Source organism: Elgaria multicarinata, chromosome 20, assembly GCF_023053635.1.
Source record: "Elgaria multicarinata webbii isolate HBS135686 ecotype San Diego chromosome 20, rElgMul1.1.pri, whole genome shotgun sequence".
In the NCBI taxonomy this organism is placed as follows: domain Eukaryota; kingdom Metazoa; phylum Chordata; class Lepidosauria; order Squamata; family Anguidae; genus Elgaria; species Elgaria multicarinata.
The window spans coordinates 4,868,835-4,935,406 of record NC_086190.1 but is presented as its reverse complement, the minus strand read 5'-3'; the positions used below and the strand labels follow the sequence as shown (position 1 = coordinate 4,935,406).

General features: G+C 47.4%; 2 protein-coding genes across 2 annotated transcripts in view; both read left to right on the top strand.

Annotated features, from left to right (window-relative positions):
• The first annotated feature begins 16,644 nt into the window (after window positions 1-16,644).
• Window positions 16,645-33,010, top strand: LOC134411571 (trypsin-3-like). The gene is made up of 5 exons (XM_063145436.1): window positions 16,645-16,696; window positions 25,161-25,323; window positions 27,332-27,473; window positions 29,054-29,320; window positions 32,861-33,010. Exons 1-5 carry the CDS (start codon window positions 16,645-16,647, stop codon window positions 33,008-33,010), a joined length of 774 nt encoding a protein of 257 aa, XP_063001506.1.
• A 33,003-nt stretch (window positions 33,011-66,013) lies between these two features.
• The window catches only part of FAM43B (family with sequence similarity 43 member B), a 1,254-nt gene continuing 695 nt past the window's right edge, over window positions 66,014-66,572 (top strand). Inside the window, exon 1 of the mRNA XM_063145415.1 lies at window positions 66,014-66,572. This exon is cut by the window's right edge and continues 383 nt beyond it. Coding sequence (XP_063001485.1) covers window positions 66,125-66,572 — 448 coding nt within the window. The 5' untranslated portion in view covers window positions 66,014-66,124.

The following is a 66,572-nucleotide window of genomic DNA, read 5'->3' as shown; positions in this document are numbered from 1 at the left end:
ATATAATTGGCGTTGTTTGATTGATGACTAGGGGTGTGCACGGACCCCCCGCTCCACCCCGCGGGCCGATCCGAAAATTTCGGATCGGCCCGCTCCGCTCCGCGCCGCTCCACCCATACTCCGCTCCTCTTCGCCGCAGAGCTCTGGCTCCGAATCGGAGCTCCGCAGTGGAGGGGAGTGGTGCCAGGTAAGGCCAGGAGAGGAGGGCGGGAGGTTTACCGGGCCCTGCTGCCATCGCCGCCCATGCGGCGACGGCGGCAGAGCCCGGTAAGGGACCAAGGGAGAGGAGGGGCTTACCTGCCCCAGTCCGCGGTCCGTCGGCGTCTTCAATTGAGCCCGCAAGCGGCCCAGACTTCCTGGTTGAACCGCGGGCTCAATTGAAGACGCCGACGGACCGCGGACTGGGGCAGGTAAGGGAGAGGAGGGCGGGGGGGTTACCGGGCCCTGCCGCTGTCGCAGCATGGGCGACAGCGACAGCGGCAGGGCCCGGTAAACCCCACTTACCTTTCCGGCGGAGCTCCGGATCGAGGCGAAGGATCCGCCTTCACCTCGATCGTCTTTGCCACGCTCCGCCGGCCCCCCAATCCTCTTCGCCTCCGCCTTAAGGGCAGGCGAAGCCCCCCGCTCTGCTTCTAATTCGCCATTCCGATTAGAAGCGGAACACATCTCTATTGATGACCATACGCACTTCGTAAAGCAGGAAAAAGACATAAAGGCACTGAAGGAGCTGAAGGCCGTAACAATGGGTTCAAGAGACAGTTTTGTGAAACCCTCTGCTTCTGGAGTGCCATTGTGCTCCTTCTTTTATCTGCATTTTTATTTCAGGCAGCTTTCAGAGTGCGATTCAGGTTTTAAATTTGCGGCTGTTGTCTTTTAAGCTTTTATCGCTGCCTGTTGTATTGCTCTAATGCAGAGCTTTCCAAACTTTTCGTGTTGGTGACACACTTATTAGACATGCATCATTTCATGACACAGTAATTCAGTTTTACTAGCAAACCGGAGGTTAAACTAACCCCTTATAAGAGATACGGACACATACATAAATTGTAATAACGAAATGTATGGGGACACAACATATCTCATGAAAACCTTTCATTTATATTTTTAAAAATATATGATTTGCAAGATAATAACATACATTTCCAAGACTTTTCACATTGAACCAATTTTGTCGAGCTGCGATCGAGCGGCGGTTGAGATGGTGTTCTATCAAAAAACTGGACCCATGGAATTTCTCAAATGCGTCACTTCCGGGGCAGTGACGCGGAATCAGCTGTTTCAACCTGATTATGCATACTGCGCATGCCCAGTACCTGTATGATCCCTCGACCGTGGTGTGCATACACGGATACGACGGAAGGGGGATATACTAGTGCACCATACTAATCGGCACCTTTGCAGCGTAAAAATGCATGCAAGTTGGTATTGCTTATTTCACATAGACTCAGAGGTTTCTCGTTACATTCGCGCGACACACCTACACACTGCAGCTGACACACTAATGTGTTGCGACACACAGTTTGGAAAGCTCTGCTCTACTGGGTCACAATCCTGACTGTTGTTAATTGAACTAACTTTTTGCCCACTTCAAACCTCCCTCCAGTTGGCTGAGGTTATCATTGATGAGTACTCTTTGACTATGTTTTCCCAATTCGCTGCGAATCCACCTGGCAGTACTATTATCTGGCTCACATTTAACCAGTTTGTGAATAATAATAATAATAATAATAATAATAATAATAATAATAATAATAACAACATAATTTATTTATTACCCGCCTCTCCAATTGGATCGAGGCGAGGAACAACAGCAAGCATCAAATACATAAAATAACTAAAATATCATGAGGAACTCTGACAAATGCTTTGCTGCAATCAAGATAAATTACATCAAAGCATTCCAGCAATCTATTAAGCTAATAATATGAGACAGACAGAGAGAGAGAGAATGAGAATGAATGAATAAGATGAGGCTGGCTGCATTTATCCTTGGCAAATTATGCTGGCTCTTACTAATTACTGCACTGTTATCAAGATGTTTACAAAGAGACTCCTTTATAATCTGGGGTTAGAACATAAGCACAGCCACTCTGGATCCATCCAAGGGTCCACCTAGGGTCCAAGGGTCCAGTCTGGATCTGTCCAAGGGTCCACCTAGGGTCCAAGGGTCCACCTAGGGTCCAAGGGTCCAGTCTGGATCCATCCAAGGGTCCACCTAGGGTCCAAGGGTCCAGTCTGGATCCGTCCAAGGGTCCACCTAGGGTCCAAGGGTCCAGTCTGGATCCGTCCAAGGGTCCACCTAGGGTCCAAGGGTCCAGTCTGGATCCGTCCAAGGGTCCACCTAGGGTCCAAGGGTCCAGTCTGGATCTGTCCAAGGGTCCACCGAGTCCAGCATTCTGTTCACACAGTGGCCAGCTAGCTGTCTACAGGAAACCCACAAGCAGGACACAACTACAACAGCACCCTCCCACCCATGTTCCCCAGTTGCTGGGCTTACTGCCCCTAATACCAGAGGTAGCACATCGCCATCAAGAATGGCAGACATTGATATACTTCTCCTCCAGAAATTTATCCAACCCTCTTTTAAAGCCATCCAAATTGGTGGCCGTCACTACATCTTGTGGTAGTGAGTTCCGTAGTTTAACTATTGACAGACCTGAGTCCCATATTGGGTATCCTTGCACCTACGCTATTTAACTTATACATCAACAATATTGAGGAGGCCCTGTCTGACCATGAAGGATACTTGCCCAAACTTGGCGCAAGGAAAATTCCTATTTTACTTTACGCAGACGAAGCTGTTATTCTCTCCCGCTCTAGACCTGGTTTGAAACATCTTTTAATGAAATTTCCCAACTTCTGTTTGACCAATGATCTGAAAATTAATTTTGAGAAATCTAAAGTCATGGTCTTTGAAAATAGATTTTCTCAACGTTGGTGGTCCCTTGATGGGCATATCCTGGAACAGGTGAAAAATTTCTCCTACCTGGGGCTGTTATTCCATCATACCCTGTCCTGGAGTGCCCATAGATCGGCCACCCTTAACAAAGCTTCAGTCAGTTCAGCCGCAATAACACGCTTTTTCTTTTCTAAAGGAGGAATGTTTATACCGTCTGCCATCAAAGTGTTTAATGCCAAGTCTGCAGCCCAGCTTTTATATGCCTCCAACATCTGGATAGGGGGATTAACATCTGAGATAGATAGGCTACAGACAAGGTTTTTGAGGACCCTTCTTCAACTCCCAAAGTGTGTCCCTAATTCGGTACTTTTGTTGGAAACCGGGGAAAGCTCTCTCTCACTTAGGGCTTGGTGGTCTGCCTTAAAATTTTGGATGGAAGTTAGTCTTTTTGGGAGGGGCTCAGGTCTGCTTTCATGTGTGTCTCAGGACAACTATGTGAATAGTTGGTCCAAGCTTCTTGCCAGGAAGGCAGCTTCAATAGGTCTCTCCTCTTCCCTCCTCCTTAATCTGGGCTTGAATTTTGCTTTTAAAGCTGTCAAACAAAGACTGTGGGATATAGCCTTCTGCGACTTACGTGCTCGCTCTCATGTTTCTTGCTCTCCCAGTGCATTGCATGTTCATTACGTTGGGCCTCTTCAGCTGGCTGACTATCTAAAGAACCTGTCGGTGGCTAAATATCGTATTGCCTTCTCCAAGGCCAGATGCAATGTTTATTCTATTGAATTACTTCAGGGCAGATATGCTGGTGTCCCCTATCAGGAACGACGGTGCCCCTGTAGGAACATGGAAGTGGAGACGATGGAGCATATCCTTCTGTCCTGTAGCTTTTATAATCAGGCCCGCCATCTTATGATCACCCCATTGTTGAGCAAACTGTCCAGAAGTTCAGACAAATTTTATGTTGGAAGATAAGTCCTCAAGAATAACTTTGGCTGTTGCTAAATTTCTTACAGTGGCGGCCAGGATTAGAGCTCTCTATGTATTAGACATAAGTTGATAATAGCTCCAACTGTATGATTTCATGTTTGATTCTTGTTCTTTGTTTTTTTCATGGATCTGTGGATCGTAATAAAGAAGTATGTATGTATGATATACTTCTCCTCCAGAAATTTATCCAACCCTCTTTTAAAGCCATCCAAATTGGTGGCCGTCACTACATCTTGTGGTAGTGAGTTCCATAGTTTAACTATTGACAGACCTGAGTCCCATATTGGGCTGGAATTGGATTAAATCAGGCCAGAATGTGCCGTCCTCTATATGATCATGGCTGCTTGCTTTAAGATCCCCCTCTCCCCTTTTCTCCTAGCCCTACTTCATCCAGGCTTGTATGTTACCCCCCTTTCCCCCCCATTGCCCTATCAATAAAGATTGCTTTCCCTGTCTCCTGACATCCTGCCTTTCACTCACCCCTCCTCCGTCCCATCAATAAAGTTGCTAGCTTTATGGCTCGGGGACCGATAGGGCGCTTCCTCTCAGCTGTAAACACTGACGCTGACGTGTATTCTAGGCCTTGTTTGAACTGTAGTGACAGTGGTGCAATGCAAAGAAATACATGCCAACATGACCTCGGATGGAACTGAATTGTAAATAAGCTGATGGGTCTCTGTGTTACCAAAACATGAAACTGTCAGTGGGAAATATCACGGAAGGATGGGAGAGGCAAGGTCGGCAATCCAATGTGCCCTGGTGCGAAGGAATGTCTGTAGCTTAAGAATCTTGGAAAGGCAAATGAAGGCAGGAAATGGAATATGCTCCAGGCATCCCGAAGTCTCTGAAGTAACAGAACAGAGATGGCCCCACCCCGGTGTGTGTGTGTGTGAGGGTGACAGATGTTCCCAGACAACCAGGGAGTAAGGAAATTCTGTCAATCTATCAATAACATGGCAATGTAAGCCTATGCGGCAGGGTCTCGCTATTTACTGTTTTACTATGTACAGCACCATGTACATTGATGGTGCTATATAAATAAATAAATAATAATAATAATAATAATAATAATCCATTCTGGAACTGGACATGATGTTTTATCAACAAAGAGCACCCCTTTGTGGCTGTAAGCCCTAGCAAGGAACCAAAGGTATAAAAACTCTTAGCTCCCCTTTTCTCAGGGAGGTCATGGCATTTGGGGGGATGGTCCCAGGTGCACCTGCGGAACAGGACCCCCATCCAAACGTTTCTGCGCTGGCTTCCTCCCTGGCCAGGAGGAGAGCGATCTGAAAACCCATGGGTATGTTGTGGGTGAACTTCCTGGGTGGAATTCATCGTCCGGGGCAAAGATAAGGGTGGGCTGTCTTGCCTCTTTCATACTGCACAATGGTTATACCGGGTTGTACATCCAGCTGAGAGGAAGTGTTTCCTTTGGTGCGAATCCTCTTCTGCCACTTGGCAGAGGGGGATCCAAAAGCACCGGGTCCCAAGACTCAAGCTGGAGCGTGTTCAGAGGAGGGCAACCAGGATGATCAGGGGTCTGGAAACAAAGCCCTGTGAAGAGAGACTGAAAGAACTGGGCATGTTTAGCCTGGAGAAGAGAAGATTGAGGGGAGACATTATAGCACTCTTCAAATACTTGAAAGGCTGTCACACAGAGGAGGGCCAGGATCTCTTCTCGATCCTCCCGGAGTGCAGGACACAAAATAACGGGCTCAAGTTAAAGGAAGCCAGATTCCAGCTGGACATCAGGAAAAACTTCCTGACTGTTAGAGCAGTACGACAATGGAATCAGTTACCTAGGGTGGTTGTGGGCTCTCCCACCCTAGAGGCCTTCAAGAGGCAGCTGGACTACCATCTGTCAGGGATGCTTTAGGGTGGATTCCTGCATTGAGCAGGGGGTTGGACTCGATGGCCTTGTAGGCCCCTTCCAACTCTGCGATTCTATGATTTCGCAACTAAGTTTTCTGCCCAGAAGGGGTGTGAGACTACCTGTCTCCTCCTTATAAGATCCAAGCTGTCCTAGGGCTCGTCTACATGAGCGCTTTCCCTCCGCGGTAGCTTCGGAGTGGCGTCAGGTGATCTACTTAATGCAGCCGCCATTCCAAAGTGAACTGGGGGCAAAGCCCCAAAGCTCCGCTCTAAAAAAGTGGAGTATTTACTAGGGCTGTGCTCTGCTTCACTTCTTAGAACCGATAGCGGAGCAGCCTGATCCGCCTCTGACAAAGGCAGAGACGGATCGGGTTGGGGGAGCTGTGGATCGAGACGAAGCGGATTGAGACAAAGCGGATCCTTCGCCTCGATCTGGAGCTCTGAAAAAAAGGTAAGTGTGGCGGGACGGGGGCTTACCTGGTGGTGCCACAGTCCGTGTGGCGACAGCGGCAGAGCCAGGTAAGGGGGCAGGGGTGAGGGGGGCGTACCTGCCTCTGTTGCATTCCGGTGGCGGCTTCAACTGAGCCCAAAGCCTCAAACAGGAAGACCAGGCTGTTTGAGGCCTCGGGCTCAGTTGAAGCCGCCGCCGGAATGCGACGTTGGCAGGTAAGGGGTGAGAGGGGCCTTTTCAATGTAAGTCTAGGAGTGGGGACATGGAGCTCCAATCCGGAGCCCCGCAGCAGATCGGAGTGGAACATAGGTGAGTCAACACGAGGCAGAGCGGACCCGATCCGGAAGTTACAGATCGGGATCCAGAGCGGATCGGGGAGGGGGTCCGTGCACAGCCCTAGTATTTACCCTGACTTTTTTTTTAGCTTTGAGCAAGGCCCAGCCTGATCAACTGAGCAGCTCAGGGGGTTATTTAAATCTCCCTTTCACACTATGCATAAGAAGTCCTTCCTTTGATCTGTCCTGAATCTCCCACCAATCAGCTTCATGGTTCTGGTATTATGGGAAGAGAGAAAGAAATGTCTCCCTAGCCACATTCTCCCCACCGTGCCAATTTCTGCACACCTGGGTTGGATCCAGATTTATGCGGGATCTGCCCTTTCCTCCCCATAGCAGTCCTTCCAGGCCCCCCCCCCCCAAATGCTACACAGTGAGTCAGGAGACCCTACTGAATGGGAGAGTTGTAGTGTGTGGGGGGGGGGAGAAAGGGGTTCCCCAAAATTGAGCAGAGGGATCTTCTGCCAGCAGAGCCCTTCCTCTCTCAAAAAACTGTGTCGTCTCGCAGAATGCAGATCCTGGATCCAACCCCCTAGTATCGTCCCCAGTATCACAGTCAGGCTGTAGTTTCCTGGCTCTACCGTTCCCCTCTTTCTGAACAGTATTTGCCCAGCTCCAGCCCTGTGGAATCTCACCTGTTCTCCAGTATTTCTCAAAGATGATAGACAGAGGTTCTGAGAACACATCCAGAAGTCCCTCTGATGCAATTCATCTGGTCTTGAAGTTTGAACTCAGTTCAGATAGCCAGAGATGTCCTGACCAATGCCACAATGACTTGGACTTCAGTCCTGCCTCCTTACCAGCAATGCTAGGACACCCCCATTTCCCCTTTGAGTGAAGGCAGAGGCAAAATAGGAGTTAAACGGATTAAGAAACTGCTCATCAGCTGTTAACGTTTCACCATCAGTTTCCTTCCTCTTGCATAAGGAAAAAAGAAGACCTTTTGTTGATCTTAGAGCTCAATCGCACCAGGCTGATAGTGCGCTTTCATGGCAAATTTCATGCAAAAGGCTCCCATGACGCTCACCTTTTAGTCTGCTATTGTGGCGAAGGACTCGGATAACATTGACTACGTGCTGCTGTGATTGTGGTTCTTCCCCCCCCTCTTGGCGACGTATTTTGCCCCTCGGAAAGTGCGATTCTTATTGAACTCCAAGCGGCCACTGGGGGCGCGGAAGGATGACGAGGAGCAAAGCTGCCTTCCTTGGCAGCCCACAAGCAAGCGCTGCAGAGCCTGGAACAGGCCCAGCCCTCCCGGGGCACACGCCGAACCAGGAAGACAAGGAGCAGGGCCTCCCTTGGCAGCCCCCAAGTCAGCATCGCGGAGCTCAGCCCAGCCCTCCCGGGGCACATGCCAGAGCAGGGTGGAGGCACGGACACTGGTGTGATGGAGCTCAACAACAACAGCTTTCATATGCTATGGGATAATTAGAGGGAGAACCTAACCCTAACCCTAAATAAATACATAAACAATTTTGGTCCCTCTCCACTTTAAAAAAAACAACAACCCCTAATTACTAATCTCCTACATCAGGTCTAGCTGTGGCCTAATTTTAAAGAAGAACTGAAGTAATAGAAAACAACGGGAGATGAAGAAGCCACCAGATGGCACATTTGAGTAACTTCCAATTTGCAGATTTTGCAGTGTGACCAACCGGAGATATCAGATAGCGGAGTGGATCAGATGGTAATTTCGCATCCCTCCTATGGCTGGATCAGGCTCAGCATTAGGTCAAATTAAGGGGCAATCTAAAAGCAAATCAATAAACAGTCAATGGTCAAAGGCACAGTTTTACCAGGCAAGAGGGAGAGTTCCGAAAGAGAGGTCTGAAGAACAGCTGAGATCTAATCCAGTTAAGCAGTCAGATACAACACATACTCCAAGCAGGAGTCCAAGGTCAGTAGCACACAGAGCAAAAGGCTCTGAAGTTGGTAGAAGATGTTGTTTCCAGCAGTGGTAGACTGATGCCGCTGACTTATATTGCTAGAGCTTTCTTCAGCCCCACCCAAGGCTCAGCTGCAGTTTGTTCCTGGTGACTGTGGGATACTGATGTGCTCCCAAGGCATTCCTTCCTCTTGAAGAATCCTTTCTAATTGAGCACTTCTCCTTAAAGGAACCCTACTGGGTTGCTTTAACCCAGTTAAATCTAGACAAATCAAGACAAATCTTGATAAAATAGTTAAGAGCAGAGACACCACACTGACAACAAAGGTCCGCATAGTTAAAGCAATGGTATTCCCCGTAGTAACCTATGACTGCGAGAGCTGGACCATAAGGAAAGCTGAGCGAAGGAAGAGAGATGCTTTTGAACTGTGGTGTTGGAGGAAAATGCTGAGAGTGCCTTGGACTGCAAGAAGATCAAGCCAGTCCATCCTCCAGGAAATAAAGCCAGACTGCTCACTTGAGGGAATGGTATTAAAGGCAAAACTGAAGTACTTTGGCCACATAATGAGAAGACAGGATACCCTGGAGAAGAGGCTGATGCTAGGGAAAGTGGAAGGCAAAAGGAAGAGGGGCCGACCAAGGGCAAGATGGAGGGATGATATTCTGGAGGTGACAGACTTGACCTTGGAGGAGCTAGGGGTGGCGACAGCCGACAGAAAGCTCTGGCGTGGGCTGGTCCATGAAGTCACGAAGAGTCGGAAGTGACTGAACGAATAAACAACAACAACACTGGGTTGCCTCTTGGGGCAACAACACTCTTGGGGACTAGGTGGTCACCCAGCCTACGCTTCACAGACAGAACACACCTCCTCCTTTAGGGAAGGAACCATGACCATCTCCCCCTGAGGGTCCAGGCTCCCCCAGGTTTCCTGCCATGGCTGGCTCCATGGTGTTGGCCATCACTGGGAGCTCTGGCTCCTCCTCAGAGGAGGTTACCTCCATGACACATTCACTGGGGCCATGTTGCCAGTTCTGATTTGCCAAGATCAAAATTTTAAACATGGGTAGTTTGTCTTAGGAGCTGATTCACATGCTCAGTGATTCCATATCATAAAGGATGGGTCATTTTCTCCTGTCTCTGCTCCCGTGATCACAGGTAATAGGCAAAAAAACAGCGTTCGGACAAGCCAGGGGTGCAGTATCAGAGCTGCCCTTTGTTGCAGCGCACTTGATGCACTTCACATCTTTCTTCACTTGATGCACTTCACATCTTTCTTCACTTGATGCACTTCACATCTTTCTTCACTTGATGCACTTCACATCTTTCTTCACTTGATGCACTTCACATCTTTCTTCACTTGATGCACTTCACATCTTTCTTCACTTGATGCACTTCACATCTTTCTTCACTTGATGCACTTCACATCTTTCTTCACTTGATGCACTTCACATCTTTCTTCACTTGATGCACTTCACATCTTTCTTCACTTGATGCACTTCACATCTTTCTGAACACCCTTGGAGGTAGGGCTATCGACGTAATATTGATCATGACAATAAACTCTTGATTGATAATGTGGGGCCAGAGGCTGAGAGCTAGGGGTCTTTATATGACCCAGTGAGCAATTGGCCAGGCTAATATTGAAGTTGCAGCTCTGTGGTAGAACATGCAAGTGGGACCTGCAACAAAATGTTGCAGCACGTACCCTCCCCTCCTAGCAGGAGAACATGTCTGTTCAGGGTTCCTGCAAGCCAGCCGTGCTGCCGGCCTCTCCTCCAGGATCCTGTAAGCTGTAAGGAGCTAAAGCAGGTTATTCCATCCCTGGCCTGTTTATTATTTTTATTTTTCCAACTGACAGTCAAGAACATAATCACTGAGCCGCTTTGGGATTTATTTATTTTTGTGTCCTTCAGTTCCTCAATCCCCTCATCAAAACATGCATACAACAATGAATACACTAGGGGAATATATGCCCAAAAATGAGTATCTTCTAGTTCGCCAACTACAGCCTCTCCTGGACAGGGATAGCTTGGCCATGGTGGTACAGGCATTGGTAACCTCAAGACTGGATTACTGCAACGCGCTCTATGTGGGACTGCCCTTGAAGCTGGTCCGGAAGTTGGAGCTAGTGCAGAATGCTGCAGCTCGGCTGTTGTCTGGAGCTGCCCCTTTCCAGCATGTAACTCCTCTGCTGAGGGAACTGCACTGGCTGCCTATTCACTACCGGGCCAGGTTTAAGGTTTTGGTACTTGTGTACAAAGCCCTAAACAACTTGGGACCAGGATACCTGAGAGAGCACGGCCTTCTCCCTTACCAACCTGCCCGGTCACAGAGGTCATCCGAGGGCCTGCTCCTGGTGGTTCCACATAGACCCATCCTCCGATTGGAGTCCACCAGGGGAAGAGCCTTCAGCGTGGTGGCCCCCCTCCTGTGGAACTCCCTGCCTCTGGAGGTCAGGCAGGCACCAACTTTGTATGCCTTTCGATGCCTCCTAAAAACATCATTATTCCAGGAAGCCTTTCCTTAACGACCAGTCACGGTTCACTGTACATTTTGCTTCTTTTAAAATCTATTTTAAAGTGTTTTATTCTGTTTTTATTTTATTTTATCTTGTACACCACTCCGAAATTTTCTGTGGGGAGCAGTATATAAATATTGCAAATAAATAAATAAATAAATAAATAAATGTCTTTAACAACCTCACGTAACTAGGTGTCGTGATTAATCGGGGTCAAGGGTCAGAAAATAGGGATTATCCTTGATACATTAGGACAGCCTTCCTCAACCTGGGGTGCTCCAGATGTGTTGGACTGCATCTCCCAGAGGCTGGGGCATTCTGGGAGTTGTAGTCCAACACATCTGGAGTGCCCCAGGTTGAGGAAGGCTGCATTAGGAGAACTGGGGCACCCTAGACGATCCATGGAGAGGCTAAAATGGGGGTGGGTGGGTGTTGCATGCTTTGGCTATACTGGCCGAAACCTCTTTATGGATCAAGAGCTGGTTCTTTGGATCTCCAAAGCAGAGAACAACAGTCCTCTTGATGATCCAGCCAGGTTTGGATTCTGGCCAGGACACCACTCAACCAGCGGGGTCTTCGCCTCACTGCGATGTTACAAGATGCTCCCCGCCTGTGGAGGGACGCCCGGGCGCAGCGCCAGAAACAGGAGAAATGGCAAAAGTGCTCAGGTCACGGAGACGGGAGGCCAGCCACGAACGCTGTGTCTCCCGACCTTCTGCCCCAGATCCATTTGTCTGTGCTGGAAGCCTCTTCTGACAGGCTCGGGTCATGATCTCTGGAAAAGCAAAAGCAGTTTCTTTGGTGACTGTGCGCTTTTGAGCAGTCAGTCTGACCATTGTGTACGGGATACACTGTCTGGCTAAAAGCCCTTTCAGACCTGCTCATTTTTCCATTTGGAATGGAAAATCCCTGGTTTTACAGTGGATCTGCCTCCTCCCACGCCCTGAAATATGATTTTAGCCATTGTTGGGTTTTGCCATTGTGGAGGCTTCATAAACAATATCTTATTTATTTATTTCTTACATTTACATACTGCCCCATAGCCGAAGCTCTCTGGGCGGTTTACAAAAGTTAAAAACAGTAAACATTTAAAAAGTATACAAAATTTAAAAACATAAAAACAACAGTATAAAAACAACAGTATCCATTAAAAACAACAGTTCTGGGGTCCTTTAAAAAACAAACTTAGCATTGTTAAATGCATGGGAAAGGGAAAAGTCTTGACCTGGCGCCTAAAAGATAACAGTGTGGGTGCCAGGCGAGCCTCATCAGGGAGATCATTCCACAGTCGGGGGGCCACCACCGAGAAGGCCCTCTCCCTTGTTGCCATCCTCCGAGCTTCCCTCGGAGTAGGCACTCGGAGGAGGACCTTAGATGTTGAGCGCAGTGTACGGGTAGGTTCATGTCGGGAGAGGCGTTCCATCAGGCATTGTGGTCCCAAAGAAATATCTTCTTTGCTGTGAAGGTCAGCCTCCAAAGGGCTGCACTTTCTCAGTCAAAGCAAAGCAGCTCAGCTTCTCCACAAGAGAAATTTTACAGACGAATGGAGATAAATTTGCTTGACCTGTGCTGCTAAATAGTGCTGTTGAGTAGCTTGCTTGGAGCTGAGGTCTTGCAAGCATATCTCAGAGAAAGCTGGCCTGTATAGCAACTCAGGTTCAGCAAAGGTTGTTCATGAACTCTTTCCAGGCTCTTATCCATAGCTGTGAAAGACAGAAACTAGCTCTTGCTTTAAAAAAAAGAAAGGAAGGAAGAGAGAGAGAGAGAAAGAAAAAGAGGAAGCATCACACTTATAGAATGAAAGAACTCTGTAGGACTTGCTGACTTTTGCAGCATCCGATGAGTTTTTAATCTATGCCGGATTTGTTTTTATGGATTGGCTGATTGCTCAAAGGTAAAGCAGCAGTTTCTGCAGCTGAAACTCTCCCCACGGCCTGAGTTCGATCCCAGCGGAAGCTGGTTCTCAGGCAGCCGGCTCGGGTCGACTCAGCCTTCCATCCTCCCGAGGTCGGTAAAATGAGTACCCAGTTAGCTCTGGGGGAAAGGGAATAATGGCCGGGGAAGGCAACGGCAAACCACCCCGCTATAAGGCCTGCCAAGAAAACATCAGCGAAAGCTGGCGTCCTTCCTAGAGTCAGTAATAAATGACTCAGTGCTTGCATGAGAGGTTCCTTTCCTTTCCTTTCCTGTCTCAGTGTGTGCTGTCTGTTGTGTGTTTTTACATTTTTCCATATTGTTTTTAATGTTTTAATCTTTGTCCAGAGAGCTTCAGCTATGGGGCAGCATAGAAATGTAATTTATCTTCTTCTTCATCATCATCCCCATGTAAATTCCTTTTCAGCCTCCCTAAACCTGCACCCTCTCCCCTGGTAAAGATGCACTTCTTAAAAAGAGGCCAAGTAACCATCTTTCTTACACCCAATCACTGTGACAAATAAAGTAGAACTATTGCATCATTTATTGCATCCTTTATAGATCCTTCCCAATGTGCATCCTCTCTCTCTCTCTCTCTCTCTCTCTGTCTTTCTGTGCTGCACTCACCTAAATCAAGGAGAATATGAATTATCAAGCGTTTCCTGGTTAGCTATGATTTGGTTTCCTTCTCCATAGAGAGGATTTATCGATCGTGTAACCCACGACCAATATTTTACGTGGGGCCATAAAGAGTATCTTCCTAAATTAAATGGGAACTGGAAACATTTGCAGAGAGAGACTTATAGGGACTTGTCTGGGCTCATTAGTGTTTAAGGCTGTGCACAGCGAGGGGAATTTTAAGCGGAACCGCTTCTGACAGTCCCAAGGTGGAAGTCAATCGTCTGCCTGTCAACTCTGATCAGGGCCAGCGTCAAGGGTCCACATCCTGGCAAGACCAGAGTTTCTCTTTCCAATCATGTATTTCTTACAGCCCACAGGCAGCCCGCACCAAACGGTGGGAGACAGGCCTCCTTCGGGATAAAGTTCTTGTGCCATTGGACTACGGGGTTTGCCAAGAAACTTGAGAACTCTTGGAGTTCGCAAAAGGGCGCACTCGTGCCCCGTATCCCATCCCGACGTGAAGAGGGGTGGGTCAAGTGGGGAGGAAGCTGAGAACACAAGGTGAAGGGAAGTCAGTCCCTGGTGCACTCAAGGCCCTCTTTGGTGAATCGCTGACTGTTCTCACTTGGATGGGGATTGTCATGGTAACTGAAAGAAGAACCGGGGTGCCCAGGCGCGAGGGGAAGGGATGATTCAGCAAGTCCCTGTCCCAAGGAGAGCGGTTCCCTTTCAGCAAGTACTTTGGGGGACTGACGGCCAGTGCAAGATGAGTTCCTGCAGCGCGCAACTCCTGCTCTTTCTGCAGCTTCTTCCATTGATGGGTGAGTAAGGAGCCGTGAAAGGGCTTCTTGCCGGCTTGAAACGCTCAGCTCCCAAACCACAGAGATGTCTTGAAACGGGTGTATTTTGACTACGGAAAATGGGTCGCTCTTGGTCAAGATTGAATGATTTCGCCCATTTGCTGTTTGCAATGGAGAGCCATGGTTTCTTAAAGCTTCATCCCACGTACCTGCTTCCCTCGGATTATCCCCGTAGCGCTAAGCTTTCGCGGTTGTTGTTGTTTTTGCTACCGGGCGACAGCGATCCTTTGCATACCAGGAATTGAGTTCAAGGGGGGAAATGTAAAAAAAAACCATTAAAAAAAAAATCAACGGATGACCCAATTCAATTCAAATTTGGTATGCTTAAAGCGCTCCCTAATATCTATTACTGTGCCAATTTTGGTGTCTTTATCTTTAAAGCTTACGCAGATGTAAGCATTTCTTTAAAATCCTGCTCCTGTGCCCCAGCGGCGGCTCGGAAGATACGCTCAAAAAGTAGGGGCTAAATAGAGCGAATCTTTTGGCTTTATTGCACAGTTAAGGCAGGATGCCTGGGAGCACTTCACAATCAAAGCAGATTATAAGGTGGAAAACTTCTGAGTCCTTTGCATGCAATTCACAGTGATTGCACAGTATAACGCTGGTGTGATAAAGCTCTTAATCCTTGTCTCTGGGAAATCATTGTCATTAACTTGTCTGGATTGTCTAATAATGTCACTAAAATTTGTCCTTCTTTGGGTCCCAGACCTCCGCTTTTTCCCCTAGCAGTTAAACGGTGGGTGTATGTATGTATCGTCCGTCGTGCGCATCCCTCCGAATGCATGCACGTGAATGCTATCCCACCCACCCCCTTTGAAAAGTGAATGGGTCGGGGGTTTGCCATTTTAATTTCCTACAATGCTGACAATCCGAGGCCACTATAGGAAATCAAAAGACAGCCAGTGTGGTGTAGCGGCTAGAGTGTCAGACTGGGAGTTGGGAGAGCCGGGTTCTAGTCCTTACTCAGCCATGGAAGCCCACTGGGTGACTTTGGGCCAGTCACAGCCTCTCAGCCCAACCTACCTCACAGGGTTGTTGTTGTGAGGATAAAAATGGAGAGGAGGGGGATTATGTACGCTGCCTTGGGTTCCTTGGAGGGGAAAAAAGGTGGGATATTAATGCAATAAATAATAATAATAATAATAATAATAATAATAATAATAATAATAAAAAATTAGTGCCTTTCTCAGCCACTTATCACCCAATCAGAGTCCTGCTACTACCACGGTTGTCCACAGAGATAGGATGGCATGCACCAGAGGGCGTTTAGGGAGGACTTCACAAATTTGCAGCCAGTTCTCTGCATGCATAGTCTGCCGTTCCTGTCATTTCCCTCCGGATCATTCGCAGCTTCCAACCTTCTTTACAATCACCAGTGCGCAAGTGTTGCAATGATAACACACTGCATGCAAAAGCAGTTGTGATGTGATCGACATTAACACGCCGGGGTCAAATGCTTTTTTCTTGTGGTGTTTTACGGAAGTGTGTGTGCAGCTGGGTGCACGGATAAAACCCTGTAAAACAAACCCAAGAAGGAAACAAAACCGTGATGTGATTGTACATGTATCAAGATTCTTCTTGTGCATTTGACATTTTATTTGCTTGTTTTGTTAGTCCACATGTGTGGTGGAAGTACATGTTGTAGCTCAGCCTCCCCCAAATCTGGTGTGCTCCAGGTGTGTGGGACTGCAGAGCCCATAATTCCCAACTGGAATGGTCATTGGCGGTTGTAGATGTTGGTTGCTGAGAAACAGTTAGGCTTATTGCTGAGGGTGGGGGGATTTGGGGGGATTTTGGGGAGGTGTGTATGGGTTGGGGATTTTTCTGTATTTAAGAACTGATAACATCTTTAAATTCTTTTGTATATTTGCACAAATAGGCAGTGGTAAAACTCTGCACAAAAAGAATCTTGATGCAACCCTACAATACAATCCCATCAAGACTGCCTTTTTTGCAGTGTTTTGTCAACACACACAAAGAACGCAAAGGGGAGGAGATGCAAATGAATGAAAAGAATGGAGTTTTGCGGCAAACTGCGCTTGCTCTAATTCTGGAATTCATTTTAGAAATTCTCCCTGGAAAGCAGAATTCAGGAGTGGGATAGTAGGCAGAGCGAGCCAGAGAAAATGTAAAGAGGAAAGTAGAAACAGGAGAAACCTTCTAATCTGTACTGAAAATCTGTAAAAGAAAACGAGAAAACTCAGAGAACCAGTCACGGCTGCAGACTGCACTCTTTTTATAGGTACGGCTCCACAGATCAGTTCAAAAGCTGGCCACCCCGAGAAGGTCTCCTGGAGTGACATGGGAAGTCGATTCTCCTTCACCAGCGATGAAAGTCCACAGGTGTGGTCAGGTATGGAAGCACCAGCATTGTAAGTGGTATTTTGTGGTGGTGGTGGTAGGTGAAGACCCACCATCAGCTATAGACATGGACATCTTTCTAGGTGGCATCCTCAGGATGTTGTCAAGGACGATATAGGGCAGCCTTCTCCAATCTAATAGTCCCAGATGTGATGGACTGTAAGTCCCAGTCTGACACATCTGGAGGCATTGGTTGGAGATGACTGACAGTGCTTGTCCTTTTCTAAAACATGTGGTGCTAGTCCTGGGGGTGAGTGGGTTACTCTCGGCTGCGGAAAGCAGTTCTTCTTCATTTTGGGGTCAAGCAAGAAATGGTTGCCACCTTTCGTGCCGTGCTTGTGGGCTTCCCAGACATATTAAAAAGGATGCAGACAAGCTGGAGGGGGTTCAGAGGAGGTCAACAAGGATGATCAGGAGTCTGGAAACAAAGCCCTACGAGGAGAGACTGAAAGAACTGGGCAGGTTTAGCCTGGAGAAGAGAAGATTGAGGGGAGACATGATAGCACTCTTCAAGTACTTAAAAGGTTGTCACACATAGGAGGGCCAGGATCTCTTCTCAATCCTCCCAGAGTGCAGGACACGGAATAACGGGCTCAAGTGACAGGAAGCCAGATTCCAGCTGGACATCAGGAAAAACTTCCTGACTGTTAGAGCAGTACGACAATAGAACCCGTTACTAGGGAGGTTGTGGTCTCTCCCACACTAGAGGCCTTCAAGAGGCAGCTGGACAGCCGTCGGTCAGAGATGCTTTAAGGTGGATTCCTGAAGGGAGCAGCGGGTTGGACTCGATGGCCTTATAGGCCCCTTCCAACTCTGCTATTCTATGATTCTATGATCTAGCTGGCTGTGGTTGAGGAACAGGATGCTAGACTAAATGGACCCACCTTGATCCATTCCAGCAGGGCTCTGTTTATCACACCTTCTAATAGCCGACTCAGCTGGTGAGTGCCAAATAGCCAAATGGGAGCCAGTGAGAGGCAGGAGGGATTTCCGTGCTTGAAGTTTGCAGAAGTACAAAAAATAACTACCAAAACCTAAGGAGGCAACCCGCCCTGGCCAATGCATTCTACTGAGGAGTGAGCACGCTTAATAGCCAAATAATGTTGACTGTCCTATTGAAAATGGTGAATGGAAAACTGGAAGGGGCCAGGAGGTAGAAGGCCCTGCTTGATTTTCTTACAATATATAATATATATATTTGAGAGGGCTGGCAGGAACCCTGAACAGGAGCACTCGTCCTAGTGTAGTGGTGGGCGGGGCAAAGGGGGCGGGACCGAAATACCAGCCTCTTTGAACTTAAAAGTCTTCCTGCCAGTAGTGAAGCCTTTGAAGAGGCATCCCAACCTCTTAGAACGGAGGAAAACCAGCACAAACACCGAGGAATCACCCAATGATCTGCGGCCGGAGGAAAGGGGACCGCCCAAATGTTGCTCATGGTCCCGAGCTCTTATGCTCCTGTGCTGTGGGATTCATGGGAACATTATTTTGGGGAGATCCCACTTCACGTTTTTATATTCCTCTTTGGGTAACGACCGTAACTTGGTGGTAGAGCAAGAGTTACTAGGAATGAATGCCAGGGGCGTCAATCTACGGTGTCATTGACGTAGGTTAGTGTGTCCAGCTGCAACGGATGAAGCCAGCTGACTTGCAGCCCTGTTTCATTCTCTCTTGTTCAATCGCTCTGGATTTCGATAGCTCCAAGCCTCGTGAAAACCAATTAAGTTCTCACTCGGTCATTCCTCAACCTCACCCTGGAGAAATCATGATTATGGATACATGAATAATCGATGATTCTCATCCTGCTAATGTTAGAGAGAGGACGGTAATAGAATATGAGATCCATTTGAACTGTCCCACAGGCCCGTCCGCCCACACCATCCCTGCCGGGTTGTTTGCAGAGAGCAAAGAGAACGGGTAGATTTCTCTCCAGTTTACAAAACAGAGGAGCATAAATAGATGCCAGCACCGGTTGCTAAAAAGAAAAATGCCCCAAAATAGCCGCCATGCTTTGGGCTGCGGAGACGTGGTGTTTTAAAATCAGGAATGCCTCTTACACCAAGTCAGACAAATAGTCCATCAGCCAGACCAGGATTGTCTACTCTTGAGTAGGGATGTATGGCTTGTGTAAAACCCATTCTGTCGGTGTTTCACAGATTGTTAGGCAACCTTTGTTTTGCTGTCTGCTCGTCGATAGAATCATGGTGTGTGTGTTTTTAGTTTCCACATTTGCACAAATCCGTGTTTGCACATGTGCAAATTTGTGCCTGTGAAAAGGTGCAAATCCCTCCAAAATGTATAAATCCCACCACCCACCACCCCATGCATATTTTCACATTTTGGGGGAAATGTGCATTTTCGGCCCTTTTTTTTTTTTTTTTTTTGAAGTTGCATATTTTTCTATTACTAAATTTGCGCAAAATTCCAGAAAGTTAGGAAAACGGTCCGCACATTTACAGAATCCCCATCGTGGGGGAAACCTGTTCTGCTGTGGAATCTGTGAGTCGGATTCATAAAAACCTAAAACCATTTGGTTCTGCTGCTGCTTTCTCCAACATGCCTACTCTTGAGTCGCGGCAGTCCTCTAGGGTGTCAGGTAAGGACGGGAGAGGAGTTCATTTGGTTTGCATTTCTGATGCCAATTTACTTAATTTTGCACTTGGACCGAAACTCAGTTATCCTTCAAAATTTGCACTTCTCAGAATTTTGCAGGGCAGGATGGATTGCAATGCGCTGTTATGACTGCAATGCACTCTATGTGGATGCAACCTTGAATCTGTGTTCTCCCCAACCACTGCTATATTGCTCCCTGACAGCTCACTATTCTCTTTCGCCTGGATACACACACACACACACACACACAGCACCAGCACCAGGTTTTGGAGGATGCTGGGGCAAGACAACCTCCGTGCGGTCTCTCATTGCTGCCCGTTTCTTGCTTGACAGGATGACAGCCAGGGAGTGAGCAGGGGGGGCTCTGCACCGCCTTGGGCTGAACCCCCAAATCCAAGTCAAGGCGGGCAGATTGCATCTGGCTTTCCTGGGGTTTGGCCACGCAGCGAGCACCCAGGGACCCTCCGAGGCTGACCCGCTTCGGGGGGTGTGTGAACCTTGCTTCGGTTCCGAAGTGAGGCGGCCCAGCCCCGAAGCATCCCAAGTGGATTCGGGGCAATTTCAGAGGCTCCAAAATGGCCTCCAAGGGGAGTCTGGGGGCCTGTGCACAACCCTAGTGAGGAGGCTGTGGCGTTTCCTCCTCCTCCTCCTCCTCCTCCTCCTCCTCCTCCTCCTCCTCCTCCTCCTCCTCCTCAATGCTTCTGTTGTCTGGACCAGAATGAGAGGCAGGTGGCAAAGGTGAGGAGAAGAGCAACTCCAGGGGCCTATTGTTTTTGAGCCCCTGCTGGGTTCTGAGCCCTTGACAGGGGCTCAACCGTGCCTACCCTTGACACCAGAACTTCAAACTGCAAACACACACACAGCACTGACATATAGATATAAATCAACAGAGCTGGCTGCATTTTGGACTCTCCTTAGGGATATGGCTCTGGGGAGTTCTGAAGAGCGCTTGTATGTCAACATTTGCCACCACGCCACTGCCTGCTTTGCAGGAAGGTTGTGCTTGTGATCAAACCCTTCCCCCCGACACACACACATACACACTGAGAAAGCACTCGCAAAGGCCTGGAAGAGCACGAAGAGCCCTATTACCCAAAATAAAAGTACTTTTCAAAAAAAAATAAAAAAATCCTCCCCCGCTGAAATGACATGGCACTCAGCTCCACTTAAGGAAACATTAATTTGGATGTTCTCGCTCCTTGTCAGGCTGCTTTTCCAATTTCTAGTCACTTTGTGTTTGAAATTGGTGCATTAAAATCTTTCCAAACAGGTAACCCTATTACACTTGTAAATGTGCATTGATAGAGCTATGGGACTGTAGGTTGCTTCCGCAGCAGACGACCCTTTAGAATCATAGAACAGTAGAGTTGGAAGGGGCCTATAAGACCATCAAGTCCAACCCCCTGCTCAGTGCAGTCAGTGGTTCCAGGGGTTAGAATTGTCATGCTGAATTTCATCTCAATTCCACTGTCCCCCAATATAGTGGAATAATTGTCAAATACACCCCATTGCACCTTGTGTGGCTCAGAGAGGTAAGCGGCAGTTACTGCAGCCGAAACTCTCCCCACGGCCTGAGTTCGATCCCAGCGGAAGCTGGTTTCAGGCAGCCGGCTCGGGTCGACTCAGCCTTCCATCATCCCGAGGTCGGTAAAATGAGTACCCAGCTAGCTGGGGGAAAGGTAACCACGACTGGGGAAGGCCATGGCAAACCACCCCGCTACAAAGTCCGCCAAGAAAACGTCAGCGAAAGCAGGCGTCCCTCTAGGAGTCAGCAATGACTCCAGTGCTGGCACGAGAGGCTCCTTTCCTTTCTACACCCCATTGCTTTGTACTAAAACTGTGATTGAACTGGGGTGTATTGGACCCCAATATCAGATTAGTGAAATGCTTTTTAAAACAGGATGACAACCGAAACAGAATAGCGGAAGAAATGTGAAAATGATACAAACAGAATAAAACGGCTGTTTTAATCTAATAAAACAGCCCAAAATAAACTGTAGTAAAACTCAGCAATATGATTTTGGTCATAAAATGTCTGAAGCAATACATTTTTTTATGCTGGAATAAGTGGATCTTCTATTGCCTCCACAAAACCAATTGATTAAAATAAGGAGAAAAATCATCTTTAATGGCAAGGCATTCTCGGGGAAGGGAGATGGTGAGTAGGTTGTGCACTATCCTCAGGGCCGCTGCCAGACTATTTTGCGCCCTGGGCAGGTGAGCGGTTTCCAGCCAGGCGCGCCGTTCTGAAGCCGCCCCCCAGGCCCCAGCATCCTGGCTTCGGAATGGCGCACCAGGAAGCCGCCCTCTCAAAGCCGCAGTGGGAGAGTGGCTTCTGCTATTCATAGAATAGCAGAGTTGGAAGGGACCTACAAGGCCATTGAGTCCAACCCCCTGCTCAATGCAGGAATCCACCCTAAAGTAGGGTGACCATATGAAAAGGAGGACAGGGCTCATGTACCTTTAACAGTTGGATAGAAAAGGGAATTTCAGCAGGTGTCATTTGTATATATGGAGAACCTGCTGAAATTCCCTCTTCAACACAACAGTTAAAGCTGCAGGAGCTATACCAGAGTGACCAGATTTAAAAGAGGCCAGGGCAACTGCAGCTTTAACTGTGGTGATGAAGAGGGAATTCCACCAGGTTCGCTATATATACAAATAACACCTGCTGAAATTCCCTTTTCAATACAACTGTTAAAGATACAGGAGCACCATCCTCCTTTTCATATGGTCACCCTACCCTAAAGCATACCTGACAGATGCTTGTCCAGCTGCCTCTTGAAGGCCTCTAGTGTAGGAGAGCCCACAACCTTCCTAGGTAACTGGCTCCATTGCCATACTGCTCTAACAGTCAGGAAGTTTTTCCTGATGTCCAGCCGGAATCTGGCTTCCTGTAACTTCAGCCCGTTATTCCGTGTCCTGCACTCTGGGAGGATCGAGAAGAGATCCTGGCCCTCCTCTGTGTGACAACCTTTGAAGTCTTTGAAGAGTGCTATCATGTCTCCCCTCAATCTTCTCTTCTCCAGGCTAAACATGCCCAGTTCTTTCAGTCTCTCTTCATAGGGCTTTGTTTCCAGACCCCTGATCATCCTGGTCGCCCTCCTCTGAACACGCTCCAGCTTGTCTATGTCCTTCTTGAAGTGTGGTGCCCAGAATTGGGCGCAATACTCTAGAAGAGGCCTAATATAAGAAGAGCCCTGAGGTTGAATCAGACCAAGGGTCCATCTGTTGACCAGGGACCCACAAGAAAGACATGGTGCAACAGTACCCTCCCACCCATGTTCCCCAGCAATTGGTGTATATCATTATTTTTATTTATTTATTTATTACATTTCTATACCGCCCAATAGCCGGAGCTCTCTGGGCGGTTCACAAAAATTTATTGCATTTTATACCACCCAGTAGCTGAAGCTCCCTGGGCAGTTCACAAAAACTAAAACCATTCAAAGCATAAAACAAATAGTATAAAAAACATGACATAAAATACACATTAAAATGGATTAAAACGTATCATACATGATTAAAACATCTTTAAAATGTCCTGAAAACATTCTAAAATTTTCACTGGATAGGCCTATTATTGCTTTTTTAAGTTCTAAAAGACTGTGAAGTTGACAAATCTCCTCCGGCAGGCCATTCCACAGTCTGGGAGCAGCAGAAGAGAAGGTCCTCTGGGTAACAGTTGTTAATCTAGTTTTTGCTAGCTGAAGTGGATTCTTCCCAGAGGACCTGAGTGTGCGGGGTGGATTTAGGGTGACCATATGAAAAGGAGGACAGGGCTCCTGTATCTTTAAAGTTGTATAGAAAAGGGAATTTCAGCAAGTGTCATTTGAATGCATGTAGCAGCTGGTGAAATTTTGTCTTCATCATAAGAGTTAAAGCTGCAGGAGTCCTGCCCTCTTGACCGGATACAAAAGAGATGAGGGCACCTGCACCTTTAACTATTGCTATGAAAAGGGAATTTCACCAGATGCTGTCTGCATACAAATGACACCTGCTGAAAATCCCTTTTCTCTACAACTGTTAAAGATACAGGAGCCCTGTCCTCCTTTTCATATGGTCACCTTAGGTGGATTGTATGGGAGAAGGCGATCCCGCAGGTAGCCTGGACCAAACCATGTAGGGCTTTAAAGGTAATAACCAACACTTTGTACTTTGCCCGGAAACTAATCGGCAGCCAGTGAAGAGATTTTAAAACTGGTGTAATGTGGTCATCCCCTAGGTGCACCAGTGACCAGCCTGGCTGCCATATTTTGGACTAATTGAAGGGCTTACATGGGCTTACTGCCTCTGCTACTGGAGGTAACACATAGCCATCAGGACAAGTAGCCATGGGTAGCCTTCTCCTACTCCAGGAATTTGTCCAACCTCCTTTTAAAGCCATCAAAAGTGGTGGTCATCATCACTACATCTTAGGGAAGTGAATTTACATAAAAACAGACAACACATACAACAGGCAACTTATATCTTAAAACATTTTCTTTCAACTATCAGCCAAAGACAATCCAGGAACTGATTAGAAACTCGTTATATCTTGCCAAATAGCTGAGAACAGAAGGCAGTTTTAACCTGGCATTGAAAAGGTAAGACTGGAGGGTGACCCTATGGAAAGGAGGACAGGGCTCCTGTATCTTTAACAGTTGTATTGAAAAGGGTTTTCAGCAGGTGTCATTTGTATGCATGCAGCACCTGGTGAAATTCCCCCTTCATCACAACAGTTAAAGCTGCTAAAGTATAGCTACAGTGACCAGATACAAAAGAGGGCACCTTTAACTGTTACGATGAAGAGGGAATTTCACCAAGTGCTGCATACATACAAAGGACACCTGCTGAAATTCCCCTTTAAATACAACTGTTAAAGATACAGAAGCTCAGTCCTCCTTTCCATAGGGTCACCCTAGGAAACGCTCTTGGCACCAGGAGATCATTCGATGATCTATGTGACATGTTCAGACCTTCCTGACTGTGTCTTCAATCTGGCCACCACATTTTGCACAAGCTGCAGCTTCTGAACTGCTTTCAAAGGCCAGTTCCACATAGAATGTATTGCAGTAGTCTAACTTGGTTGTTACCAGAGCACAGACAACTGAAGCCAGGTTATCTCTGTTCAGAAATAAACCAAAGTTGGTTTATTATCTGTGTTTATTGTTTACTGCAATGCGCTCTACGTAGGGCTGCCTTTGAAGACGGTTCGGAAGCTGCAGCTCGTGCAAAATGCAGCAGCCAGATTGATTTCGGGAACCAGAAGTTTCGACCATATAACACCTGCTCTGGTCCGCTTGCACTGGCTGCCTGTATGTTTCCGAGCCCAATTCAAGGTGCTGGTTTTGACCTATAAAGCCTTACACGGCTTGGGACCACAATACCTGACGGAACGCCTCTCCCGACGTGAATATACCCGGTCACTACGTTCAACATCTAAGGTCCTCCTCCGGGTGCCTACTCCGAGAGAGGCTCGGAGTGTGGCAATGAGGGACAGGGCCTTTTCGGTGGTGGCCCCCAGACTGTGGAACGATCTCCCTGACGAGGCCCGCCTGGCACCAACGTTGCTATCTTTCCGGCACCAGGTTAAGACTTTCCTCTTTGCCCAGGCATATGGTGGCACATCTTAATCACCCACATGTTTAGGGTTTTTTTTTTAATGGTTTTTAATGCTTTATGTGTGTATGTTCTGTGTTTTAGAATTTTAAATTTTGTATACTTGTTTTTATCTCAATTTTAGAATTTCTGTAAACCGCCCAGAGAGCCCTGGCTATGGGAGCGGCATATAAGTGTAATAAATAAATAAATAAATAAATAAATAAATAAATTTATTATCTCAGTTTATTATCTCTGCTCTGCAGCAGATGGAGAGAGCAACCCCCAACGCATTATCGGCGGCTATATAGTCGTGCCCCACTCTTCCAAGTACCTGGTGTCTCTGAAGAGGAAAACGGGTTATCACTTCTGTGGCGGGGCACTGGTCAGTCGGAGCTGGGTTCTGACTGCTGCACACTGCAAAACTGGGTAAGCAATGCCTGGCGCAGAGGGCATCTCGAGACAAACAAGATGGCGGGAGCTGGACCAAACTTTTATTTATTTATTTATTTATTTATTACATTTTTATACCGCCCAATAGCCGAAGCTCTCTGGGCGGTTCACAAAAATTAAAACCATAATAAAACAACCAACAGGTTAAAAGCACAAATACAAAATACAGTATGAAAAGCACAACCAGGATAAAACCACGCAGCAAAATTGATATAAGGTTAATATACAGAGTTAAAACAGTAAGATTTAAATTTAAGTTAAAATTAAGTGTTAAAATATTGAGTGAATAAAAAGGTCTTCAGCTGGCGACGAAAGGAGTACAGTGTAGGCGCCAGGCGGACCTCTCTGGGGTAGCGCCGATGAGGAAATGTTGAATAAATTCAAAATTGGGACAAATGATCAACATTCCAATTGGCTCTGGGATGTGAACATCCACAAGGAACTTCAAAACGTGAGGATTTGAGGAATACTAACTCATCCCCAGTTCATCTAAGACAGGGGCAGGCAACTCCGTCTTTTGGGTGGTCCTTCATGACTAGCCCCGCCTCCCATAGCCACCATGGTGCAGTGGTAAATTTGGGCATTGAGACGCTCTTTCCATCAGTTGGATAGCTACATCCCCAAGGGAAGGGCAAAAGTTCTGGCGGCTTGTCAGTGAAGAAAATTCAACGCAGAAAAGAGCAACGAAAATGATTCCGGGGGAAGGTTACAACAGCTGGGATTATTTCGCTTGGGAAAATGGAGGCTGAGGGGAGATGTACACAAGTATGCCTGGTGTGGAGAATGGGGAGAAGGAGACATTTTTCTCCCTCTCCCGTAATACTAGAACCTGATGGGGTCATCCCATGAAGTTGAATGGTGGGCGATTCAGGACAGATAAAAGGATGGACTTCTTCATAGAATCATAGACTAGCAGAGTTGGAAGGGGCCTACAAGGCCATCGAGGCCAACCCCCTGCTCAATGCAGGAATCCATCCTAAAGCATCCCTGAAAGATGGTTGTCCAGCTGCCTCTTGAAGGCCCCTAATGTGGGAGAGCCCACAACCTTCCTAGGTAACTGGTTCCATTGCCATACTGCTCTAACAGTTAGGAAGTTTTTCCTGATGTCCAGCCGGAATCCGGCTTCCTATAACTTGAGCCCATTATTCCGTGTCCTGCACTCTGGGAGGATCGAGAAGAGATCCTGGCCCTCCTCTGTGTGACAACCTTTTAAGCATTTGAAGAGTGCTATCATGTCTCCCCTCTATCTTCTCTTCTCCAGGCTAAACAAGCCCAGTTCTTTCAGTCTCTCTTCATAGGGCTTTGTTTCCAGACCCCTGATCATCCTGGTTGCCCTCCTCTGAACATGCTCTGCAGAGTTAAATTATGGGATTTACGGTAGTAGTGGTGGCCACCAATCCGTCTCGGGAGCGGAGCGCGGCCGGAAGGGAGCCGCCTCTCGCCCGTAGCGCACCTCGTGTTCCATTTGGATGGCTTTAAAAGAGGGTTTTATAAATTCCTGGAGAAGAAGGAGAAGGCTGTGAATGGTTACTAGTCCTGACGGCTAAGTGCTACCTCCAGTATCAGGGGAAGTATGCACACCAGTTGCTGGGGAACATGAGCGGGAGGGTGCTGTTGCACTCATGTCCTGCTGGTGGATCCCTGGTCAACAGCTGTTTGGCCACTGTGTGAACACAGTGCTGGAGTTCAGTTGACGGACCCTTGGCCTGATCAAGCATGGCTCTCTTTGTGTCCTTTTGTTCTTATGATTGCTCAGAGGGAACAGGGAAGTCTGAGGTAGGTAGGAGATGACAGCAGTGTCCCTGCTAATAAAACAATGCTGGTATTGCATCCCTGGCAGCCTGGCTCCACTACATCACTGCACGGCAGCCATTTTGTGGTGGTGCTCAGGGCAATTTCTCAAACTGTCAAATGTGCCCCCAGCCCCAAACTGATGACATGTCAAAAATGCCCTGCTTTCTGCCTTTTCTGCCTTGCTTTTCAGGATCAATCAAATGCTGATCGTGGCCGGAGAATATTCGCTTTCCACTTTTGAAGGCACGGAACAGGTGTTCCGGCCCGCCCGCATGGTGGTCCATCCAAACTATAGTGCCACGTCCAAGAACGCAGACATCATGCTGATTAAGGTAACAAATCTTTCATTCTGGGGAGGTCCAGGGATGAATAGACCTGTCTCTTTCCGTTTCCCCCGCTTTCTCATTTTTTCTCATCTTAAATTTAATTTGTACAATTTGTCCTGAACTTTGGGGCGGGGGGGGGGGAGAACGTTGCTAAAGTTTACATGAAAATATGGATTCCTGTTTGCCACTGAGCCATCACCTGATGTTCTCTGGGAGGTCATTTGGAGGTTCTTGGAGTGCGCAGCTTTGGACTAGTCAATTTTTGTTTGCAAGGACTGTGAGCTGCATTCAGCTCCAGTACTCAAAACTAATTCCTGAGCTCAGAACCCTTTGATTCTAAGTGAATGTCTCTGATTGCTGCATCTCAGGGTTCTAGTAAAACAGGCAAAGTAGATCCTGAAAGTCTGGAGTGTGCCCTTCCCTGTGATAGGGATGAAAATGTCGACCCTGCTACGAAAAAGACAAAATCCATTGCAGGCAGAACTAGGAAGGAACCGAAAATAAAACTGCTGGTATCATCCTACCCTTATACAAATTTACGATGCGAACACAAGTGGAATGCTGTGTACGTTTCTGGACATAAAGAAGATCATAGAGTTAGAAAAAGAGCGGAAAAGGGCAGCTAAGAGCTTCTTCAGGTGAGCATTTTATCGCATGCTTGCGACTGGCCACTCACGGGACATTTTGATGACACAGTGATCCTCCCATGCATCTGCCGCTCCTTCTGCATTTTTTTCCGTCACAAAATAAGACCCAGAAAATCTGGTGTGTTTTTTTGGCTGTGATGAAACTTGCCGCCATTTCCTGCTGTGAGAAGGAAAAGGAGTGTGAAAAAACACCCAGTGAATGGGCCATGTGGTCGTTGCTGCCGCTGCTTTCTTCCCTGTATGAAGAAATATTGTGCAACAGGAGCAGAAGGAAGAGCAACAGTAGGGAAACGCAACTCACCCCACCCACCCATCTGACGATCCTCTAAAGTGATCAAAGAGCTGGTATTAACTCCCTTATGAGGAAAGCTTACAACATCTGGGACAGTTTTTAGCTTAGAGAAAAGGGGATATGGTAGATGTGTGTAAAATTATGCACGGTGTAGAGAACGTGGATAGGGAAACATTTTTCTTCCTCTCCCATAATACTAAAACACAACGGGATCATCCGATGAACCCCACTGATGGGAAATTCAGATCAGGTAAACGTATTTCTTTGCACAGCACATAGTTAAACCATAGAATTAAACTACTGCAAGACGTAGTGATGGAGACCAACCTGGACTTAAAACAGGACTAGACCCATTCCTGGAGGAGAAGGCTGTCCATGGCTGCTAGTCCTGATGGCTATGTGCTCCCTCCAGTATCCGAGGCAGTAAGCCTATATGCACACCAGTTGCTGGGGAACATGGGCGGGAGAGTGCTGTTGAACTCATGTCCTGGTCAACAGCTGGTTGGACACTGTGTGAACAGAATGCTGGATTAGACAGACCTGTGGTCGCTTCTTACTGTCTTATGTGTCGTAGGCGATCACTCACCTATGCCGGAGGGGCGATTGGTAAAAGCGTGAACCGCCTCCTCTTTTGGTGTCTCCTACAGCTAAACAGGCCTGTGGCGTACAGCCCTTTTGTCTCCATCGTGCCCCTCCCCCCGCAAGGAGTGACCATGAGGGACGGCCGCTTCTGCCAAGTCTCCGGCTGGGGCTATACCACCTCCATCGGGGGGAGGACGTCAGACACGCTGCGCAGCGTGCACCTGCCCATCATCCCCACGTGGAAATGCAACAGCTCCTCTTCGTACGCTGGGTACATCACGAAGAACATGATTTGCGCCGGCTTCAGCACGGGCGGGAAAGACGCGTGCCAGGTACACGCCGGTCTCCTTCGCTTAGCCGTGGAGTTTTGCTTTTGTTTCGTTTTTTACAAAGACTGAGACCTTCTTCTCTCAGGAGAACGCTCTTCTGTTTTGCACTTCTGGAGATGGTTTCAGTCTTGGAGAGGGGGGGTCTCTGGGCAAAGAACTCCCTGTTGCCCCCCTTCTTTATCAGGGGGCCATGACACTACACTGCAGGCAGCTGGGCCTACCCGCCATTTTAATTTCCCACAGGGCCCCAGAGCAACACTATGTCTGGGGCACTGTGGGAATTAGCGTGCCTGCTAGCTAGACAAAGCTGCCTGACGCAGCTCAGGGAGCCAGGTCAGAATGAAAACACGAAATTGAATTATTATTATTATTATTATTATTATTATTATTATTATTATTATTATTTCCTACCCGCCTCTCTGCTCTGATCGAGGCCGGGAACAACAGCAAATATAAAATACGTCAAACTGAATTAAGAACATAATATACATTGTTAAAACATCCTAAAAACATTCTAAAAACATCCTAAAAATTCCCCTGGATGGGACTGCCGAAAGAGATCAGTCTTGATAGCTTTCTTGAATGCTGTCAAGTTGACGAGTCACCTCCGGCAGGCCGTTCCACAGTCTGGGAGCGGCAGAAGAGAATTAAATTACCAGGGCCCAAAGAAGATATCATGAGAGGACCCTGCCAAGGAAGAACTTAGGGGAGGGATTTTACAATTTAGATAGGGGGAAATCCATGCAAAAGGTGGAAAACCACCCTAGAGGCCCACAAGAGCCATCCGTCAGGGATGCTTTGAGGTGGATTCCTGCATTGAGCAGGGGGTTGGACTTGATGGCCTTATAGGCCCCTTCCAACTCTATTATTCTATGATTCTATGACCTTGTAAAGGCAACTTCCTATGTTCTCCTCTTCTAGAGCATAAGAGTGAGCAAATGCTCTGAATCACCCCATGCGCTTTAAAAATATTAAAGCATTTCACTTTCAAATTTGTTTCATCTTGTCGTGGCCCAAATCACAATGGAGACGCTTTCTATGTTCCAACACACCTGCATTTGATAGAAAGGAATTTTGTACGTTGCAACAGAGGGAACACACCTCTGCCAAGGAGCATTCTCTGCCTCTTGCTAGGTGCGGTTAGCTTTTATTAGCAAGTTCTGGTCATGCAGACATGAAATAACTGAGCGTGTGCAAAGTACTTTTTTTGACTCAATAGGAAATTTAGCTGACCACAGTTTTTTGTGCAGTTTCTATGGTTAGGCTAGCTCTTTCCTGTCTGTCCTGTAAGAGGAACTTGCCTGACAGTCACCCATTTCAAAGTTCATCTAGAGTGAATGTTATTTCTACACCAGGCACAAGATTTTTTTAATGAACAGTTCAACTCCAGTACCAAAATGGCTTCCCTTATGCCAAGATATGCCTATGTAGGGTGACCCTATGAAAAGGAGGACCGGGCTCCTGTATCTTTAACAGTTGCATAGAAAAGGGAATTTCAGCAGGTGTCATTTGTATACATGGAGAACCTGGTGAAATTCCCTCTTCATCACAACAGTTAAAGCTGCAGGAGCTATACTAGAGTGACCCGATTTAAAAGAGGGCAGGGCGCCTGCAGCTTTAACTGTTGTGATGAAGAGGAAATTTCAACAGGTTCTTCATATATACAAATGACACCTGCTGAAATTCCCTTTTCAATACAACTGTTAAAGATATAGGAGCCCTGTCCTCCTTTTCATATGGCCACCCTATGCCTATGGCCACCACACTCTTCATTCTATGGGCAGAGACTCCCACTCTGTAAGGACAGCCTCAATTTTCCTGGTCATTGTCCCAATTTTGTCCCTGTTTTTATGGCAGGAGGGCGGCCTTTGGGGATCCCTTGTGAAAACAGCCTTCGAACAGACTGCTTGTGTCGTCATTACTTTGGGATTCCGCCCATCATACTTTCCTGCATATCTCACAAATCTCCCATCTCTAACACACGCATGCACCTAAATCAGCCTTCCTCAACCTGGGGCGCTCCAGATGTGTTGGACTGCATCTCCCAGAATGCCCCAGCCAGCTGGCTGGGGCATTCTGGGAGTTGCAGTCCAACACATCTGGAGCGCCCCAGGTTGAGGAAGGCTGACCTAAATGAACGCACATGAATATGAAGGCATCAGGCAGTCAGCCATTTTACACCCTGCAGGTATCTTTTTATGGTATCTGTCGTGTCTCTCAGAATGCTCGTAGTTTCAATGAGAGGCAAATGTTGAGGTAATCCACAAAGCTTTTATTAAGCAACAAAGGTCTCTTCTACCTGAATAAAGTCTACCTCTTGGAAACGACTCCCTAGGCAAAACTATGCAAACTAAGCAAGACAATTGTCCGCTCAAGAAGAGAAAGAAATTACTTCTCAAATGCCCATAACTTCAAAGCACCTGGTGCGGTGGTAGGTTCTGGCGTAATCAAACTGACTTTCTCACGGCTTCTTTACGCGCCATGCGTTTCAGCTTCCAGCGGATCCTAGCATCAGTTAGTGTTTCGGAACACTCGCCCCCGGAAGCACACTCACTTCCCACCGAGTGTGTAGGATTTGGCCTTGAGGAGATAAGCTCTGGAGAGGGCTGACTTCCAGCTGAGGAATCGCCCGTGAGAGCTTCCTCCCCCACTGGTACAGGCTGGCTGGTGTCCGCTCAAGAAGAATAGGAAGCCACTTCCAAACACCCGTAACTTCAGAGAGCTTGGTGTGGAGGCAGGTTCTGGCATAATCTAACTGACTTTCTCATGCCTTCCTTCCGCCCCATGCATTTCAGCTTCTGGCAGACCCTAGCATCAGCTAGCTTGTCGGGACGCTCACTTCCGGAAGAAGGTTCACTTCCCACCGAGTGTGTAGGATTTGGCCTTGAGGAAATAAGCTCTGGAGAGGGCTGACTCCCAGCTGGGGAATCGCCCGTGAGAGCTTCCTCCCCCACTGGTACAGGCTGGCTGGTGTCTGGCGCTGTCCGAATCTGATTCTGATTGATTACCTGAAACATCTTCTCCCAAAACAGGGCAGTAGGGTTAGACATGACAGTATCGTAGGATATTTTTCTGAGCGTACTGTAGCCTTCCCTAACCTGCAGTCCTCTAGATGTTTTGGACGGCAACCCCCATCATCCCAGACCCCTGTCCATGCTGCCTGGGGCTGATGGGACATGTAGTCCAAAACATCTGGAGGATGCTGGATTGGGAAATGCTGCCTTATGTAAGATGCCAAGAGATTTTACCACGAAACTACAATTCCCACTCATCATGTCCTGCCCTTCCATGTGAGTTTCTTTTTTTCTCGTGAGTTTCTGGTGCTTCCAAGTTCAAACCAGGTGGATGATGGGGGAGGCTTTAAAACAGCCTAATGAAATTGAGAAAAGCATTCACACATTGAGCTTTTTTTGGAAACATAACAAAGTGTTTGCACCTCTTTTGACGTGGTTTTCGCATCAATGCTTGACACTGTATTTTTTTTCCTTTGTGGTTTTTCTTCCCTTGTCCCGTCCTGTCCCGTCCCGTCCCCCCCGCGGCCAGGGGGACTCCGGTGGGCCACTGGTTTGCGACGGACGTGTGTTTGGAATCGTTTCCTGGGGTCACAGCTGTGCCAGTCCCAGGTACCCAGGTGTCTACACAGCAGTGGCCAACTTTCAGAAATGGATTTACAAGACCGTCTTCAAGAAGTAATAGATGACTGCTTTCCTGACATTTACCTCCAAGGACCAAATAATCTTTTTGCGGTGGTGGTGGGGAAAACAATAACGTCATCATCGTTGTGGACTTGTTTTGTCGCATCTGAACATTTTCAGGGGGAGGGTAAAAGGGTGAAGGTGAGGGCTGTCTTTTCTGCCGCATGATCTTAATCAAGCCTATATTTTGCTTCATTTTCCTCATGTACCCCTTGCCTGTGATCTCCCCTCTTCCCCAATCTGGAGCCCTCTGGAGGCGTAGTCCATGCAACTAATACCCAGGACTTCTTCCCAGAACAGCGATATAGAGCTTTTCTACACAAGGCTACTAATGTGCTGTACCTACCTTGGTTTTTGGCACAGAATTGAGATCTGAGCACTACACAAAGAATGTATCCGTTCCGCTACATGGCCTCTAGGTGGCAATGTTGTATAGTGGAATAGCACAAATACACCCATGGGGGGGAACGTGTTTTCTTTCGCATTCACAAATAAAACCACATTTTCCCAGCTTTAAAAAAAGTGTCAAAAGTGCTCTCTAGACACAGAAACGAAACTGGAGGGTCACTTCTAAAGACCCTGTAAACAGCTGTGAATAGGTCACGATGAGTACAAAACAAATGCCTTATGTAGAAAAGCTCATAATGCTGATTCTTTCCCTCTCTTCAAATGCCTCTTCAAAATTTTCTTTTTCCATGTGGAAAGCCCCACCCTGAGGCTTCAATCCTAGACATGCCTACTTCAGAGTAAGTCTCATTGTGCATCATGGGACTTACTTCTGAGTAAACACAGATAGGATTGCACCATTTATTCCCAACAGTAGCCAAATTTCTAAGCTCACGTAACAGCATTAGCTTTTGCCTGTAGCCAGGGGAAGGAGGGTGCTAAGGTTGCCTTCCCCCTAATTTTTCTCTGCCTCCCTTAATTTTTTTTATAAACAAATAGTTTAAAAACAGTTTACAATTTTGTCTTTAAAAGGCCTGCAACCTAGATGAACTGCTCCCTACTTTTTTGATGTCCTCCATAGAACATTTAGGCTGGCTACAAGGCCTGCATTAACCCACCTTCATTCCTCCGTCCTCCAATTGTTTTCACACTGTCTGTTTTACACTGTAAGCTCCTAGGGAGCAAAGATTTAAACCGAGGGTGGAGTTTAAATGATTTAGGGCACCAGCATTTCCCCAGCCAGCCATGCATAGGATTGGGTCCATAATGAATTAGAGATTTGCAACGTGCCTCAGTTCCCCAATCTGTAAAATGGAAATAGAAGCAATTTAAGAGGATCCTTGGGAAAAGGTGCCAGGTAAAGGCGGAAGGAAAGCTGAGCTGGACCTTGACTTTCATTTATTTGGAGAGAATTAGGCACATATTTGGGCGTTCTATTGTCACGCCGTAGGAAATAATTAATCTTACAAGCTTAATTAGAACTGGAGTCTGCATGGAGGGTGGAGGGCGGTTGAACTTTAATGATTTCCAGGTAAAATGCCACATGTACACTTCTGGAATTTGTACTGCATAATTAACCAGAACGCTTCTCAGTGATAGGATTTTTGCCTTCTTAGAGCTTACGCCTTAATTTTGTTTGCATTCGAAAGAGCTTTGACATGAATACCGTTCGCTCTAAAGCAGATATTTGTCTGAGATGGATCTCATAAATCGGGGAGACAAATAAAACGGAATAAAACTGGAGCACTGGCCACTTACGCCGTCGAGCTGCCGACGTGATGCAGCCTTCCCCAACCTCATGCCTTCCGGATGTGTTGGATTGCAACTCCCATGGGGATGATGGGGATTGCAGTTCAACACATGTCAAGAGTGGGACAGGCTGCTGTATAGCGTGTCAGGTTGGCGTTTGGGCCTGAGAGAGCTGGGTTCAAATCTCACTCAATCAGGATGCTCAGGTTGTCATCTTTCTGTACACACACACACACACACACACACACACACACACACACACACACGGTTGGTGGGAGAAGACCCTAGTAGTTTTCCAGCACTGCTTCTACAATGAATGCATTCATGTCAAAGGCGAATGCATGTTACTTTCCCAGCTGGGAGTACAGGCCAAATCTTGCACACAATCTAAAGAAGAACTCCAGTCTGCAGGAATTTCTGCACGAATTGCCTCGCGACGTGAATCCAAGCTACATGACCACCGTTCCCACCGAGGGAGAACGTTCAAAGTTCCGTGCCTTTTGTCAGGCGCCGAAAATACTTTTGAACAAGATGTCACTCCGAATCTTTGCGCTCCCTCTGCCCCCATGGGCGTCCCCCCCCATCTCTCTCTCCCAGCTCCCTACAGCTTTGGGTTTGGTCCTCTCCGAATTCTGAGTGCAGCCAAATGACCTGAATTAACAGTCCACCGCTTTTGTTATGCAACCTATAGTTCCTTCGGGGGAGAAATCAGTGCCTGGCAAATTCAACTCATGGCTGTGACACTAATAAGTGACTGTCACTACAATGTAAGAACGTAAAAGGAGACCGGCTTGAACAAACCGAAGACCCGTCTAGTCCTGTAGCCTGTTTTCCATTGTGACCTACCTGATGCCTTTGAGAAGCCTACAAGCAGGATATAAACCAACAGAACCCCGCCGCTTGGGGCTGGTATTCAGTGAGATACTGCCTCTGAAAATCAGTGTTTCATTTAGCCATCATGACTAGTTTTTATTCGTTTGTTTAAAGGGCTTTTACCCTGCTCTTCAGGCAAAAAATGTTCCCAAAATGGCTTAAGACAAGACAGCCTCACAGGCATACAGTCTAAAAAGTCACAACACACAAGGAAAAAGGAACAAGGAGGGAAGAGGGGAGAAATGAAGAGCTTCTCTACATGAGGCTGTTAATCTGCTGTATCTACGTTCGGTCTCGTTGCAGAATGAAGATACGAGCGCTACAGGAAGAGCATTTCCTTTCTTGCTTTCCCGCTGCATAACCTCTAGGTGGCACTGTGGTATAGCAGAATAACGTGAATGCACAAGTGAGAAAGTGCTCCTTTCGCTTTCCCGATTAAATACTGCATTTTCCCTGCCCTAAAAAAAAAACCTCACTGAAAATGCTGGTTAGACACAGAAGCAAAACTGATGGGCAGGATGTCATCTAAAGACCCCGTAAAGAACTGTGAGTAGGGAATGATGAGCACATGATCAATGCCTTGTGTAGAAAAGCCACATGCCCTACTTCTCATCTTCCCTTGGTAGAGCCTGCTTGAATGGGTGCTGGTGGACTAAAAGCGGTGGATGGACTCCTCTTTCCCCTCCTCCATCAATTTGAGTTATCCTCTTGTAAAGCCATCAAAACTTGTAGCAACAAGTTCCTAGTAGGTCAGTTCTGTGTTCATGTGAAGAACAACTTTCTGTTGTCTCTCCTTTAACTTGCTGTCCATCAATTTCATTGGATGACATTGATTTCTGGTACTGAAATCAGGAGTTGGGTGGGTGAGCCTCCCCTCTCTCCATTTCCACCACTTTGTTGGTTGGTTAGGCCTCATCTTGAGTATTGCATCCAATTCTGGTCAGCATACTTCAAGAAGGATGCAGGCAAGCTGGAGGGGGTCCAAAGGAGGGCAACAAGGATGATCAGGGGTCTGGAAACCAAGCCCTATGAGGAGAGATTGAAAGAACTGGGCATGTTTAGCCTGGAGAAGAGAAGACTGAGGGGAGACCTGATAGCGTTCTTGAAGGACTTGTCACACAGAGGAGGGCCAGGATCTCTTCTTGATCCTCCCAGAGTGCAGGGAATCATGGGCTGAAGTTACAGGAAGCCAGATTCCAGCTGGACATCAGGAAAAAATTCCTGATCGTTAGAGCAGTATGACAATGGAATCAGTTGCCTGGTGAGGTTGTGGGCTCTCCCACACTGGAGGCCTTTAAGATGCAGCTGGACAGGCATCTGTCAGGGATGCTTTAAGGTGAATTCCTGCATTGAGGAGGGGGTTGGACTCGATGGCCTTATAGGCCCCTTCCAACTCTACTATTCTATTTTAGTCCCCAAGGAATCCCACCACCACCATCACCAAACACACACACACACACACACCCATTTGGGTGAGAACAAGCTGCATATAAAAGATGTCCACCCCACCCCCCAAATGTCCCCAGCACACCTCTTCTGTGGTCAGTGTGAGCGCTTTCAGCAGCTGAGCTATATTTAACTTAACTTGGCTGCAGGTCCTGTTCTCCAAAATTAGGAGGGAACAGATATTTCATTTTGTTTGATTGGAAGACCAACTCTAAACGTAGTTGGCATTGAAGTGACCCACATCTAACCATTCAGACATGTCATTGGCAAGGAGCTCGTATCCTGGGTCTTAAGATTCCTATTGGTACAGAAAATGCTAACGCCCGAAACAGTCCTTGATGTCGAAATGTTTGCAGAAGGAGAGATGGGGAACTCTCTTCTGTGCCTGCGATGTAATTTGTTTTTAATCATCATCATCATCATCATAGAATCATAGAATCATAGAATAGTAGCGTTGGAAGGGGCCTACAAGGCCATCGAGTCCAACCCCCTGCTCAATGCAGGAATCCACCCTAAAGCATCCCTGACAGATGCTTGTCCAGCTGCCTCTTGAAGGCCTCTAGTGTGGGAGAGCCCACAACCTCCCTAGGTAACTGATTCCTCCGTCGCACTGCTCTAACAGTCAGGAAGTTTTTCCTGATGTCCAGCCGGAATAATAATAATAATAATGGCATGGGGCTCCTGCTACAGTGACACTCAACATTCCCCCACGGAATAGTGCAGAAATGATTTAGCATCAGCAGCGAGCAATGAAACCAGCGCAGCCATTACAAAAGCTGACAAATTTATTGCCAAGCTTAGCGCTTTATTGCCAGGAGAGGAAAGACAGCCAAGCTGTGGTTATTGCTGCACTCGAGTTTTGCATGCAAGTTAGACTGCAGTCAGAGTGATGCGGCCAAAAGCAGAGCCGGCGGGTCACGAGGCTGGAGCGGGTCGCTCGCTTGTTGCAAGCATAGCATTGGGTATCATGCAGGGGGAAAGCTACATTATTGAAGACGGCTCCCAAGGCACTGAGGGTCCCATGCTCGCCCCCAAACCCAAACCTGAAGTCAGAGGCAAGTGAGGACAAAAAGGGAGAGAAGTAGGGCGACCCTATGAAAAGGAGGACCGGGCTCCTGTATCTTTACCAGTTGCATAGAAAAGGGGATTTCAGCAGGTGTCATTTGTATATATGGAGAACCTGGTGGAATTCCCTCTTCGTCACCACAGTTAAAGCTGCAGGAGCTATACTAGAGTGACCAGATTTAAAAGAGGGCAGGGCACCTGCAGCTTTAATTGTTGTGATGAAAAGGGAATTTCACCAGGTTCTCCATATATACAAATGCCACCTGCTGAAATTCCCTTTTAAAGATACAGGAGCCCTGTCCTCCTTTTCATATGGTCACCCTAAGAGAAGTAACTGTCCAGTTATTTCAGGCAGGGTGGGCAGGCCTGCCCCCAAATGGATGCCTAACAGAACAATGACCACCAGAGTGGTGTAGTGGCTAAAATCTCAGACTGGGAGTCGGGAGATCCGGGTTCTAGTCCCCACTTGGCCATGGAAACTCACTGGGTGACTTTGGGCCAGTCACAGACTCTCAGCCCAACCTACCTCACAGGGTTGTTGTTGTGAGGATAAAAATGGAGAGGAGGAGGATTATGGTTCCTTGGGTTCCTTGGAGGATGACAGGTGGGATATAAAATGCAAAAATAATTAAATAATAAATAATCAATAAACTCACTGCTAAGTAAGAATCAGCAAAGCAGGCGGACTCAGTTCATGGCCTATGGTTGGAACAGCAATGTAACAGAGAAAGTTCCCGCATTGCATCTCCCCTCCTCCAAAGACTTTCTGATCGCTCCCTCTAATCACGAGCTCAGATGTTGAGTGCCGACAACGGTTGAAGATACAGGAGCACAGTCCTCCTTTCCATGTGGCCACCCTTTGGGGAAGCCAAGGTTTGCAGAAGTACAAACGTTTATTTAGAGAACTGAAACAAATTAACTCGCTAATCCAAAGTCTTCCACTCTGCTCGAGAACTGGGAAGAGGGATGAGTATAAGGACCCTTTGAACAGAAATAGGGAGGGATACATATCCCCTGGGAGCCATGATATTCTTCAGCTGGGGTCCAGAACAATCTCTTCCCCCACCTGAGACAGATCCGACCATATCATAAATCCGGCTGTATAGTAAATCTGGCTGTACAATCAATTCAGAGGAGCCCGGGGGCTTCAGTATCACCTCCAGCCCAGACAAAAGTGGTGGTGAAAAGGTGGAGCAGTGGATACCGCTACCTGCTTGCCTCCTGGCCCTCTGCATGTGGGGGTGAGAAGGTTGACTCACTGGCAGAGGAGGCTCAGTGGGGGCATCATGCCCAAGAGCATTCGAAAAAAACAGCACCAATCGGGGTGCCAGGAGATGCCCCAGGACACTGATGTCGTGTTTCTCAGAACACTCCTGCTTTCGATGGGAGGCAAGTGATGAGGCCTGCTAAGTAACCCACAAAGCTTTTATTAAGCCGCAAACGTCTCTTCTACCTGAAGAGAGCCTAACCTCTTGGAAACGTCCCCCTAGGCAAAACTATGCAAACGAAGCAAGACAATTGTACGCTCAAGAAGAATAGAAAGCCACTTCCAAATGCTCGTAACTTCAGAGAGCCTGGTGCGGAGGCAGGTTCTGGCGTAATCTAATCGACTTTCTCACACCTTCCTTCCGCCCCATGCATTTCAGCTTCTGGCAGACACTAGCATCAGCTAGCTTGTAGGGATGCTCACCTCCAGAAGAAAGCTCACTTTCCACTGAGTGTGTAGGATTTGGCCTTGAGGAGATAAGCTCTGGAGAGGGCTGACTCCCAGCTGGGGACTCGCCCGTGAGAGCTTCCTCCCCCACTGGTACAGGCTGGCTGGTGCCTGGCGCTGCGTCTTCTAGTTCTGAATCTGATTCTGATTGGTTATCTGAAACATCTTCTCCCAAAACAGGGGCATATGGTTGGACATGACACCTGAGTGCGCTGCTTTGTCTAGCCTTCCCTGATCTCCTTTCCCCGTGACGGCCTCAGCTCCTTTAGGACTCTGAACATGAGTGCGCGTGACTCCTGAGCCTTATATCAACTCTTTCCTCCCAAACTCTGAGAGCCCAGGTGGGCTGCTCTTGTGCCACACCTCGCCCACCCCCAACCCTCAATAAACCTGCATCACTTTCATGACCCTCCATTCTGGCACGGCATTCTGGCACAGCATCCATCTCAGGAAGCAAACGGCAGCCACCGGGTGGGGGAGAGCTCCTGCACTTGTGCCCCTCCCCAATTCTGAACCCCCCCAGGCAAAAGGCCAGGCTGTTTCTCACACTAGCTGATAAGAGTGATGGCATTGATGCGGGAGCCATCTGGGCTAGGCAGATTTCAAAAACAGCACGCCCGTCTCCTAGATTGCTTTTCGAGCCGCTAAGCAGCAGCCCTCTTCCCCCGCTTAAGGAAGAGACTAACAATTTTCTGATCCTTGTTCCCGGAAAACCACTGTCCCGGCTTCGTCTCTGTTCTGGACAGTTTGGGAATCCCTTGCTAAAAAAATCTCCAAGGTGGGGGAATGGAGGCATCTTCTAGGAAGAAAGGGAGAAATCTGTCAGGTTGGTCAATTTATACGAATGGGCTGGTCAATTTCTACGAATGGGTTGGTCAATTTCTATGAATGGGTTGGTCAATTTCTACGACTAAGCTGGTCAATTTCTACGAATGGGCTGGTCAATTTCTATGACTGGGCTGGTCAATTTCTAGGTATGGGCTGGAAAATTTCTAGGAATGGGTTGGTCAATTTCTATGACTGGGCTGGTCAATTTCTAGGTATGGGTTGGTCAATTTCTACGAATGGGTTGGTCAATTTCTATGACTGGGCTGGTCAATTTTTAGGTATGGATTGGTCAATTTCTACAAATGGGTTGGTCAATTTCTATGAACAGGCTGGTCAATTTCTACGACTACGCTGGTCAATTTCTATGACTCGGCTGGTCAATTTCTACGAATGGGTTGGTCAAGTTCTACGAATGGGCTGGTCAATTTCTATGACTGGGCTGGTCAATTTCTACAAATGGGTTGGTCAATTTCTACGAATGGGCTGGTCAATTTCTATGAATGGGCTGGTCAATTTCTACGAACGCAGGCAATTTGCACCTCCCAAACACAGGCCCAGACAGTTTGCATGCTGGCTGGGAGTGATTGTGGTTGAAGTTAGGGACGGGTGAGAACTTCGTTTTTGCTCGCAAAACATGTGAGCACGCCCCACTTGAAGGTTTAATGTCAGCACCAGCATGTGTCCACTGAAAATATTTGCAAACTGTCCAACACATGCTCATGTTCATGTCGTTCCTGATCCCCAGTTCGATTTGTGCGAAATTCCTCAGCAGACTTAACCAGGCCTGTGTATATGGAAGAAATTTGTGCAAATTTGTAGAGTTTTGCGCAAATCAGGGGAGATTTGTGCAAATCTGCCATTCACCAACTGCTGTATTTCCCATTCACACAGAGCGAGCAGCATTTGCAAATGCAACGCGAAATTGGGCAAGGAACAAATGGAGGGACATCACTTGTTCCCCATCCCAAATCAGAGTCCTAGATGTTTGGAGGTTACCAGATTAGGGGAGGCTGGATTCGTAATTTCTGCAGAAACAAGCTCCTGCTTTGATACCTCTTTCCCCTGGCATGAGCTAAGAACAGCTGCAGACCTTTCAGGGTCCTGCTACTGGAATTCCAAGTTCTCACTGCTTTAATCATCTGCTCTTGTTCACACAAGCTCTTTTGCAGGTAAATCCCTGTCCTGCTCAAAGGGTCTTTGAAGGGGAAGGGCTTTGAAGTTCTATCCCTATGTAGTCCAGGCTACCACCTGGAGAATTGACCATAATGGTCCACATGCTACAGGAGAGGTGGCCTGCATAGGGTTCTTTTCTGGGCCTTGTTACTCTTCTTCCTTCCCAGGGCCAGCTCTTCCATGAGGCAGGGTGAATCCCTTGCCTCAGGCGGCAGATCCAGAAGCAGTGCAGGGTGGGCGCCCTCACTGCCAAGACAGCTGCGCTCCCCCCCCCCCCCAAGACACTGCCAATGCCACAATAGGAAAGGGGCTGACACAGCTCTTTGGACATCTCACTCTAAGGATGTCTCACATCAATGCACTTGATAGGCAGACTCTGCAGGGACCCCTGTCAGCTCTTTGCCTCTTGTGACAAATACAAAATTGGGTGGGATAGCTAATACCCTGGAAGGCAGAAGTAAACTTCAAAGTGATCTTGATAGGCTGGAGTGCTGGGCTGAAAACAACAGAATGAAATTGAATAGGGATAAAGGCCAAGTTCTACACCTAGGAAAAAGAAACTAAATGCACAGTTATGAGATGGGGGATACTTGGCTCAGCAATATTACAAGCGAGAAGGATCTTAGAATTGTTGTAGATCACAAGCTGAATATGAGCCAACAGGGTGATGTGGCTGCAAAAAAAGCAAATGCTATTTTGGGCTGCATTAATCGAAGAATAGTCTCCAAATCATGCGAGGTACTGGTTCCTCTCTATTCAACACTGGTTAGGCCTTATCTTGAGTACTGCATCCAGTTCTGGGCACCACACTTCAAGAAGGACGCAGACAAGCTGGAGCTTGTTCAGAGGAGGGCAACCAGGATGATCAGGGGTCTGGAAACAAAGCCCTATGAGGAGAGACTGAAACAACTGGGCATGTTTCGTCTGGAGAAGAGAAGCCTGAGGGGGGGGGGCATGATAGACCTCTTCAAGGACTTGAAAGGTTGTCACACAGAGGAGGGCCAGGATCTCTTCTCAATCCTCCCAGAGCGGAGGACACAGAATAATGGGCTCAAGTTACAAGAAGCCAGATTCTGGCTGGACATCAGGAAAAACTTCCTGACTGTTAGAGCGGTACGACAATGGAATCAGTTACCCAGGGAGGTTGTGAGCTCTCCCACCCTAGAGGCCTTCAAGAGGCAGCTGGGCAGCCATCTATCAGGTGTGCTTTAGTGTGGATTCCTGCACTGAGCAAGGGGTTGGACTCAATGGCCTTAGATGACCCTTCCAACTCTACAATTCTATGGTCCTATGCACCTGGGATCTTTCGCATGCAGGGTATGTGCCCTACCAGTGAGCTGCAGAAATTCCCCTGTGGGAGGGGAGGGGGAAAGGCCAGCGGCTCGAGATGTGCGTTCATTTGATTAAAAACCCAATCTCCTGATAAGGGGCTTTCTCGATTGGGTGGCTCTTTCGGCTTGAGATATGACAGACCTACTCACCCTGAAGAGGAGCATGGATTAGCGAGATCGAAGTGACAGAGCTTTTAATTTTCTTTCTTTTTCCGCTTGACGAATGACTGCACACCAGCGGCGCCTCGCTTGTGTCAAAGAGGTAGGCTGATGGAGCATCTCAGCCAGGAGGAGCAGCCTGGCTAGGAGCGCACGCAGAATTGGGCTCTTCAGAGGCTTCCGGGAGCATGGCTCTGCTTCCAAACCATGGGCCTGCTCCCCATGTGCCTCGTTTCCCTCCAAGATCTCCCCAAAACACACCCCAAAGGACCGCCATTTACCATGTACCCGGGCTACAAAACTGGAGCTTCTCTGCTACAACTGCAGCCCAGCCCAGCTGAGCCAGGGGAGTGGGGCGGCCTGTGGGCGGTTGTCCACCCCTGCCATAGCCTCATCTGCCTGCCCTGCCTCTCTTTCGCAGCAGAGCTGCGCAGACCACAGAAGCCAGGGGTCGCTCCGCTTTCTCCTCTTACCCTTCTGCGGCATCTCCCAAGAGTTTATACCAGGGTGCTGCTGCCTCCGCTTGGTAAATCTGTCAATCTCAAGATTGGTTGCTCTTTCTTCTTTTTTTAAAGCTGTGGTTATTCTGTAGCTGAAGTGCTGAAGCCAGGTAAATATTGGCGCATCAGCACATTGCTTCTTCGCCTTTCCCGCAGGCTGAGTCCCAGATGGGGCTTAGCTCAGAGTTCTGTCATTTCTCACCCACCCACCCTAGCTGCTTGCATCTGTTTTTTCCCCCCTTTTATGACTCCTTTGGGCCAAGAGCATTGCGCACTTAAGCGCGGGGTTGTGCCAGACAGAGGCAGCTGATTGGGATTCTTTGAGAATCCATCTTGAAGCGGGTACAGAATTCTTGACAAATCCCGCAACACTCGTAGTGTGAACCCAGAGAGCCCAAAGGACCCTGAAGGTCATCCATTCTGGCGAGGAACCGGAACCAGACGCCCTCCCTCACAGGGATGATAAACAGAACAACCTATAGCAGTGTATCCTCTCCTTCTAACAGGAAAAGCCCTCATCAGGGTTCCAGCGTGTAGGGTGCAAACAAGATGGAGCATGTTCAGAGGAGGGCAACCAGGATGATCAGGGGTCTGGAAACAAAGCCCTGTGAAGAGAGACTGAAAGAACTGGGCATGTTTAGCCTGGAGAAGAGAAGATTGAGGGGAGACATGAGAGCACTCTTCAAATACTTAAAAGGTTGTCACACAGAGGAGGGCCAGGATCTCTTCTCGATCCTCCCAGAGTGCAGGACACGGAATAACAGGCTCAAGTTACAGGAAGCCAGATTCTGGCTGGACATCAGGAAAAACTTCCTGATGGTTAGAGCAGTACGACAATGGAACCAGTTACCTAGGGAGGTTGTGGACTCTCCCACACTAGAGTCATTCAAGAGGCAGCTGGACAACCATCTGTCAGGGATGCTTTAGGGTGGATTCCTGCATTGAGCAGGGGGTTGAACTCGTTGGCCTTATAGGACCCTTCCAACTCCACTATTCTATGATTCTATGGATCCTCCATTCCACCATCACCATCTCGAGGGCCAAGTTCAGTGTTAGAAGGAGGGACGCTGCAACCCCAATAATACCCCAACATTCCAAACACCATGAATTTATATTGAAGTACTACGATTCCTAGGTTGGGTTGCACACACACCCTATGAACACACACGCATGCACACACTCAATTTTCCTGCACACGGTGTTGACATTTTCAGTGCGCTGCCTGTCATGACCCATGAACTTTCTAGGGTCACCAATTCAGATCCCATCAGTGTATATGTGAATATGGGGGTTTTATTCCGTATTCCCTTCATGCAATGAACTTTGCACATATTTACACCCAATCTTAGCAGCATTTTTGTGTGTTCAGGCAGATCTGGAGAGTTTTCAGTGGAGAGCAGAATAGTCACAGTGATTTATTGATTGCATCAATATCTTGCTTTTCTGTTAGAGAGTTCAAGGTGCTGTACATTGTGGGGTTCTAAACACTGACTGGCATCAGACCCGCTTGGCTTCTACAAGGTGGTTGCTTCAGGTGTCCTTGGATTATAGCCCTAGGACCAGTGTAGAACTGAAATAATACTTGCATGGCTTTGAAATTCAGAAAAAAAATAAAACGTGGATGTTGACGCCAAAATACCAGCTTTTAATTCCAAAATTTAGCTTCAAAATCCAACGTTTGTATATCAGAATTGAACTTTGACATCAAAATTCTCTTATTTTGATCAGTTGAAGAAATGAAATTAACATACAGTTTACTAAATGATATTGCATGTCAGCAGTCAGGTAATAACCAATATTGACTGCTGCTCCATGCTTGCTGTCAGAGGCTGCCAAATGTTGATTGCTGTATATTTGATACTGTCAAAGCTCAACATCGGCTGCAGATCCTATCAGATCCTATCATCTATTGCCTGTTACATGTCAAAGACTATTAAAAATGAACTGCCACTGCATGTCAGCTGTGAGATACTTTAAATAGTCAAATAGTAAAATCCAACTTGGATACCCGATAGCAAATATCCATCAATTATTTGTACATGTAGAGAATATTCACTGGGTGGATGGGAGAAATCATCTCTATTTCTGGAATACATTCAAGATTCAGAATGTCCAGAAGGCATGTATTTTGAGACAATATATTGTGGCAAGAAATATCAGGTCTAGAAAATGAGGTCAGGCAGCCAGCAAGTAGGGAAAAGCATTTGCACATCAGAAGCAGAAAGTATATTTCTTTCACACACACACACACACACACACACACACACTACACACCACTTTGGACTGGAGCTATAAATAAAAAAAAACACCTCCTAAAAATGGTAAGTTGGAAAATGGTAGCTCTCTTAAATCAACTGCCTGAAGCAAGTGCTTCTCAATGTTTCGTATCTGGGCCGTCCCTATTATTAGACGGAGTGAGGTAACTGCCTCAGGCAGCAGATACTAGGAGGCAGCACAGGTAGTTCTCAGCCATTCTACTGTCCTAACTATCTTGCTCCCCTCAGGTGTGATGGAGGATTCTACCCCAATGTAAGCGCAGAAGTAAGGATCAAGTACCAGTCCAGCTTTTTGCTGCATCTGGAATGGAAGGGGCCGCCATCTTGTCCTTTGCCTCAGGCAGCAAAATGTCTTGGGCTGGCCCTAGGCTAGCCCTGTACACCCATTAGCCGTAAACATGTATGTTCCTTGGACTGGCACTCATGCCGTGTTGAAAATCTCTCCCACAGAAAGTTCAACCATTCTTATTCCATTTGATAGAAAAGAAATTGCTTTCGAAAAGAAATTCAAAGGAGAAGAAATGCCAGAGAAATTCTCACGGGTTTGGTTCAGGGTTTTCGTGCTTACCTTGCTTAGGACATGACTGGGGAGTTTGTGGGTATGGTCATCTCTCTGACAGCCTGTAGCCTCCTTGTAGTGATGGCCACCCATTTGGATGGCTTTAAAAGGGGGTTGGAAGGCTATCAATGGCTACCAGCCCTGATGGTGGTGTGCTATCTCCAGTATTCGAGGCAGTAAGTCTATGTGCACCAGTTGCTGGGGAACATGGGTGGGAGGGTGCTGTTGCACCATGTCCTGCTTGTTGGTCCCTGGCTGATGGCTGGTTGGCCACTGTATGAACAGAGTGCTGGACTAGATGGACCCTTGGTCTGATCCAGCATCAGGGCTCTTCTGATGTTCTTATGACCAAGGGAAGACATCGTGAATTTATTCCTCCCACAGGGCCTTTTCAGATCAGGAACTGCAGGCTGGAGATTGCGGAGCAATGGTAAAGAAGTAGAACAGAAAGAAAAATACAGTCAGTACCCTCAGCCACCTCACAGCGATTAGGTAAGATCAAAAACACCACAAACACAGATTCAAAATAAATTATAAAATGCCCTGAGAATGAGGAAGAAAAATGGAAGCCTCTTTCATGCGGAAAGAAAACTTCAGAAAATGCCTGAGATTTTTCTTTTCTTAACCCCCTAGAAATAAAAGGACACTTTTCAGAACTTTCTCCACATTTTATTCACTATTATTTTTTTTGTGGTGGGTGCCTTCCCTTCTCTCAATGCCCTGGAGTGATGCTAGGTATATATACAGTATGGGGCATTGTGGAAGTTGCAAAATTTATTATTATTATTATTTATTTATTTATTTATTTATTTATTTATATAGCACCATCAGTGTACATGGTGTTGTACAGAGTAAAACAGTAAATAGCGAGACCCTGCCGCATAGGCTTACAATCTAATAAAACCATGATAAAACAATAAGGAGGGGAAGAGAAAGCAAACAGGCACAGGGTAGGGTAAACAGGCACTGGGTAGGGTAAAACTAACAGTATAAAGTCAGAACAAAATCAAGTTTTAAAAGCTTTAGGAAAAAGAAAAGTTTTTAGCTGAGCTTTAAAAACTGCGGTTGAACTTGTAGTTCTCAAATGTTCTGGAAGAGCGTTCCAGGCGTAAGGGGCAGCAGAAGAAAATGGACGAAGCCGAGCAAGGGAAGTAGAGGCCCTTGGGCAGGCGAGAAACATGGCATCAGAGGAGCGAAGAGCACGAGCGGGGCAATAGTGTGAGATGAGAGAGGAGAGATAGGAAGGAGCTAGACAGTGAAAAGCTTTGTAGGTCAACAGGAGAAGTTTATATTGGATTCTGAAGTGAATTGGAAGCCAATGAAGAGATTTCAGAAGTGGAGTTACATGGTCAGAGCGGCGAGCCAGGAAGATGATCTTAGCAGCAGAATGGGGACCAGGCTGTTGATGCAGTGCAAAAAAACCCAAAACCGTTAGAAAAAAAGATTGAAGTTGTTCTACAACCCTAGGTGATGCCTATCTGAAAGACATTGTTGGAGAAATTCTCCCCCACCCCTGGAAAAATTCGGTGAAATTGTCCCCCCCCCCCCCTATTTCTCTACCACAAATAGGGGAAAGAATTTCGAGAAGCTACTTGTGTGCACTGCTCTAATTGATACCACACAGGGGTGGAGACTGAAGCAATGATGGTGGAAATATCTGGTATTTGGGGAAAAAGAGTACAAAGCAGTTTGGGCCCAGGCCGCATCGCTTTCACCAGGCAGAGTTTAGCCCGACAGACAGATTGTTATCGGCAGCGTCTGACGGTGGCACAGAATACTAAAATCTGCAGTTGTGTGTCTCCGAAGGACCGGCGCTGCCTGCAGCAGAGATGCTTGCCAAGTTTATGGCTTTCTTTCCCTATCAGAACAGCTTATCGCTCACATTCATCACTGCGGTGAACATTTTCTGGTGATGCATCGGGGGCGTAAAATGGGGAGGGGGAGCGCTTGAAGAGGACAACGTGTTCCCTGCGAGCAAAAGCCGAACTGAGCCTGCTCCGAGGGCAGAATTCATTTAAAATTTGAGCCAGAATCCAAGAGGATTGCAAGTGCGGGGCGCAGCAAAACAGAAGCAGAACAAAGCCGTGGAATTTGGACAGTGTGTGGGGGGGGATCCCGCTTATCCCGGCCTCGGGAGGAGCGATCAGGGACCCAGGTGCTCAAATTGCTGTTGGAGTTGTACTCTCTAAGGAAGGGGTAAGCAACTTTTTTTTTGGGGGGGGGAGATGGGGACATTTGCAATTTGAGAAACAGTTGTGGGAACTACCACAAAATGGCTGCCATCGGAGGCGTGGCTAGTCACAAAGGGCAAGCATCCTTCCCAAATGATTTATGTACAAGACAGGGTTGGGATCTGAGCCACCACGCGCTAAACAGTTCTGTTGAACCCGCAGTTTAACGCCTTTTAATCCCCCCCTTCTTCTTTTTCTCGGTGGCTGGGCGCGTTGTAGAGGGAATCATTGGCCATCCACATTGCCTAAGAATGTCTATGAACCGCACTATGTAGCCCAGAGGCATGAATGGAAAATGAAGGTTTTGAAGATCATTAGTGGAAAATGAAGATTCATCAAGAAGCCGTTGGAGGCTCCCACTTTGCTTAGAAATTCACTCAGCTGTTTGTAAGAAAATGTTATGGGTTTTTTTTTAGAAAAGTGGGAGGGACAGGGCATCTTGGCGGAGGCCAAGCACGGTGTCCAAGGATGAACTGGTGCCTGTGGGTACCACATTGGCAACCCCTACTCTAAGGCCACAGTACAATAGCCTTCTCAACAAGTCTACTGATGGAAAGTCACAAAGTGCCAATTCAAGCTTCCTTGATTAGTGGCAGTGTATCTCTAATAACTGTGAACAAATCCACACATCTGGCTACCCACTGCTGGAGGCAGGGAGTTGGAATGGATCGTCCTTTGGTTTGATCCCACAGGGCATTATGGTCCTAGTCATGGGATCATTTAGTAATGTTGCCTCCTGTTAGAAAGGCAATTAGCAGAGAAATACAAATATGCAAAACAGAACGAGCGTTTACCAATCCCACATGCATTCAGGCTATCTTAGAAAAGAGGTTCGGCTATTGGGCAGTATAAAAATGTAATAAATAAATAAATTACATAAATAAATTAAATAAAAGGGGACCACAGTTTTACTCACAAATAAGGAAAACAGTTTTACTCACAAATATTCTTGCATATACAATGCAGGTACAGCATAGAGTTTCGAAATGGTTTGTTTTGTCTTTTGGTGTTTCGTTACAGCATCAGGAGCAAGAAACCAAACATATGTGCTCCCAGCAATGATGAAAATCAGAGGGGGGGGTGAAGGTGGGAGCAAAAGGAAGAAATTAGAGGTAACCACATTGGCCCTATTCCCAAGCAGAAGGGGAGTGGATGGTTAGGGTAACTGTGCAAGGTGGAGCATCAATGACACCAGGAAACATGCAGACCCATAACATGACTGCGGAACCCTGCAGCACCACGTAGCTCCCTTACCTCTCCTCACTCCATGGTTATTCCATCCTCCTTCTGCTGCTGCGGCTGCAATTCCCAGCAGCCACCATAGCGAGAACTGGGTTGTGCCCAATGCTTTCTCAACCATTGAGAAAGTCCGCGCTGGCCAGAGCTTTACCAGAAGGGGGCGCTCTGTGGTTCCTGTGCATTTTTCAAACCACGAATTCTTTGCGCCCCAAATAGGAAGGAATTTGGAGTTTGGGGTAAATCGTACAAAAATTTTAAAATGAAACAAAATCCCTGGCCATCCTGCTAAAGAACCCGAAGAAGGGGGTGGCGGCAGGCAGCTTGAAGTTACCCATCCACAGAGCTGCTTGCGTTTGCTGCTACGGCGCTACGCAGCACGTATCTATTTCAATTACAGTCGTCATTTGTAAATTCGCCTCTCTACATAGAAATGAGCGCATGCAGCTTATATGCAAATCCGTTCCCTCTTTTGTTCTCTCTTTTTGTGTGTGTGATGTATAAGTACACTGCTCCCCCCACCCCCAGCAACAAATTCAGTGGTAGAAATCTGGAAACAAAAATGAATGAATTTTGTTCCGCTTCCCCCCAGATTACTCCCTTAGGAGGGGGTCAAGAAAAAGCAGGGCTCATCATGAACCCAGGGCACCATAGGAAGCCAAAAATACATGCCTGGCACTCCCTGTGTTGTGCCATGCCCAGGGGCCCCGCGAGGAGGTGCAATGATGCTGAGTGCATTTGCGGGCATGTTAATTAATTACCCAAATGAAGCCAACACGGAGAAGAGAATCCTTTTTGATTGAGCCGGGCAGAGCAGAACTGGGAATGCGCTCAGCTCAGGAGTAGTCTTCCATTATGCAAAGTGGGTTTGAATAATGACGGACCTGCTGATTATGGGGATAATTGCTTCCATTTTTGCAACTGCTGAAGCGGCCAGGCAGGCCTGGAGTCAGAGGATCAAAGCCCTCAGGCCAAATTCACCGACTCTTTCGCGGAGAGAAATTTCCTGACTAGTGCTCAAAGCAAGGTCTGTATAAGCAGCGTAGGAGCACACAGAAAAGTACCCAGTGGAACGGTCAGGGGAAGAATCATAAAATCATAGACTAGCAGAGTTGGAAGGGGCCTACAAGGCCATCGAGTCCAACCCCCTGCTCAATGCAGGAATCCACCCTAAAGCATCCCCGACAGATGGTTGTCCAGCTGCCTCTCGAAGGCCTCTAGTGTGGGAGAGCCCACAACCTCACCAGGCAACTGATTCCATTGTCGTACTGCTCTAACAGTCAGGAAGTTTTTCCAGACGTCCAGTTGGAATCTGGCTGGCTTCCTTTAACTTGAGCCCGTTATTTCGTGTCTTGCACTCTGGGAGGATCGAGAAGAGATCCTGGCCCTCCTCTGTGTGACAACCTTTTAAGTATTTGAAGCCTGCTATCATGTCTCCCCTCCATCTTCTCTTCTCCAGGCTAAACCTGCCCAGTTCTAGGCTTTGTTTCCAGACCCCTGATCATCCTGGTTGCCCTCCTCTGAACATCAGCCACCCTGATGCGCACGGGAAACCTACAAGCAGGACTTGAATGCAACAGCAGCATCCCCCCCCCCATGTTCCCCAGCACCTGGTGTCCACAGGCATACTGCCCAGGAGAGGCTGGTGGATCTGATTTCGGTGGGGCGGAGATCCCATTCTGGGTTTTAGTTACAACTGGCCAGATGACAAAGGAGCTATCCAAGGTGCTGGAGCCATTTTGTGGATCGGGCTCCAGCACCTTGGATATCTTATTTAGACTTAGAATCATAGAATCATAAAATCATAGAATAGTAGAGTTGGAAGGGGCCTACAAGGCCATCGAGTCCAACCCCCTACTCAGTGCAGGAATCCACCCTAAAGCATCCCTGACAGAGGGTTGTCCAGCTGTCTCTTGAAGGCCTCTAGTGTGGGAGAGCCCACAACCTCCCTAAGTAACTGGTTCCATTGTTGTACTTCTCTAACAGTCAGGAAGTTTTTCCTGATGTCCAGCTGGAATCTGGCTTCCTGTAACTTGAGCCTGTTATTCTGTGTCCTGCACTCTGGGAGGATCGAGAAGAGATCCTGGCCCTCCTCTGTGTGACAATCTTTTAAGTATTTGAAGAGTGCTCTCATGTCTTCCCTCAATCTTCTCTTCTCCAGGCTAAACAGGCCCAGTTGTTTCAGTCTCTCCTCATAGGGCTTGGTTTCCAGACCCCTGATCATCCTGGCTGTTGGTAACTCAAACCCAGAATGGGATCTCTGCCCTGCCCAAACACCCCTGATACCTGCCTCTGATACTGAAGGTTGCTCCTCTTTGAAAGTCATCCAAATTGGTGGCCATCCCGATGTCTTGTGGTGCATCTTCTTCTGCAGGGCTCAGAAGTATTCTGGGGAAATGAGAATGGAAGTTTTTAGAAATAAATAGCAACTTTGGTACCTGCACTCAGGAATCAATCTCTTGTGGTCTCTATTTTCCTGGGACGGTCCTGATTTTTATGGCCCCTGTTCCTATTAGTATTAGGATTATTTATTGAATGTATATCCCGCCTATATACAAAATACCCTAGGCGGAAATACCCTATCCTACTCTGTTCCTAGTAAATCCCTGATTCTATTTGATCCTTGTTTTTGCATATTTCTTAACGTTTGAATTCTTGATTATGACGGAGACAAAAGTTGAGTGTAGCCATACACGTACTCTGGATTTTAGAAAATCTGATTTTAATAAACTCAGAACTATGATAAGTAAGGTCCCATGGCAAATGAGCCTAATGAGAAAAGGAGTGCAGGATGGGTGGGAGTATTTAAAAAAGGAAATTTTAAAGGCACAGTTACAAACAATTCCAACAAGGAGAAAAGATAGAAGACAACAGAGGAAACCAATGTGGCTCCACAAAAAGCTTAGAGATGACCTGAAAACAAAAAGGGATACATATAGGAAGTGGAAGGAAGGCCAGGCTACAAAAGAAGAGTACAGACAAGTGGCGCAGAAGTGCCGAAATGGCGTCAGGAAGGCTAAAGCTCAGAATGAGCTGAGATTAGCGAGGGATGCTAAAAGCAATAAAAAGGCTTTCTTCAGATATGTGAGTAGTAAAAGACAGAGGAAAGAAATGGTGGTTCAAATGCTTAATGAGGATGGCAAATTGATAACAGATGACAAAGAAAAGGCTGAAGTGCTCAATTCCTACTTTGCCTCAGTCTTCTCCCAAAAGCGGGTCTATGACCCCCCTGGAAAAAGTGAAGCAGAAGTTGAGGGGGCAGGATTGCAGTTTGAGATTGATAAACAAATGGTCAAAGAACACCTAATTTCCTTGAATGAGTTCAAATCTCCAGGGCTCGATGAATTGCATCCTAGAGTAATGAAGGAGCTAGTGGAAGAACTCTCAGAACCTTTGTCTATTATCTTTGCAAAATCATGGAAGACGGGTGAGGTGCCGGACGACTGGAGGAGGGCTAACGTTGTCCCTATCTTCAAAAAGGGCAAAAAGGAGGAGCCTGGGAACTACAGACCAGTCAGTCTGACATCCATCCCTGGGAAAATTCTGGAGCAGATTATAAAGAAGTCAATCTGTAAACACCTTGAAATCAATGTGGTGATCACTAGAAGCCAACATGGATTTGTCAAGAACAAGTCCTGTCAGACAAATTTGATCTCATTTTTTGATAGGATAACCTCCCTTGTGGACTGTGGGAACGCTGTGGACGTCATATATCTTGACTTCAGCAAAGCTTTTGACAAAGTACCACATGACATTCTGATTAACAAACTAGCTAAAAGTGGGCTAGATGGAACAACTATTAGGTGGATTCACAGTTGGCTACAGAATTGGACTCAAAGAGTACTTATCAATGGAACCTTCTCAAACTGGGGAGAGGCAACGAGTGGGGTGCCGCAGGGCTCAGTCCTGGGCCCAGTGCTCTTCAACATTTTTATTAATGATTTGGACAAGGAGGTGCAGGGAACGCTTATCAAATTTGCAGATGACACAAAATTGGGTGGGATAGCTAATACCCTGGAAGACAGAAACAAACTTCAAAGTGATCTTGATAGACTGGAGTGCTGGGCTGAAAACAACAGAATGAAATTTAATAGGGATAAAGGCCAAGTTCTACATTTAGGAAATAGAAACCAAAGGCACAGTTACAAGATGGGGGATACTTGGCTCAGCAATACTACAAATGAGAAGGATCTTGGAATTGTTGTAGATCGCAAGCTGAATATGAGCCAACAGTGCGATATGGCTGCAAGAAAGGCAAATGCTATTTTGGGCTGCATTAATGGAAGTATAGCTTCCAAATCACTTGAGGTACTGGTTCTTCTCTATTCAGCCCTGGTTAGGCCTCATCTAGAGTATTGTGTCCAGTTCTGGGCTCCACAATTCAAGAAGGACGCAGACAAGCTGGAGCGTGTTCAGAGGAGGGCAACCAGGATGATCAGGGGTCTGGAAACAAAGCCCTATGAAGAGAGACTGAAAGAACTGGGCAGGTTTAGCCTGGAGAAGAGAAGATTGAGGGGAGACATGATAGCACGCTTCAAATACTTAAAAGGTTGTCACACAGAGGAGGGCCAGGATCTCTCCTCGATCCTCCCAGAGTGCAGGACACGGAATAACGGGCTCCAGTTAAAGGAAGCCAGATTCCAGTTGGACATCAGGAAAAACTTCCTGACTGTTAGAGCAGTACGACAACAAAATGAGTTACCTAGGGAGGTTGTGGGCTCCCCCACCCTAGAGGCCTTCAAGAGGCAGCTGGACAACCATCTGTCAGGGATGCTTTAAGGTGGATTCCTGTATTGAGCAGGGGGTTGGACTCGATGGCCTTGTAGGCCCCTTCCAACTCTGCTTTTCTATGATTCTATGATTCTATGAAATAGCCACACCTGTAGGTTATCTATATCTATCTCCTCATTTCTATCATTTATGCCAAAAAGATCTCACACACTGGTTAAAAACTCCATCATAAAACACAGATCCAAACCCATCAATAGCATAGCTAATAAAATCTCCCCACTAGTTTACAGGGCAAAATTGCAATCCTGTTTATCGCTACTTTTGGAGTAATCTCCCTCGAACTCATCACATGTCGAGCAAGGAGGAGACTCACTGCGACCTAACAATGGGGGAATCTTCACTTGTCGGATTTCTGCCTGCATTCATGGTCTGGGATCTGCGCCAGGGGAAAAGAAAAGAGAAGCAATCCCGGTGTTCATTTAACTAATAATAAAGGTATTCTTTGGCTGTGCTGTTTTGAGCAATTACGTACGAGCTTCCATTGCTATTAATAAAGACGTAAAGCTCTTCACTCATTCAGGATTGGGGGTGGAGAGATCACTCATGATTTTGTGTTCCAAGCTGATGTTTCTCACCATGTGTCACACTGTTTTAAATCCTTTGCAGGTCGGAAGGTATCTCAGTGGGAGGCAGAAGAAATTATGATATCATTTTTAGAGCACTTGGTTCCTAGGATTTTTCATCAAAACCCCTAGGGTTTTTCAACCCTCCTCTCCATTATTATTATTATTATTATTTATTTATTTATTTATTTATTTATTTATTTATTTCTTACCCACCTCTCCATCTTGATCAAGGTGGGGAACAGCGGTAAATATAAAATAAATAAAACCGAATTAAGAACATAATATACATTGTTAAAACATCCTAAAAACATCCTAAAATCCCCCTGGATAGGCCTGCCGGAAGAGATCAGTTTAGCTCTAATGGGAGCGGGCAACCTGTGGTCCTAGTGCTGTAAGTGATCCTTGCAGATTTCTGGCCTGAATTTCAAAGGCCCCTTGCAGGTGGTCAGTTCAGGTAAGGGAAGGCAGAGGAAGAGAGAAAAGAAGGATGGATGCAGGAAAAGGGGAAAGAAAAAGTGGTGCTTCCGTATGGATTGAAATAACATGAACAACAGCATCTCTGCGTCTTCCATCTCCAACAACATCTCTAGAGCTTCCAACTCCAACAACAACAGCATCTCTGCTGCGTCCATCTCCAGGAACAACAACATCTCGAGTGGTTCCAAGTCCAGCAACAATAGCATCTCTGCGTCTTCCATCTCCAGCAACATCTCAAGTGCTTCCAACTCCAAGAATAACATCTCTGCATCTTCCATCTCCAACAACATCTCTGCTGCTTCCAACTCCAACAACAGCATCTCTGCTGCTTCCATCTCCAGGAACAACAACATCTCGAGTGGTTCCAAGTCCAGCAACAACAGCATCTCTGCTTCTTCCATCTCCAACAACATCTCTGTGCTTCCAACTCCAAGAATAACATCTCTGTGTCTTCCATCTCCAACAACATCTCTGCTGCTTCCAACTCCAACAACAGCATCTCTGCTACTTCCATCTCCAGGAACAACAACATCTCGAGTGGTTCCAAGTCCAGCAACAACAGCATCTCTGCATCTTCCATCTCCAACAACATCTCAAGTGCTTCCAACTCCAAGAATAACATCTCTGTGTCTTCCATCTCCAACAACATCTCTGCTGCTTCCAACTCCAACAACAGCATCTCTGCTGCTTCCATCTCCAGGAACAACAACATCTCGAGTGGTTCCAAGTCCAGCAACAACAGCATCTCTGCTTCTTCCATCTCCAACAACATCTCTGTGCTTCCAACTCCAAGAACAACATTTCTGCTGCTTCCATCTCCAAGAACAGCAACATCTCGAGTGCTTCGATCTCCAGCAACAACAGCATCTCTGCTGCTTCCGTCTCCAACAACATCTGGAATGTTTCCAGCTCAACAACAATATCCCTAGTGGTTCCATGTCCAACAACAACATCTCAAGTCCTCCCCGTTGATATTGGTACCACCAGCCTCCAGTGCTTTTAATTAGGATGTAGACAAGTGTTCTGAGGAAAGGAGCACATATAGACAGCAGTATGGTTCGTCAGTCCTATCAAGAACCGTGAAAAGAATTGGATATGTTTACCCTAGAGAAGAAAAGACTCTCTCTCTCTCTCTCTCTCTCTCTCTCTCTCTCTCTCTCTCTCTCTCTCTCTCTCTCTCTCTCTGTGTGTGTGTGTGTGTGTGTGTGATGGGAGACATAGGACAGCCCTCATTAAATCCCAGTTGGCAAATACTCTTAACATTGGATCTCCTCATTGATCAGGGGGTTGGACTAAATGGCCTCCAAAGGACCCTCCAACTTTAGGATTCTATGATATGGAATGAGTTTTCCCAGCACTGAGAGAAGAGAAGCCTGTAAAGTCAGCGGAGGCTGGTGACTCTGATGTCAGTGGGGCAGTAAATCTGCTCCAGGTTTCAGTCAGAACTCTAAAGGAGCTCTCCAAGGTGTGGAGCATTCCCCATCTCTTGTGAAGAACCTTGTAGAGCTCCTTTAGAGTTCTGACTGGTTCTAACTGAAACCCGGAGCGGATTCACAGCCCCACTGACATCAGAGCCACCAGCCTCTACTGCTGTGAGCTGAGCGGCCTCCCTAATTCCTTAACTAGGGTAAGTAACAAATCAGATCATGCTACCTCCTGAGCTATAAAAAGGGTGATAAAACATCCTCCTTCTCAGAGATGCTGTGAAAATGAATTAATGAGAATTTCCAAAGAGCTTTGGAGGAGAGAAAGATGGGAGGAGAGGAAGAGAGAGAGAGAGAGAGAGAGAGAGAGAGAGAGAATTTCCACAAGAGTTGCTTGTCTCTGGGTTGAATTTACTCCAGGCTTGGTTATGTGCGTTGACGTAGCAAATGATGGACAGAAAAGGTAACACGGCTAAATTTCAGACGGAAGCTTCTGACATCCTCATCATCTTGAGTTTGCATGTTGAGTATTCCTTTTCTGTACTGAATTAGGGTCACTAGTAGGGCTGTGCACAGCTCCCCTTCCTTGATTTGACTTCAGAGCTTCCAAATCAGCCTTAGAATCATAGAATCATAGAATAGCAGAGTTGGAAGGGGCCTATAAGGCCATGGAGTCCAACCCCCTGCTCAATGCCGGAATCCACCCTAAAGCATCCCTGACAGAGGGTTGTCCAGCTGCCTCTTGAAGGCCTCTAGGGTGGAAGAGACCACCGCCTCCCTAGGTAACTGATTCCATTGTCGTACTGCTCTAACAGTCAGGAAGTTTTTCCTGATGTCCAGCTGGAATCTGGCTTCCTTTAACTTGAGCCCATTATTCCGTGTCCTGCACTCTGGGAGGATCGAGAAGAGATCCTGGCCCTCCTCTGTGTGACAACCTTTCAAGTATTTGAAGAGTGCTCTCATGTCTCCCCTCAATCTTCTCTTCTCCAGGCTAAACAGGCCCAGTTCTTTCAGTCTCTCCTCATAGGGTTTTGTTTCCAGACCCCTGATCATCCTGGTTGCCCTCCTCTGAACACGCTCCAGCTTCTCTGTGTCCTTCTTGAATTGTGGAGCCCAGAACTGGACGCAATACTCTAGATGAGGCCTAACCAGGGCCGAATAGAGAGGAACCAATACCTCACGTGATTTGGAAGCTATACTAATATTAATGCAGCCCAAAATAGCATTTGCCTTTCTTGCAGCCATATCGCACTGTTGGCTCATATTCAGCTTGCGATCTACAACAATTCCAAGATCCTTCTCGTTTGTAGTATTGCTGAGCCAAGTGTCCCCCATCTTGTAACTGTGCCTTTGGTGTCTATTTCCTAAATGTAGAACTTGGCATTTATCCCTATTAAATTTCATCCTGTTGTTTTCAGCCCAGCACTCCAACCTTGATTTTATTCGGGCGCCTCGGGCCCCAAATCCAAGGCAGGGATGGCTGTTGCAGTTTCCCAGGAGGGAGGACAACCAGGAGTCCATTGGACTCCCCTCCCAGCCCAGCCAGTACCTCCCCTCCCCTCCCAGCCACTGCCCTCCACCCACCCATGGAACTTACCTGAGGCCTCTGCACATGCCTGCGAGCCACCCAGCTTCTTTCCTGGCCTGCTGTAGATCTGGTGTTGTAAACTACAGTGGTCGGAAATAGCTATTGGGCTGAATTGGGACAAATTACTTTGGCTGCTTTGGGCCGAGGCGGTCCAATCTGGTCCCGAACCAGATTCAGGCCAAGGCGAGCCAAATCAGCCCCGTTCAGCTTGGCTCCAGGTTTCAGGACTGAGACTAAGTCCTAGTTGCTGGATTTTGGTGCAGCCTTCCTTCACCTAGAAAGAAATCATGCCCCCACCCACCACCATGGGGGTCAGAATTTTATACTACTGCTCAAGTGGTCATCAAAGATCCCCTAGCTCAGCCTTCCTCAACCTGGGGCACTCCAGATGTGTTGGACTACAACTCCCAGAATGTCCCAGCCAGCTGGCTGGGGCATCCTGGGAGTTGTAGTCCAACACATCTGGAGCGCCCCAGGTTGAGGAAGGAAGGTTGCCCTAGCTGTATCCTTAAAGTACATTAATGAACAAACACTCGCTCATGCAATTCTTCCCCTTGCCTTCCCAATCAGCAATTCCAGAATGTCAGAATAGGTTGAGGTGGTCCCTGGAGTGAGGAACACAACGTCTGGACTGCAGTGCAGGAAGTGGAGGCTTTGCAAAGGTTTCAGAAGACAGGAATCCTTTTACAATCCCTGCGGATTTAGCATTAAGCAAAGTGCGCCATGCACTTGGCAAGCCTTTGAGTTCCACAGAATTCTTTGTCCGCACATTAAAAAAAAAAGGAAGAGTCTCCCCATGTGATGTGAAAGCACACATCCCCATCTTGTGAACAGGGATCACGTTGTCATAACGATGGGGTTCTTTACAGTTTTATTCTGATAGGCCAGTAGAATAAAATGGTTTTAATATACTTCGGTCGGTTTCATTTATTTATGTATTGATTGATTGCATTTTTTAGGAACATCAGAACCTGCTTCATACTGAGTCAGAACCTGAGTCCATCTAGAATCATAGAATCACAGAATAGCAAAGTTGGAAGGGACCTATAAGGCCATCGAGTCCAACCCCCTGCTCAATGCAGGAATCCACCCTAAAGCATCCCTGACAGATAGTGGTCCAGCTGCCTCTTGAATCTAGCCCAGTATCGTCGACACTGTCTGGCAACAGCATCTCCCCAGGTTTCAGGCAGGATTCTTTCCTAGTCCTATCTGGAATTGTCGGAGATCCAACCTGGGTCCGACTACATGCAAAGCATGGCCTCTACCACAGAGGTTCCGCTCCTTCCCTCCCACAGCCAAAGTGTTCAATCATTTCAATGATTTTAAATTATTTAAATTCACACAAATGCAATAAAACACAGATCAGGGAAGGGCACAATTGGAAAATTGCTGGAATAAGCCACTGAGCATCACATAAAATAAATTCAGCATAATCATATCATCAAAGCAGCAGAGAGTAGACATTTATCCTTGTGCGGTTCACATCAGGACACACTTAAATAATAAAGATATATAGAACTCTTTTTAAAATAAATAAATACATCTTATCCTAACTTTCACAGCAGTCAGAACAGTCCCAAAGGACAGAACATGAAGTTTACCTCCCTGGTTTTGTTTTTCTACCAGTCCCTATGGCCAGTCTCACCTGGGGAAAGTAGCATGGCTCACTGGTGGGACACATGGGCTGCATGCATGGCACTCCACTTTCCCAGAAGGCCAGAGGAAGAATGAGAGCCGGTGCTAGGAGGAGGCCCTGTAGTCTGGCCGTGTATCCTGCTTTGCCGAGGGCAGTCCTCTACTTGGAGGACTGCCCAGCACAAGTCTGGCTTAAAGATAAAAAACCCTCAGAAGAGAGCACTGCGGCAGGCACCTATTTGGGGGCGAGGCTTCAGCACCTTGGACAGCTCAGGAAGTTCTAGCTGGCTCTGATGGAAGCCTAGAATAGATTCACACAGCCCCACAGAAATCGGAGCCACCAGGCCCAATGCATTTATAGCCCGCTATGATGGAGATAGGGTGACCAAATGGAAAAGAGGACAGGGCTCCTGTATCATTAACAGTTGCATTGAAAAGAGAATTTCTGCAGGTGTCATTTTTGTATGCATGCAGCACCTGGTGAAATTCCCTCTTCATCACAACAGTGAAAGCTGCAGGAGCCCTGTCCTCTTTTGCATCTGGTCAACAGCCTCGTGTGGCGCAGAGCGGCAAAGCAGCAGTTTCTGCAGCTGAAGCTCTCCCCACGGCCTGAGTTCGATCCCAGCGGAAGCTGGTTCTCAGGCAGCCGGCTCGGGTCGACTCAGCCTTCCATCCTCCTGAGGTCGGTAAAATGAGTACCCAGTTAGCTGGGGGAAAGGTAATAAAGGCCGGGAAAGGCAACGGCAAACCACCCCGCTATAAGGCCTGCCAAGAAAACGTCAGCGAAAGCTGGCGTCTCTCCAAGAGTCAGTAATGACTCAGTGCTTGCACGAGAGGTTCCTTTCCTTTCCTTTCCAAGAGGGCAGGGCTCCTGCAGCTTTTGCTGTTGTGATGAAGAGGAAATTTCACCAGGTGCTGCCTGCATACAAATGACACTTGCCGAAATTCCCTTTTCTATGCAACTGTTAACGATACAGGAGCCCTGTCCTCCTTTCCGTATGGCCACCCTAGATGAAGATGCTGGTGGTGGTGATGTGCCATCAGCGTGCAGCAAGCTTTCCAGAGTTCTAGAGGAAAGACCCTTGCCCCAAGGAGCTTACAGACACAGAGAGGACAGGGAAGGAAATGAAGGAAGAGGCAAATGAAAAGGACTCTGTGATTATTTCCGTAGGTGTGAGTAAAGGCCACTAAGGAAACAAGGCTATTTTGCTTGTAGCTTTCAGTAGAAAACCAATCAGTTGGTAAGTGTTAGGAGCACACACACACACATCCCGGTTGCCATTGGGGCCATGAAAACATGGGGTGGAACCCCCCCAGCCTCACGGGAAAAGGCTTCACTTAAACCCCTTGATACCCTGCAAATCTTCAGCACGCAAACATTTTTCTCTGCCCTGCCTGCCCACTGCAAATGTACTGCCGTCATAGATCTTATTCTGTCTAAATAGATGTGACTTCATATGCAAATCAGTAGGATGATCATATACTTAAATCATATCTGTCTTCCAGACAAGCTAGGCAAATCAAACTAGGTAAGATTATAATCCATCTCCAGGCTGCGTTGGAGAACATCCAAAACCATACGGTTTTGGTTTCTTTTTTTAAAAAAAACCTTGAAGAAGGCAAAACATTGTTTTCATATTTGTCCTTTGTTGACTTTCCTCCGTTCTCTATTCTCTTCCCAATGGCTGTGTATGAATCTTAGAGAAGGTGAACACACATTTTGCCGAGCTGTTTTCTGAATCCAACGTGACTTTTCAAATGATCCAAAATGCTCAGATCTACTTCAGAGGATCCAAATGGCTTGGAAATTTCCCATTTCAAACCGCACAGCTCCAGCCCTTCGGTTTAAACATGCACCCTTCTCCACCATCTATTTGTCCCATCTAAAGCCATCCAAATGTTTGACCATCACTACATCGTGGGAGCAAATTTCATAGTTTAATATGTTCTGTGTGAAGAAGTCCTTCATTCTATCTGTCTTAAATCGCCCACCAGTTTGCTTATGGATGACCCCTTTGTGGGGTCTGAGGAGAAAGGAAGAAAAACATCTTTCTATCCACTTTCTCCACACCAGGTGAGATTTTATAAATCTCAGTTCCTATCCCCTTGTATGTACCTTTCCCCGCTTCAGCAACAACCACAACAGACATTGTAACCTTTCTTTTTAGAGAGTGGATTAATAACTTGCCTGGAGCCATATTCCCCCACCCTAAAAAGACGTCAAACAATATATTTTACGAATTTCCTGTGTATTACTTGTGGGAGGGAACGGATAAAAACCAAGCTGCCTAACAGTGTAGTGAAACACAAAGTCTCCAATAACGCAGGGACTATAAATAAACCAACTTGCAAACGCAAGCTTTCAGAGAAATTTTCAAATTCTTCTGGAAGGCAGTCTGTCAATCCCTGTTGATAAATGTTAAAGGGAGGCCCCTTACCTTTGGGTCTCAAATAACAACGGGAAAGGATCGTGTGTTTTAAAAAAGCACCCTCTGCCTTCAGATCAGAAGTCCAGGCATTTTTTAAAAAAAAGATTATTTGTGCTGGATTTGATGCTCCATCACTGCTGTACTGTTCTTGCTCGATAGCTAGATCAGGATTAGGACTGAGATGAAATTTTGACAGAAAAATATCTCTCTCCAAAATGTTATATTTTGCATACGGAATTTATATTCTGGGTGTGAAATCTTAGAGCAGAATTCAAATGTTATAGTTATTGGCATCTCATCTTGATTGTCTTGTTTTGGATAGGGAATAAGTATGAAATTATCAAACACCATTGCATGTCAATTTTCAAACACTGCCAAATACTACCTACCACTGCATGTCAGATGTAAATATAAAACAATGAATAATGTTTTTATCTTGCTGCTCCTTCAAGAAACTTGAGATTACCTACATTTATTTATTATTTATTTATTTATTAAACTTATATACCGCTGCCATAGCCAGGGCTCTCTGGGCGGTTTACAGAAATTCTAAAAACTGAGGTAAAAACAAGTATACAAAAATTAAAATTCTAAAACACAGAACATACACACATAAAGCATTAAAACCGATTAAAAACTAAACGTGTGGGTAATTAGGATGTGCCGCCATATGCCTGGGCAAAGAGGAAAGTCTTAACCTGGCGCCGGAAAGATAGCAGCGTTGGTGCCAGGCGAGCCTCATCAGGGAGATCATTCCACTGTCTGGGGGCCACCACTGAAAAGGACCTATCCCTCGTTGCCATACTCCGAGCCTCTCTCGGAGTAGGCACCCGGAGGAGGACATTAGATGTTGAACGTAGTGACCAGGTATATTCACGTCGGGAGAGGCATTCCGTCAGGTATTGTGGTCCCAAGCCGTGTATCTCCCCGCCCCATGTATTTTATGCTCACAACAACCCTGTGAGGTAGGTTAGACTGAGAGAGAGTGACTGGCCCAAGGACAGAAGTTATTATTTTATTGTTCAAATCTATATCTCAAAGCGGTGCCCAAGGAGGTTTAAGACAAATGGGATGTATCACAACATAAAATAACTATATATGTGTGTGTGTATATATATAAAATAAACAGTTTAAAAAGCATGCGACCTTTGGCCAGGCACTGTCTCTCAGCCTAACCTACCTCACAGGGTTGTTGAGAGGATAAATGCGGAAGAGGAGAACTATGCCTGACTATATGTTCCTATCTACTTACATATGTATTAATCTTTTGCCAGTCAGTAGAGGTCAGGGGTTTCTTCATAGAATCATTGAATAGTAGAGTTGGAAGGGGCCTATAAGGACATCAAGTCCAACCCCCTGCTCAGTGCTGCCCCAGAGGGCAGGGGTAGATGGAAATGACATAAAGGCCAGGAGGGTAGATTTTGGTTGAACAAACAGGGAAAAATACCTGACGGGAACAACAACTCAACAAAAGGAGTGCTCTCCCTCGCTGGAGATTTTTCAAGCAGAAGCGCTGTAGCTTTGGACTTATGGGGCAGCAAGGCGGAGGAGATGGCTTAAAACATACACCCTTCCAACTCCAGTGTTACCTGGAGGCATTCCTGCTGGAGGGAGAGTAGGCAATTAAAGGTGCAATACTATGCATGTTTAGACAGAAAAAAAGGCCTACAACTCCCAGCATGCCCCAGGCCTCCCCCACCCACTCCCGCTGTCTAAACATGCATAGCACTGAGACCTAATCTCATGGCTACAGAGAAAACATTGGAGGCTGGTGGCTCCAGTTTCGGAGGGGCTGTCAATCCATTTTGGGTTTCAGTCAGAACCAGCCAGCCAGGACTCTAAAGGAGCAATGCAAGGGGATAGCCCCCAAATAGTTCAGCACCTCGGACAGCTCCTTTGGAGTTCTGGCTGGCTCTGACTGAAACCCAGAATGGATCCACAGCCCCGCTGAAATCGGAGCCAAGGGCCACACGTGGAATAATACTATGTAACACAATGTAATATATGTAATATATGTATTGATGTATTAGCTGGAACTGATTTTATATTTGACTTGTAATTGGCTGAAATGAAATGAATGAATGAATGAGAGCAAGGCACTCTGTGCATGCTCAGTTAGTAGCTTCCGGATGTAATAAATAGATAAAGAAGTGGGCGGGCCTACAGACGGGAGGGGGCGGGGCGAGGTGGGCATAGTTGATGGAGAAAGGGTGGGCTTAGAAAGCCCGGGTTAAGAGAGTGGGGTTCTCTTCTCCCCACCCCGGTGACTGGCGTCTCCCAAAAATATTCCTCCGCGGCGCCCAGGGGATCGACGCGACACGCGTTCGCTCCGAGCCGTGCTGGTTCACACGTGCGCGCGTGCACACGTGTAGGACGGGTGTCGGGAAAGGAGGAGCCTTTGGATGGCGCGCGGCTCTGCGCGCAGCCGGGCCGGGAGGGAGCGAGGGAGGCGGAGCGGCTCCACCGCCCCCTTCCGCCGCTTCGCCTCCGTCGATCGCGCCGCCAGCAGCGGCTAGAGAGAGACCGCGCGGCGCCGGCAGGGGAGGCAGGCGAGGCTGGAGCGGCGGATCGGGGCCGGGGCTTCTCGGGCAGGCAGCCCAGGCAGGCGGTAGGGAGACGCGGGAGGGGGCTTTCCGGGCTGGGAGAGAAGGACGGAGAGAGGCAGAGAAGGACCCCCACCCCCACCCCCACCCCACCCCCGGCGGAGGAAGAAGGATTGCGCGCCCCCCCCTCCGCTGCAAAATCGGGGCTCCCCAAGACAGAGGGGGCTGCCAGAGGCTGGGCAGGCAGGGGAGGGGCGAGGGCTGGGAGGACGTCCCTGGTATTCACACACACACACACACACACACACACACGTGTCTGCTAGGACGGAGTCGCAGAATTCGGAGAGGACCGGACAGGATCAAGGGGAGGATCCACCAGGGGAGGATCGGGCTCTCGCTCTCTCTCCAGAAGAGGAAGGAAGGGCTCCTTCCGTTGGCAGGAAATTAAAAGGGAGGGGGGTACTGGGGTAGTAGCCAGGTGGGGGTGGGGAGGGGTTGAGCCGCCTAGCTAGCATCTCTTGAACTAGAGGCCTCCCCGGAGGGAGGGCAGGTGCTTCCCCGCCCGCCTGCCCCATGGCTGCCATGCTGCCCTGGCGCAGAAGCAAGTTTGTCCTGGCCGAGGAGGGGGAGCGCCAGGCGAAAGGCAAGAGCCTGGGTCCGGGCCTGAGCTACGCCTCCTTGCTGTCCAACTTCGTCCGCTCCTGCCCGGACCTCTGGCCCGACTGCCCCCTGGAGCGCCTGGGCAGCGTCTTCCGCAGCAAGCGCCAGAAGGTGGAGCTCAACAAGGAGGACCCCACCTACACCGCCTGGTACCTGGGCAACGCCGTGACCCTGCAGGCCAAGGGCGAGGGCTGCACTGACCTGGCGGTGGACAAGATCTGGGCCAAGAGCGACTCGGGGGCTCGGAGCACCAAGATGAAGCTGACCCTGGGGCCCCACGGCATCCGCATGAGCCCCGGCGAGAAGGGGGCCCGCCGGCCCAGCCACGCCTACCTGCTGCACCGCATCACCTACTGCGCAG

Coding starts and splice junctions, on each gene's coding strand:
- LOC134411571 (XM_063145436.1), top strand. CDS start 16,645: ATGGGAAGTCGATTCTCCTTCACCAGCGATGAAAGTCCACAGGTGTGG. Junction 16,697..25,160: donor AAGTCCACAGGTGTGGTCAG/GTATGGAAGCAC, acceptor TCTGCTCTGCAG/CAGATGGAGAGAGCAACCCC. Junction 25,324..27,331: donor GCTGCACACTGCAAAACTGG/GTAAGCAATGCC, acceptor CTTGCTTTTCAG/GATCAATCAAATGCTGATCG.